Source organism: Hordeum vulgare, chromosome 6H (assembly GCF_904849725.1).
Source record: "Hordeum vulgare subsp. vulgare chromosome 6H, MorexV3_pseudomolecules_assembly, whole genome shotgun sequence".
Classification (NCBI taxonomy): domain Eukaryota; kingdom Viridiplantae; phylum Streptophyta; class Magnoliopsida; order Poales; family Poaceae; genus Hordeum; species Hordeum vulgare.
In genome coordinates, this window is record NC_058523.1 from 485,494,252 (window position 1) to 485,566,340 (window position 72,089).

Genomic DNA, 72,089 nt, shown 5'->3' on the forward strand with positions numbered 1-72,089 from the left:
CACCGAATATCAACTTACTCTCTTCTGGGTTGTACCACAACCCTTGACATACTCGCAATCCATCCTGAATGGATCACCTCACACGATCATCTGACTGGTCATCATGTAGCCTTCTCTTGGCTAACTCATCATGTTATCAACATCCCCTGATGTTCACACGAGACGAGTTCTTCCATCATTACTATCACAGATACAGTTGACCATCTACTGAGGTCTGGTCGGGCTGTCCATTACCGTGGACACGGCTATTCGAATAGTTTTTACACTATGTAGAGGTTACACACTTTACCCACACTCTGGAGCACTGACCTCGTAATCCCATGCGGGTGGACCAGCATTGCTCCAACGAAACTTGCCTGAACCGTGACTCTCTCAACGTACCACCGGCAACCACTCCCTTCCAGAGTCCTGCCCTGGGTGGCCCTGTGTCCTCATGACACCTGTGTCCTCATGACACCTGCCACCATCATGGCCAAACAAACTGTCCCAAACGGGGACGCCGGCACAAACAACTTAACTGGCTCACAGGATTATCACCGCCTACATGATCAGGATCAGCGCGCGTGCATAATCCTCCCGCTTTGGAGGTACCGGTGAGAGATCACGCAATCAGCTCAAGTCAAGGTCGTCCCATATCGGCAAGAGGTGGTTGTGCGGGTGGGCCTGGAGAGGTGACTCTGATCAACCAACTAGGTATCTTATCACGAGTATTATTTTTGTCATAGCTGACACTCCGATGTCACCACAATCTGATTAATAATAGGATTAAGCCACTACTGCTAAGCTACATTCATGAACTGTCGGATAAAGCACAAAGTAATCATAGATAGTAATCTCAACAGTATAATATAAATAACAAGCTACTACTTTACCGATTATAACTGCAGGTTGGACCTTCGGAACCCTTGCATAGAATCAGCAAATAAATCGGTAGCCACCAGAACGGTCTTTGCAACCCAGACCTGGGACGTTACCGGAATAACTCAACTCCGACTCAAGACGGCTGGAAAGCAGCTCAGAGCATGAGGCGGTGTTGATAAGAAGAATGTAGCAGTTCCCTAAGACGGCCGAAGCACAGCTCAGAGCATAGGGTCACTGCTACGGAAAGAATTTCAGCAGTTGCCCGCGACGGCCGAAAAGCAGCTTAGAACACGCGACAACTGCTGGCAAAAGAAATATAAACTTGCATCCACCCCGGACAGCCAGAAACAGCACAGACTTAGGCATGGTGCCATTACTGAAGGAAATGCGAGCAAGGGTTCGTCAGCGTCACACACAGCACCTCACTATGTACTCAAATATGAGCATTAAATATGCAAGAGAAACATCTGAGGGCGTATGTTGGATGAAAAGTAGAACTAAGAACTACTATTAATATCACCGCGGTCATATGCCAATGCAGGCGAACAGGTGATACAGATAAACACACAGAGTGCAAGCAACGTTATCATGCAAGTCCGGAGCTCATAGTAAGAGGTTGGCTTGCCTGGGGGTCGATGAATACTCCGGGAAGAAGCGCACTAACACACCGGAAAGCTTTGCCGGAGAGGGCTTTCCTCTCAGAAGGCTCAAACAATGGGAAGGGAAAAATGGTCATTTCTACTGTGCAACCATATTATGAAAATGACACTATCGAGACCGTCTCGACGAGACGAAGACACGGCCGCTGGTTTTACCTCAATCGGAGTTAGGGTCGCAAAGTTATGGCCGTTCATTCGTTAAGCGGTGAAACAAACAAAATCTGTTCATTTCAGTCCTTAGTGAGTGAACGTTCACAACCTAAGAGGTTCGGCCGGCTGAGCTGAAACAGAAAGCGCCTTTCGGGGAAATACGCTTTCGGTAAACTGAAAGCGCATTCCACCCCTTTACTCTCCACTTACTCCCCTAGGCCCGGGCTCTCTCTCTCTCTTACAGGGCTGGCCCACCTTTTCCACTCTCTCTCTCTCTCTCTTACACGTGGGGTCCACCCCTATCTCTCTCTCCTCGCCTGGATCTTCTTCTACCTTCGACCGGGTTAGGGGCAGCTCGATTGGCCGGCCTGGTCGTCGCCTGTCCGCGCGGGAGGTGGAGCCGGTGACCGGGGCGGGTGCCCCGTGCCACACCGCACCCGTTGGAGGCTGATGTCTATTACGCAACCTTCTCCTTGTAGACGTTGTTGGGCCTCCAAGTGTAGAGGTTTGTAGGACAGTAGCAATTTTCCCTCAAGTGGGTGACCTAAGGTTTATCAATCCGCGGGAGGCGTAGGATGAAGATGGTCTCTCTCAAGCAACCCTGCAACCAAATAACAAAGAGTCTCTTGTGTCCCCATCACACCCAATACAATGGTAAGTTGTATAGGTGCACTAGTTCGGCGAAGAGATGGTGAAACAAGTGCAATATGGATGGTAGATATAGGTTTTTGTAATCTGAAATTACAAAAACAGCAAGGTAACTAGTAAGAAAAGTGAGCACAAACGGTATTGCAATGCGTGGAAACAAGGCCTAGGGTTCATACTTTCCCTAGTGAAGTTCTCTCAACAATGATAACATAATTGGATCATATAACTAGCCCTCAACATGCAACAAAGAGTCACTCCAAAGTCACTAATAGCGGAGAACAAACGAAGAGATTATTGTCGGGTACGAAACCACCACAAAGTTATTCTTTCTGATCGATCCATCATAGAGTTCATACTAGAATAACACCTTAAGATACATATCAACCAAGACCCTAATGTCACCTAGATACTCCATTGTCACCTCAAGTATCCGTGGGCATGATTATACCATATGCATCACTCAATCGTAGAATCATCTATTCAACCAACACACAGAACTTCAAAGAGTGCCCCAAAGTTTCTACCGGGGAGTCAAAACGTGTGCCAACCCCTATGCATAGGTTCCCAATGTCACGAACCCGCAATCAAAACGAATTATGCCCTAGAGGCAATAATAAATATAGTTATTATTATAATTCCTATATCAAGGTAATCGTTTATTATCCATGCTATAATTGTATTGAATGAAGACTCATTTACATGTGTGGATACATAGACAAAACACTGTCCCTAGCAAGCCTCTAGTTGGCTAGCCAGTTGATCATAGATAGTCAGTGTCTTCTGATTATGAACAAGGTGTTGTTGCTTGATAACTGGATCACGTCATTGGGAGAATCACGTGATGGACTAGACCCAAACTAATAGACGTAGCATGTTGATCGTGTCATTTTGTTGCTACTGATTTCTGCGTGTCAAGTATTTATTCCTATGACCATGAGATCATATAACTCACTGACACCGGAGGGATGCTTTATGTGTATCAAACGTCGCAACTTAACTGGGTGACTATAAAGGTGCTCTACAGGTATCTCCGAAGGTGTTAGTTGAGTTAGTATGGATCAAGACTGGGATTTGTCACTCCGTGTGACGGAGAGGTATCTCGGGGCCCACTCGGTAATACAACATCACACACAAGCCTTGCAAGCAATGTGACTTAGTGTAAGTTGCGGGATCTTGTATTACGGAACGAGTAAAGAGACTTGCCGGTAAACGAGATTGAAATGGGTCTGCGGATACTGACGATCCAATCTCGGGCAAGTAACATACCTAAGGACAAAGGGAATGACATACGGGATTATATGAATCCTTGGCACTGAGGTTCAAACGATAAGATCTTCGTAGAATATGTAGGATCCAATATGGGCATCCAGGTCCCGCTATTGGATATTAACTGAGGAGTCTCTCGGGTCATGTCTACATAGTTCTCGAACCCGCAGGGTCTGCACACTTAAGGTTCGACGTTGTTTTATGCGTATTAGAGTTATATGGTTGGTTACCGAATGTTGTTCGGAGTCCCGGATGAGATCACGGACGTCACGAGGGTTTCCGGAATGGTCCGGAAACGAAGATTGATATATAGGATGACCTCATTTGATTACCGGAAGGTTTTCAGAGTTACCGGGAATGTGCCGGGAATGACGAATGGGTTCCGGGAGTTCACCGGGGGGGCAACCCACCCCGGGGAAGCCCATAGGCCTTTGGGGAGGCACACCAGCCCTTAGTGGGCTGGTGAGACAGCCCACAAGTGCCCTATGCGCCATAGAGACAAAAATCAAAGAGAAAGAAAAAAAAAGTCCAACTCGGTTTGGGGGGGAGTCCTCCCCCCTTGGACTCGGCCGACCCCCTTGGGGCTCCTTGAGCCCCAAGGCAAGGCCCCCTCCCTCCCACCTATATATACAGAGGTTTTAGGGCTGATTTGAGACGACTTTTCCACGGCAGCCCGACCACATACCTCCACGGTTTTTCCTCTAGATCTCGTTTCTGCGGAGCTCCGGCGGAGCCCTGCTGAGACAAGGTCATCACCAACCTCCGGAGCGCCGTCACGCTGCCGGAGAACTATTCTACCTCTCCGTCTCTCTTGCTGGATCAAGAAGGCCGAGATCATCGTCGAGTTGTACGTGTGCTGAACGCGGAGGTGCCGTCCCTTCGGTACTAGATCGTGGGACTGATCGCGGGATTGTTCGCGGGGCGGATCGAGGGACGTGAGGACGTTCCACTACATCAACCGCGTTCTCTAACGCTTCTGCTGTATGATCTACAAGGGTACGTAGATCACTCATCCCCTCTCGTAGATGGACATCACCATGATAGGTCTTCGTGCGCGTAGGAACATTTTTGTTTCCCATGCGACGTTCCCCAACAGTGGCATCATGAGCTAGGTTCATGCGTAGATGTCTTCTCGAGTAGAACAAAAAAGTTTTTGTGGGCGGTGATGTGCGTTTTGCTGCCCTCCTTAGTCTTTTCTTGATTCCGCGGTATTGTTGGATTGAAGCGGCTTGGACCGACATTACTCGTACGCTTACGAGAGACTGGTTTCATCGTTACGAGTAACCCCATTGCTCAAAGATGACTGGCAAGTGTCGGTTTCTCCAACTTTAGTTGAATCGGATTTTACCGAGGAGGTTCTTGGATGAGGTTAAATAGCAACTCGTATATCTCCGTTGTGGTTTTTGCGTAAGTAAGATGCGATCCTACTAGATACCCATGGTCACCACGTAAAACATGCAACAACAAAATTAGAGGACGTCTAACTTGTTTTTGCAGGGTATGCTTGTGATGTGATATGGCCAACGATGTGATGTGATATATTGGATGTATGAGATGATCATGTTGTAATAGAAATATCGACTTGCACGTCGATGGTACGGCAACCGGCAGGAGCCATAGGGTTGTCTTTATACTAACGTTTGTGCTTGCAGATGCGTTTACTATTTTGCTAGGAAGTAGCTTTAGTAGTAATAGCATGAGTAGCACGACAACCCCGATGGCAACACGTTGATGGATGATCATGGTGTGGCGCCGGTGACAAGAAGATCGTGCCAGGTGCTTTGGTGATGGAGATCAAGAAGCACGTGATGATGGCCATATCATGTCACTTATGAATTGCATGTGATGTTAATCCTTTTATGCACCTTATTTTGCTTAGAACGACGGTAGCATTATGAGGTGATCTCTCACTAAAATTTCAAGACGAAATTGTGTTCTCCCTGATTGTGCACCGTTGCTACAGTTCGTCATTTCGATACACCACGTGATGATCGGGTGTGATAGACTCAACGCTCACATACAACGGGTGCAAAACAGTTGCGCACGCGGAACACTCGGGTTAAGCTTGACGAGCCTAGCATGTGCAGACATGGCCTCGAACACATGAGACCGAAAGGTCGATCATGAATAATATAGATGATATGATTAGCATAGGGATGCTTACCACTGAAACTATACTCAACTCACATGATGATCGGACTTGGGATAGTGTAAGTGGATCATGAACCACTCAAATGACTAGAGAGATGTACTTTTTGAGTGGGAGTTTAGCATATAATTTGATTAAGTTAAACTCTAATTATCTTGAACATAGTCTAAGTCCACTTTGCATATATTTGTGTTGTAGATCATGGCTCACGCGACAGTCATCCTGAATTTTAATACGTTCCTAGAGAAAGCTAAGTTGAAAGATGATGGAAGCAACTTTGTAGACTGGGCTCATAATCTTAAGCTAATCTTACAAGCTGGGAAGAAGGATTATGTCCTTAATGCTGCGCTAGGAGATGAACCACCCGCTACGGCTGATCAGGATGTTAAGAACGCTTGGTTAGCACGTAAGGAGGACTACTCAATAGTTCAATGTGCAGTCTTGTATGGCTTAGAACCGGGACTTCAACGTCGCTTTGAGCGTCATGGAGCATTTGAGATGTTCTAGGAGTTGAAGTTTATCTTTCAGAAGAACGCCCGGATCGAGAGGTATGAGACCTCCGATAAATTCTATGCTTGCAAGATGGAGGAAAACTCGTCTGTCAGTGAACATGTGCTCAAAATGTCTGGGTACTCAAACCGTCTAGCTGAGCTGGGGATTGAACTCCCGCAAGAGACTATCACTGACAGAATCCTTCAATCACTGCCGCCAAGCTATAAAGGCTTTGTGTTGAACTACAACATGCAAGGGATGAACAAGTCTCCCGGCGAGTTGTTTGCGATGCTGAAAGTCGCAGAGTCTGAACTCCGTAAAGAGCATCAAGTGTTGATGGTGAATAAGACCACTAGTTTCAAGAGAAACGGCAAAGGCAAGAAGGGCAATTCGAAGAAGAGCGGCAAGCCTGTTGCCAATCCTCCGAAGAAACCCAAAGCTGGACCTAAGCCTGAAACGGAGTGTTACTATTGCAAGGGTATGGGTCACTGGAAGCGCAATTTCCCCAAGTATCTGGCAGATAAGAAGGCGGGCAAAGAAAAATCAGGTATATTTGATATAGATGTTATTGATGTGTACTTAACCGGCTCTCGTAGTAGTGCCTGGGTATTTGATACCGGTTCTGTTGCTCATATTTGCAACTCGAAACAGGAACTACGGAATAGACGAAGGCTGGCGAAAGATGAAGTGACGATGCGCGTAGGAAATGGTTCCAAGGTTGATGCAATCGCCGTCGGCACAGTGTCACTTCAGCTACCGTCGGGATTAGTGATGAACTTAAATCATTGTTATTTAGTGCCTGCGTTGAGCATGAACATCATATCTGGATCTTGTTTATTGCGAGACGGTTACTCTTTTAAGTCAGAGAATAATGGTTGTTCTATTTCTATGAGTAACATCTTTTATGGTCATGCACCGAATGTGAGAGGATTGTTCATATTGAATCTTGATAGCGATACGCATATACATAACATTGAGACCAAAAGAGTTAGAGTAAACAATGATAGCGCCATATTTTTGTGGCACTGCCGCTTAGGTCATATTGGTGTAAAGCGCATGAAGAAACTCCATGCTGATGGACTTTTGGAGTCACTTGACTTTGATTCACTTGACACGTGCGAACCATGCCTCATGGGCAAGAAGACTAAGACTCCGTTCTCCGGAACAATGGAGCGTACAAGTGACTTATTGGAAATCATACATACCGATGTGTGTGGTCCGATGAGCGTGGAGGCACGCGGCGGATATCGTTATTTTCTCACCTTCACTGACGATTTGAGTAGATATGGTTATGTCTACTTGATGAAGCACAAGTCTGAAACATTTGAAAAGTTCAAGCAATTTCAGAGTGAAGTGGAAAATCATCGTAACAAGAAGATCAAGTTCCTACGGTCTGATCGTGGGGGTGAATATCTGAGTTTCGAGTTTGGTGATCACTTAAGACAATGTGGAATTGTTTCGCAGTTGACACCGCCTGGAACACCACAGCGTAATGGTGTGTCCGAACATCGTAATCGTACTTTATTAGAGATGGTGCGATCTATGATGTCTCTTACTGATTTGTCGTTATCGTTTTGGGGTTATGCATTAGAAACAGCTGCATTCACTTTAAATAGGGCACCATCAAAATCCGTTGAGACGACACCATACGAACTGTGGTATGGCAAAAGACCAAAGTTGTCGTTTCTTAAAGTTTGGGGATGTGATGCTTATGTCAAAAAGCTTCAGCCTGAAAAGCTGGAACCCAAAGCGGAAAAGTGCGTCTTCATAGGTTACCCAAAAGAGATAGTTGGGTACACCTTCTATCTCAAATCCGAGGGCAAAGTGTTTGTTGCTAAAAACGGAGCTTTTCTCGAGAAGGAGTTTCTCTCGAGAGAATTGAGTGGGAGGAAGATAGAACTTGACGAGGTTGTCGAACCTCTCATCCCTCTGGATGGTGGCGCAGGGCAAGGGGAAACCTCTGTCGTTGCGACGCCAGTTGAGGAGGAAGTTAATGATGATGATCATGAAACTCCAGTTCAAGTTTCTGTCGAACCACGCAGGTCGACGAGATCACGTGCTGCTCCAGAGTGGTACGGTAATCCCGTCTTGTCAATCATGTTGTTAGACAACAATGAACCTGCAAATTATGAAGAAGCAATGGTGGGGCCAAATGCCAACAAATGGCTAGAAGCCATGAAATCCGAGATAGGATCCATGTATGAGAACAAAGTGTGTACTTTGGAGATACTACCTGAGGGCCGCAAGGCTATTCAGAACAAATGGATCTTTAAGAAGAAGACGGACGCTGACAGCAATGTGACCGTTTATAAAGCTCGACTTGTGGCAAAGGGTTTTTCACAAGTTCCAGGAGTTGACTACGATGAGACTATCTCACCTGTAGCGATGCTTAAGTCCGTCAGAATCATGTTAGCAATAGCTGCATTTTTCGATTATGAAATCTGGCAGATGGATGTCAAAACGGCGTTCCTTAATGGTTTCCTTAAGGAAGAGTTGTATATGATACAACCCAAAGGTTTTGTCGATCCTAAGAATGCTAACAAGGTGTGCAAGCTCCAGCAATCCATTTATGGACTGGTGCAAGCATCTCGGAGTTGGAGCAAACGCTTTGATGAGGTGATCAAAGCATTTGGGTTTATACAAGTGGTTGGAGAATCTTGTATTTACAAGAAAGTGAGTGGGAGCTCTGTGGCGTTTCTAATATTATATGTGGATGACATATTACTGATTGGAAACAACGTAGAGTTTTTGGAGAGCATAAAAGGTTACTTGAATAAAAGTTTCTCTATGAAGGACCTAGGAGAAGCTACTTACATTCTAGGCATTAAGATCTATAGGGATAGATCAAAACGCGTGATAGGACTTTCACAAAGCACATACCTTGATAATGTTTTGAAGAGGTTCAAAATGGAACAGTCCAAGAAAGGGTTCTTGCCAGTTCTACAAGGTACGAAATTGAGTAAGACTCGGTGCCCAGCAACTGATGAAGATAGAGAGCATATGCGCTCCGTCCCCTATGCTTCAGCCATAGGTTCTATCATGTATGCAATGCTGTGCACTAGACCGGATGTTAGCCTAGCCATAAGTATGGCTGGTAGGTTCCAGAGTAATCCAGGAGTGGATCACTGGACAGCGGTCAAGAATATCCTGAAGTACCTGAAAAGGACTAAGGAGATGTTTCTCGTATATGGAGGTGACGAAGAGCTCGCCGTAAAAGGTTACGTCGATGCAAGATTTGACACAGATCCGGACGACTCTAAGTCGCAAACCGGATACGTATTTATTCTTAATGGGGGTGCAGTAAGCTGGTGCAGTTCCAAGCAAAGCGTCGTAGCAGATTCTACATGTGAAGCGGAGTACATGGCTGCCTCGGAGGCGGCCAAGGAGGGTGTCTGGATGAAGCAGTTCATGACGGATCTTGGAGTGGTGCCAAGCGCACTGAATCCAATAACCTTGTTCTGTGACAACACGGGTGCCATTGCCTTAGCAAAGGAACCGCGGTTTCACAAGAAGACCAGACACATCAAACGACGCTTCAACCTCATCCGCGACTACGTCGAGGGAGAGGACGTAAATATATGCAAAGTGCACAAGGATCTGAATGTAGCAGACCCGCTGACTAAACCTCTTCCACGGCCAAAACATGATCAACACCAGAACTGTATGGGTGTTAGATTTATTACAATGTAATTCACATGGTGATGTGAGGGCTGGATTATTGACTCTAGTGCAAGTGGGAGACTGTTGGAATTATGCCCTAGAGGCAATAATAAATATAGTTATTATTATAATTCCTATATCAAGGTAATCATTTACTATCCATGCTATAATTGTATTGAATGAAGACTCATTTACATGTGTGGATACATAGACAAAACACTGTCCCTAGCAAGCCTCTAGTTGCCTAGCCAGTTGATCATAGATAGTCAGTGTCTTCTGATTATGAACAAGGTGTTGTTGCTTGTTAACTGGATCACGTCATTGGGAGAATCACGTGATGGACTAGACCCAAACTAATAGACGTAGCATGTTGATCGTGTCATTTTGTTGCTACTGTTTTCTGTGTGTCAAGTATTTATTCCTATGACCATGAGATCATATAACTCACTGACACCGGAGGAATGCTTTGTGTGTATCAAACATCGCAACGTAACTGGGTGACTATAAAGGTGCTCTACAGGTATCTCCGAAGGTGTTAGTTGAGTTAGTATGGATCAAGACTGGGATTTGTCACTCCGTGTGACGGAGAGGTATCTCGGGGCCCACTCGGTAATACAACATCACACACAAGCCTTGCAAGCAATGTGACTTAGTGTAAGTTGCGGGATCTTGTATTACGGAACGAGTAAAGAGACTTGCCGGTAAACGAGATTGAAATAGGTATGCGGTTACTGACGATCGAATCTCGGGCAAGTAACATACCGAAGGACAAAGGGAATGACATACGGGATTATATGAATCCTTGGCACTGAGGTTCAAATGATAAGATCTTCGTAGAATATGTAGGATCCAATATGGGCATCCAGGTCCCGCTATTGGATATTGACCGAGGAGTCTCTCGGGTCATGTCTACATAGTTCTCGAACCCGCAGGGTCTGCACACTTAAGGTTCGACGTTGTTTTATGCGTATTAGAGTTATATGGTTGGTTACTGAATGTTGTTCGGAGTCCCTGATGAGATCACGGACGTCACGAGGGTTTCCGGAATGGTCCGGAAACGAAGATTGATATATAGGATGACCTCATTTGATTACCGGAAGGTTTTCGGAGTTACCGGGAATGTGTCGGGAATGACGAATGGGTTCCGGGAGTTCACCGGGGGGGCAACCCACCCCGGGGAAGCCCATAGGCCTTTGGGGAGGCACACCAGCCCTTAGTGGGCTGGTGAGACACCCACAAGTGCCCTATGCGCCATAGAGACAAAAATCAAAGAGAAATAAAAAAAAAGTCCAACTCGGTTTGGGGGGGAGTCCTCCCCCCTTGGACTCGGCCGACCCCCTTGGGGCTCCTTGAGCCCCAAGGCAAGGCCCCCTCCCTCCCACCTATATATACAGAGGTTTTAGGGCTGATTTGAGACGACTTTTCCACGGCAGCCCGACCACATACCTCCACGGTTTTTCCTCTAGATCGCGTTTATGCGGAGCTCGGGCAGAGCCCTGCTGAGACAAGGTCATCACCAACCTCCGGAGCGCCGTCACGCTGCCGGAGAACTCTTCTACCTCTCCGTCTCTCTTGCTGGATCAAGAAGGCCGAGATCATCGTCGAGCTGTACGTGTGCTGAACGCGGAGGTGCCGTCCGTTCGGTACTAGATCGTGGGACTGATCGCGGGATTGTTCGCGGGGCAGATCGAGGGACGTGAGGACGTTCCACTACATCAACCGCGTTCTCTAACGCTTCTGCTGTACGATCTACAAGGGTACGTAGATCACTCATCCCCTCTCGTAGATGGACATCACCATGATAGGTCTTCGTGCGCGTAGGAAAATTTTTGTTTCCCATGCGACGTTCCCCAACAATTATACCATATGCATCACTCAATCGCAGAATCATCTATTCAACCAACACACAGAACTTCAAAGAGTGCCCCAAAGTTTCTACCGGGGAGTCAAAACGTGTGCCAACCCCTATGCATAGGTTCCCAATGTCACGAACCCGCAAGTTGAACACAAAAACATACATCAAGTACTCACATGAATCCACATGTGCCAACCCATATGCATAGGTTCCCAATTGTCACAAACCCGCAAGTTGATCACAGCAGATAGACACATGCAAGACATACATCAAGTGTTCTCAAAGACTCAATCCGATAAGATAACTTCAAAAGGGGAAACTCAATTCATTACAAGAAGGGAGAGGGGGAAGAACATCATAAGAACCAACTATAGTAGAAAAGCCCACGGTACATCGAGATCAAGACATCTCAAGAACACGAGAGAGAGATCAAACACATAGCTACTGGTACATACCCTCAGCCTCGAGGGAGAACTACCCCTCCTCGTCATGGAGATCGTCGGGATGATGAAGATGGCCACCGGAGATGGATTCCCCCTCTGGCAGGGTGCGGGAACAGCTCGAGATTGGTTTTTGGTGGCTACAGAGGCTTGCGGCGGCGGAACTCCCGGTCTAGGTTTTTTCTGGGGTTTTTTGAATTTATAGGAATTTATGGCGGTGGAATTGCGTCAGTTGGGCCCACGAGGAGGTCACAAGCCTGCACGGTGCGACCAGGGGGGTAGGTCGCGCCCCATGGGCTTGTGACTCCCTCGTGGCTCTTCTGGCCTTCTTCCAAAGCTTCGGGCGTCTCTTTTGGTCCAAAAGAAATCATCGTAAAGTTTCATTCCATTTGGACTCCGTGTGAAAAAGGGTCAAAAACACAGAAAAACAGAAACTAGCACTTGGCACTAAGTTAATAGGTTAGTCCCAAAAAAGATATAAAATAGCATATTCATGCATATAAAACATCCAAAGTTGACAAGATAATAGCATGGAACCATCAAAAATTTAGATACGTTGGAGACGTATCAAGCAATCTGAAGCTTAACTCCTGCTCGTCCTCGAGGAGGGAAGTGAAAAAGAACGAATTTTTGATGTGGAATGCTACCTAGCATAGTTGTCCTTTGTAACTTTTTTCACGTGGCATGAATGTTCAGATCCGTAAGATTCAAAACAATAGTTTGATATTGACATGAAAACAGTAATACTTCAAGCAAACTAGCAAAGTAATCATGAACTTTCAAAATAACAAGGCCAAAGAAAGTTATCCCTACAAAATCATATAGTCTGGCTATGCTCCATCATCCTCACACAACTAATGTAAATCATGCACAACCCCGGTATTGGCCATGTAATTTCTTTCGCACTCTTACTTTCTCAAACTTTTTATAACTATCACAGAATACATGAGCGCGAGCCATGTATATAGCACTATAGGTGGAATAGAGTGTGGTGGTGGTGGTGAGACAAAAAGGAGGAGATGGTCACACTGACTCGGCGTATCAATAGGCTATGGAGATGCCCATTAATAGATATCAATGTGAATGAGTAGGGATTGCCATACAAAAGATGCACGAGAGCTATAAGTATGTGAAAGCTCAAGAGGAAAACTAGTGGGTGTGCATCCAACTTGCTCGCTCACGAAGACCTAAGGCAATTTTGAGGAAGCCCATCATTGGAATATACAAGCCAAGTTATATAATGAAGATTCCCACTAGCATATTGTAGTGACAAAGCAAGAAGCTCTCAATCATGAAGAACATTGTGCTATCATGAAGCACAAGTGTGGAAAAAGATAGTAGCATTGTCCCTTCTCTCTTTTTCTCCCTTTTTTATTTGTTCTCTTAGGCCTCTCTTTTTTTTCTCTTTTTTTTCTTTTTTGGGCTCTTTGGCCTCTATTTTTTTCCTTTTTTTTATTTCCTCACATGGGACAATGCTCTAATAATGATGATCATCATACTTTTATTTACTCACAGCTCAAAGATCACAAGGATGACTCCATAGGAAATGCCTCCAGCAGTGTACCGGGATGTGCAACGATCTAGCATGGCGTATGACTTTGAAACGTCTCGGTAGCTATCTTACGATCATGCAAAGCAATATGACAATGATGGCACAAGTCATGCGACCGAACGGTGAAAGTGCATGGCAATATATCTCGGAATGGCTATGAAAATGCCATAAAAGGTAGGTATGATGTCTGTTTTGAGGAAGGAATTTGGTGGGTTTGTGCACCGGCGAGAGTTGCGCGGTACTAGAGAAGCTAGCAATGGTGGAAGGGTGAAAGTGCGTATAATCCATGGACTCAACATTAATCATAAAGAACTCACATACTTGTTGCGAAAGTTGTTATTAGTAATCGAAACAAAGTGCTAAACGCATACTCCGAGGGGAAGGGTTGGTAGGTGTAAACCATCGCGCGATCCCGACCTCAACGCAAAGGATGACAATCAATAGATCAATTATGCTCCGACTTCCTAACATAGCGGTTCACCATACGTGCATGCTACGGGAATCACCAACTTCAACACAAGTATTTCTAGATTCACAACACCCTACTAACATAACTCTTAATATTACCGAATCCACGTCTCAAAACTAATTCAGAGGAATCAAAACTTCTCTTTCTATTCAATGCACATGAAGATGGAGGTTTTTGTATCCTCTTTGGGTACCTATCACATTTGAGACTACTTTCATAGCATAAGCCAACTACCAAATCACGCACCGTCGTGCTCTAAAGATATAAGTGAAGCACAAGAGCAAAAGTATCTAGCTCAAAAGATATAAGTGAAGCACTATGAGCATTCTAGCAAACTCACGATGAGTGCATGTCTCTCTATATCAAAAAGGTGTGCAGCAAGGATTATTGTGACACAACAAAAAGAAAAGACTCCTAAGATACAAGACGCTCCAAGCAAAACACATATCATGTGGTGAATAAAAATATAGCTCCAAGTAATGTTACCGATGGATTGAAGACGAAAGAGGGGATGCCTTCCCGGGGCATCCCCAAGCTTAGGCTTTTTGGTGTCCTTGAATTTGGCTTGGGATGCCTTGGGCATCCCCAAGCTTGAGCTCTTTCCACTCCTTATCTCTTTTTCCATGAGAACATCACCCAAAACTTGAAAACTTCACAACACAAAACTTAAACAGAAACTTGTGATAACATTAGTACAAGAAAACAAACTACCACTTCTTTGGTATTGTAGCAAACTTGAATTCTATCTATATTGATGATGGAATACTGTATTCTCACTTTTCCATGGCTAGTACCCCCCCCCATACTAACCATAGTTTCATCAAAACAAGCAACCAACTCAACAAAAACAGAATCTGTCAAAAACAGACCAGTCTGTAGCAATCTCTATACTTCGCATACTTCTGTTACCTCAAAAAATCTAAACAATTACGAAGGCCTAGGCAAAAAGCATATCAATCAGCAGAAAAAAGAATCAACTCAAAATCTCTTTCTGAATAAAAATGAAAAATCATATCGTGAGCGCAAAGTTTCTGTCTTTTTCCAGCAGGATCAAACAACCATTACCAAGACTAGTCATAAAGGCTTTGCTTGGCTCAAACACAAAAGGAAACACAAAAAACACAATCACAACAGAATTATGAAAGTGTGGACGCAAAAAAACAGAAAGAAAAATATAAATTTATTGGGTTGCCTCCCAACAAGCGCTATTGTTTAACACTCTTAGCTAGGCATGATTTCAATGATGCTCACATAAAAGGTAAGGATTGAAACACAACGAGAGCATCATGGAGCATATGGATAGCACATTTAAGTCTAACCCACTTCCTACGCATAGGGATTTTGTGATCAAACAATTTATTGGAGCAAGAATCAACTAGCGTAGGAAGGCAAAACAAGCATAGCCTCAAAAACTTGAACACATGGAGAGGAAGCTTGATACTATGGCAATAAGTAGAAGCATATGATCCTCTCTCATAGTAATTTTCAGTACCATCATGAATGAATTCAACAATATAACCAGCACCTAAAGCATTATTTTCATGATCTACAAGCATAGAAATTTTACTACTCTCCACATAAGGAAATCTATTCTCAAGAATAGTAGTGGGACTATCGTAAAAGACTTGAGCACTACAAATTGTGTCCACAATGAAAAAGCAAGGTTTAGCAAAGGGGTTTTTGAAAGTATGACAAGTTTTATCATCCATCTTCTTTAAAGCATAAGTATCCTCACAATAATCATCATAGATAGGGGGCATGTTTTCATGCTTCAAGCGCTAACCTCCCCGGCAACGGTGCTAGAAAAATTCTTCGTTGACGGGAGGTGAGTGTCGCTTACCTAGCCTACCTGGCAACGACGCCAGAAAAATGCTTGATGTCTACTACGCAACCTTCTCCTTGTAGACGTTGTTGGGCCTCCAAGTGCAGAGGTTTGTACGACAGTAGCAATTTCTCTCAAGTGGGTGACCTAAGGTTTATCAATCCGCGGGAGGCGTAGGATGAAGATGGTCTCTCTCAAGCAACCCTGCAACCAAATAACAAAGAGTCTCTTGTGTCCCCAACACACCCAATACAATGGTAAGTTGTATAGGTGCACTAGTTCGGTGAAGAGATGGTGAAACAAGTGCAATATGGATGGTAGATTTAGGTTTTTGTAATCTGAAATTATAAAAACAAAAAGGTAACTAGTAACAAAAGTGAGCACGAACGGTATTGCAATGCGTGGAAACAAGGCCTAGGGTTCATACTTTCGCTAGTGAAGTTCTCTCAACAATGATAACATAATTGGATCATATAACTAGCCCTCAACATGCAACAAAGAGTCACTCCAAAGTCACTAATAGCGGAGAACAAACGAAGAGATTATTGTCGGGTACGAAACCACCACAAAGTTATACTTTCTGATCGATCCATCATAGAGTTCATACTAGAATAACACCTTAAGATACATATCAACCAAGACCCTAATGTCACCCAGATACTCCATTGTCACCTCAAGTATCCGTGGGCATGATTATACGATATGCATCACACAATCTCAGAATCATCTATTCAACCAACACATAGAACTTCAAAGAGTGCCCCAAAGTTTCTACCGGAGAGTCAAAACGTGTGCCAACCCCTATGCATAGGTTCCCAATGTCACGAACCCGCAAGTTGATCACCAAAACATATATCAAGTACTCACATGAATCCACGTGTGCCAACCCATATGCATAGGTTCCCAATTGTCACAAACCCGCAAGTTGATCACAACAGATAGACACGTGCAAGACATACATCAAGTGTTCTCAAAGACTCAATCCGATAAGATAACTTCAAAAGGAGAAACTCAATTCATTACAAGAAGGGAGAGGGGGAAGAACATCATAAGATCCAACTATAGTAGCAAAGCCCACGGTACATCGAGATCAACACATCTCAAGAACACGAGAGAGAGATATCAAACACATAGCTACTGGTACATACCCTCAACCCCGAGGGAGAACTACTCCCTCCTCGTCATGGAGATTGTCGGGATGATGAAGATGGCCACCGGATATGGATTCCCCCTCCGGCAGGGTGTTGGAACGGGCTCCAGATTGGTTTTTGGTGGCTACAGAGGCTTGCGGCGGCGGAACTCCGATCTAGGTTTTTTTCTGGGGGTTTCTGAATTTATAGGAATTTATGGCGGTGGAATTGCGTCAGTTGGGCCCACGAGGAGGTCAGAAGCCTGCACGGCATGACCAGGGGGGTTGGCCGCGCCCCATGGGCTTGTGACTCCCTCGTGGCTCTTCTGGCCTTCTTCCAAAGCTTCGGGGGTCTCTTTTGGTCCAAAAAAATCATCGTAAAGTTTCATTCCATTTGTACTCCGTCTGAAAAAGGGTCAGAAACACGGAAAAACAGAAACTGGCACTTGGCACTGAGTTAATAGGTTAGTCCCAAAAAAGATATAAAATAGCATATTCATGCATATAAAACATCCAAAGTTGACAAGATAATAGCATGGAACCATCAAAAATATAGATATGTTGGAGACGTATCAGAGGCGTCCTAGCCGCCGGGAGCGGCCGGAGCGAGGCGCGGCAGCGGCAGCCGTGTCACGGCCATGGCAGTGGTGGAGCTCAAGCTCGGCAGGGGGGGTTTGAGGAGGATGCGGGGCTGCAGAGCTCGGGGAGAGGCTCGGGGACGCCTTAAATGGCCCCGGGGAGGGGCTCTCGCGACTCCGGGAGAAACTTCCCAAGTCCATGGCGAGATCCCGTTGGTACATGCCTCCAGGGGCAAGAGGACGAGGGGGAGAGGGTTTTAGAGCATGCAGGAGGACTTGGGGGACCTCCTAGACAAGCTTGGACAAGCTAGAACCACGTGGAGGGAAGCTCCCATCGCTTCAAATGCACATAGCACCGTTTTGGCATGCTCTGCCCATGGTCACCACATGGCCATGGTCTTGCCTTGTCCCTAAAGATGTCACACCTTGTCAAAGCTCATCTACATACTGTACTGAGGTGAAATGACACAACACACACCACTGGGGAGCACTAAGGTGACCACACCAAGGTCAAATAGTTTCCAACAGCAAGGTGTTTGTGCTGTGTCGGCGGTGGAGCTCAAGCTCAGCAGGAGGGGGGTTTGAGGAGGCTGCGGGGCTGCAGAGCTTGGGGAGAGGCTCGGGGATGCCTTAAATGGCCCCGGGGAGGGGCTCTCGCGACTCCGGGAGAAACTTCCCGAGTCCATGGCGAGATCCCGTTGGTGCACGCCTACAGGGGCAAGAGGACGAGGGGAGAGGGTTCTATAGCGTGTAGGAGGACTTGGGGGGGACCTCTTAGACAAGCTTGGACAAGCTGGAACCAGCTGGAGCGAAGCTCCCATCGCTTCAAATGCACACAACACCGTTTTGGCATGCTCTGCCCATGGTCACCACATGGCCATTTCCTTGCCTTGTCCCTCAAGATGTCACACCTTGTCAAAGCTCATCTACATACTGTACTGAGGTGAAATGACACAACACACACCACTGGGAGCACTGAGGTGACCACACCAAGGTCAAATAGTTTCCAACAGCAAGGTGTTTGTGTTGTATTGTCACCACCACAGTACACCTCTTGGCATCATACTTGGCTGAGGTTGACCACTCACTAAGGTCACTATGCTAGCCAAAATTCAGCTCAAACAAACAAGTCTATGGGTCACTTCCTTTATAACTTGGCATACTGACCAGAAATGAAGAAGTTGATGTTGGGGTCAAATGGCTAGATGGAAATGACTGAAATATGGAGGAGACTCCTTATTTAGGCATATGAAGATGCTGGCAAAGATTCCTACCATTTGCACACATATAAATGGTACTTCCTTCACAATGCTTCATTCTGGACAGAATTTTAAATAATTTACTGGGGAAGTATGGAATGATGAAATGGGCTAAATTTTGGTGGACAGAGATGATTTAACATGATAAACAACTCTGCAACATTTCAAATCAAAGGGAACAAGGAGTCAAGCACTTCCTTTGCAAACAGAAGATCTGGACAGAATTTGCAAAGGGATATTGTGCTCAATTTTTGAATTGGGGAACTTGATATTTTGATGGAAATGATGATCATATGGATATGAGAAGCTCCACAAATTATTTGGGATTTTTCCTAGCTACCAAAATGGTAGTTCCTTTGGAAAGGCCCCAAAATGTTATATTGGCATAAAATAGAAAAATGCAATTTTCCTTTATTCTATGATGGCCAATATTTCATGAGAGCTTTATAGGATCACAAAGAGTATCTCCACCAGATTTCGTGAGCATAGGAGATGGATAGCTATTTTATTGTATTTAATTCCTCAGACAAGCAGAAGCAGGAATTAACTCAAGGGAAGAAATATTGCATATAACTTGGCAATATTTTTGCACATCTGGGGTCTATGAGGGGATGATGATCTCTCGGAAGACTTGGAGGATCAACAGAGCAAGTGAAATGATGGCTCCTTTGAAAACACAAAGACAGGATTCCCAGTTCCAATATTTCGGAGCTAGGGTTTCCAAGGGGTTCGGAGAACAAACTGACACAAGGACATGGGAAAAGCACAAAGAGGTTGAGGATAGACTAGAATTCACCTGGTCATCTGCCAAATTCCAAGGGAGAAATCCGGGAGAGAAAAGCTAGGAAGGAATAACAGCACAAAAATCGATAACCCGATGGGTGTTACATCCTAATACTATGGTCATCTCCGGGAGTGGTTCCGGCTATTGTCACTCCGGGGTTGGTGACTACAACTTGCAAGATAGGATCAAGAACACACATATATTGGCGACAACATAATAGGTTCAGATCTGAAATCATGGCACTCGGGCCCTAGTGACAAGCATTAAGCATGGCAAAGTAGTAGCAACATCAATCTCAGAACATAGTGGATACTAGGGATCAATCCCCGTCAAAACTAACTCGATTACATGATAGATCTCATCCAACCCATCACCGTTCAGCAAGCCTACGATGAGATTACTCACGAACGGTGAAGAGCATCATGGAATTGGCGATGAAGGAAGGTTGATGATGACGATGGCGACGATCTCCCCTCTCCGGAGCCCAGAACGGACTCCAGATCTGCCCTCGAGATGAAGAACAGGAGGTGGCGGCGCCTTCGTATCGTAAAACGCGATGAAATCTTCTCCTTGATTTTTTTCCGAGCGAAACAGACTAAATAGAGTTGGATTTGGAGGCGGTGGAGTTTTGTGGGCCCCAGAAGCCTGCCAGGCGCGGCCACGGGGGGCGCGCCTAGTGGGCTTGTGGGCTCCACGCTCCACTTCCTCTACTGATTCTTGTGCTAGTATTTTTTATATATTCCATAAAAATTCTCCGTAAATTTTCAGGTCATTCCGAGAACTTTTATTTCTGCATAAAAACAACACCATGGTAGTTCTGCTGAAAACAGCGTTAGTCCGGGTTAGTTCCATTCAAATCATGCAAATTAGAGTCCAAAACAAGGGCAACAGAGTTCGGAAAAGTAGATACGACGGAGACGTATCATGGGGCACCATCCCTTAGTGGGCTGGTGAGGCCAGCCCAAGTGGGCTATGTCGGCTCGAAGAAAAAAATCAAAGGAAAGAAAAAAGGAGGGAGGTGGGAAGGAAGGAGGGGACTCCACCTTCCCCAAACCGAATTGGAGTTGGAGTCTCCTCCTCCTCCTCTCGGCCGGCGCCCTAGGGGCTCCCTTGAGCCCCAAGGCTAGCCCCTCCCCTCCTACTATATATACTAGATGTTTTAGGTTTTTTGAGACACAACTTTGCCACGTGCAACCCTAAACCTCTACTTCTTAGTTCTTCCTCTAGATCGGTTTTCTACGGACCTCGGGCGGAGCCCTACAGGAATAGATCATCACCATCACCGGCGCGCCGTCACGCTGTCGGAGAACTCATCTACTTCCCCGTCTCTCTTGCTGGATCAATAAGTCAGAGATCGTCATCGAGTTGTACGTGTGCTGAACGCGGAGGTGCCGTCTGTTCGGCGCTAGATCGGAACGGGTCGTGGGACGACGGTGATTTGAATCACGAAGCTGTTCCACTACATCAACCGCATTTCTTAACGCTTCCCGCTTAGCGATCTACAAGGGTATGTGGATCCGACCTCCCTCTCGTAGATGAACATCACCATGATAGGTCTTCGTGCGCGTAGGAAATTTTTTGTTTCCCGTGCAACGTTCCCCAACAAGATCATCATAGATACCTCATCCCCTTTTAATAGTATTGGCTTTTATATGGACTCAATTGTGATTTCTCACATAAAAGCAAAATGTAGAGTGTTGAAGCTTGTTGCCAATATATGTTCTTTGCAACTAGGGAATCTCCTCACAATCCTTTGCCCATCCATTCATTGAACATTTGGTGAAATATACTTGGTAGAACCATTAGTCTAGTGAGATATATATTGTTATTAATTACTAAAACCACCTAGGGAGAAGTTGTGCTTTTAGTACTACAACTTAAAAGCGATAACACCACTCACACTGGGAGGTAGTACCGTTGTTGCGGTACTGCCGCACTCCATTAGGCTGCCCTGTCTCCATAGGCCTCTTAGCTACAACCCGAGTGGTAGTGCCTCTAGGGCGAGCGATAGTACTGCTCCGACAGCACTACTACCTCGTGGCTCCTCGCCACTGCACTGCTCAATGGGTACTACCGTCCGAGAAGTAGTACCGCTCTCCGGAGCGGTAGTACCACTTATGTGCGGGTTGTGGACATAACTGTTGGATTTGGGAGGGCCTATTTAAGGGGGTATTCTTCCCCAATGGTTCTTATCCTTTGAGCTCGAGTTTGTCCCCCATTGTTGACCTTCTTTGAACTTGCGAACCCTCAATCACTCCAACTATTCTTGCTAGTTCTTGAGGAAAAAGAGAGAGGAGATCTAGATTCACATTTTCACCAATCACTTTCTCATTCATGTGAGGGAAACCCCTTGGATCTAGATCTTGGAGTTCTTTATGAGCAACTTGTTCTTACTCTCATATTCCTCCATAGATTTTGTTTTGTGGTGGGATTTGGGAGTCAGGGAGTTGATCACTTCATGTGTTCTTATCATTAAATTAGTTGCATCGGTTTGAGTTCTCCATGGTGATATGTGAAGTGAAGTTTGAGAAGCTTATTACTCTTGGGTGTTTGGCCACCCTAGAGCTTGTTCCTCGTGGGTGTTTTGGCGCCCTATACGGTTGGTGGTGCCTCAGAGCTCAATCATTGTGGTATAAAGCTCTCGGCAAGCGTTGGGGTCCCGAATCAGCAACTTAGGAATATATCGGCGCCTGCACGTGCCTCGTTTATCTCTTACCTGAACCCTTTATTTATGCATTTTAATTTGTGATAGTCATATTTTTCTTGTTATATATCTTGCTATCACTTAGTTATTTATCTTGTTTAGCATAAGTTGTTAGTGCACATAGCTAAGTGAGTCTAGTTGTTTTAGGTTTTGTGCTTGACTAATTAAACGATTAGTTTTATTCCACGTTTGTTAAAGTATAAACAACAATCTAAACCTACTAATAAAGTACGAAGTGTTTCTATCCGTCCGTCATTGTTTTAAAAAAATGGTTTTTTTCTTTAGTCCAACACTAAGTGCTTTTTTGTCGGGCTTCGGCCCAACTGCGATAGCCGCTATCTTGCGCTCGTGGACGCTGGTTAGTATTTCGGTTATGCCTAGTTCATTTTGTTTTTGGCCCGTTTAGGTACCTAGCATTTTATTTTTTATAAAAAGTCTGATACATGATCACATTATAACTTTGCAACCGTAACTCGGATTAAAATAATTTGTATATATAATTTGATGGAAAAATGCATAGTTTTCTACCGTGCTATTATTTGTTCATGTTAACCACTTTAAGATTTTATTTAGTGCATAACTCTAGTTAACCTATTTAATTGCAATGGTGTATTATGAAAAATGCTAACACACCATATAAATTTTTATATAACCTTTATAAATATGAAGTATGTTAGAAGGGTCTATATGGATCGAGGGAGTATGAATGAACGATTTCAATGAGCATATAGAAGTAATAAATAAATGAGAGAATAAAGAGCGAGACGATAAAAAGGGAATAGGAGATGAAAAAATGAAAAAGAGAAAAATAAAAAGGAATTGGTATTAATATTAAAGACGTGACATGTATGCAATGCAATATTGAAAAGGAATTAATACAAAGGGGCACACATGTATGCGTTGTTCCGTAATGTGTAACCGTTATGTTCAACAAAAATAACGCAACCAGAAATGTGAGAGACGCTTTGTGAGGGTTGAGTTGCATGCAACGAAAATGAAACGAACTAGAGTCATTTCGCTGAGATTAGACAATTTTTTATTAATTTTTAAGCGTATATATATGTAGAGATGGCCTAAAACATATTCAATAGAATCATTTTATTAAGTTTTTTTCACCACTTGGTGTAAATATCAAAAAAATGCTTCAAATTACAAATAATGCTTTTTATTAACAAAATGAAAATTAGACTCCTTATGATTAGAATCGTCGTATCAAAAGTATTGTCTATGTAGCATGCTTCTTAATATACTATCGATATGAATTTCTGCTAGACCTTAGTATGCGTTTTTTTCTTATGGCCAAACACAATTTGAATGTTGTTGAACCGTGATGACGGATATTTCACTGAACATGTCAATTATATCTTTTCTTGCAACTAGTAAGCATGCACGTGAAATTCACGTGCATCAACAAGATGAGACATTGTCTCTCAAAAGTATGCATGTCTGGCTTGGCGACCTACTTAGTGCATGCTGATGCATCTTTGTATCCTGATGAAGCATCAAAATTATACCGAGGAAAATACCTGCAAGTGTTGTTGGCTGTTGAGCCTCCTTGTTCAAACCAGCTTTTTTTCCTATCTGATATTGATTTACACGAGTTTTATTCAGGTTATTGTGTTATGAGTTTGAGTCTGTACTTGTGTTAGACAATATGGTAGGAGTACATCCTAAACATATCGTAATAAGATGTATATGCTTCATAGCTAGCTGTTGCATGACCTGAATTTCAAAATATCTTTCTTGTACAGAGGCGTTGCACCGGGCGGGAAAAAGGAACACTACCTGCTTCATGTGTTATTTCTCAAAAAAACTGCTTCATATGTCATTGTGCATCATTTTTATATCCAATTTTACTAAACGACGATGATAAGGTTAAACATGCAAATTTTCTTATTTTTAATAAAAGTTAACTTTTTCATTGAAATTGGGACACTTGTTTAAGAATAGTTACATTTTAAAAAAATTGGAACATTTCTCTAGAAAGACCATTTTTAAACAGATCTTGTTTTTGTCGTACACCTCCAAATGGAAATATTTTTAAGTAAAAGTGGAACATTTTTTGTGAATTTTCAAGTTTTCTTAAGAGGTGCGAACATATTTTTTTGAAATAAAAATAGTGTGAACATATGAAAGTTGGGAAAAAATTAAACTATATTTATTGCGTTAATTTTTTTGTGGATAGCCTTTTTAGGGCATTTCTTAGGGAACTTTTACGTATAGTTGGTTGTTTGGTTGGGAAGAGTTTTTTCCTCTCTCTTTTAACTATGTAGGCTTGCCCCAAACAAAGCACCTCCCGATCAATAGGAGTAGAGTACGATGCACATCAACCAATGTATTTAGGTGTCACCGGAAACATATTTCTTCATAATGATTTAAAACAAGCCCGAACAACCAAAAGCAGAGACCCCGATTCAATTTGTTTCGACGTGCTCAAAAGCAGGGTTGCTGCCTGTAATAATCCAAAAACACTCAAGTCTAAACCCGTGAATCATTGAACTACTTGTGAACAAATTAATCAAGGTGCCCTTCATTTCGATTTAGAGTTTAATTAACTCATTAGTTAAATCTGCATGCCTTGTTCCATTGAATATGCTTTTGTGAAAGATAATCTAACAAAATCTATTTCCCCTATTGTTGCTTCCATATTGCCACCACCTATATACGCAGTAATGCGGTATAGGTGATGCCGGGGAAAGAAGTGAACCACCATTGGAAAGGACACATCAGTGTATTGCAGGACTGCTCGATGTTGTTGGAGCCATCGATAATGCTTCATGTGCTAGCGACCCATTTCCGTTGTTCGCTGCGGAGAAAACCATAGTTGCCATGAGCCAGGGTTGACCAGGTTTGGGTCTGAGAGCGCCAATTGTGTTCGGTAATATCAGAAGCGCTTCATGAAGATACTCTATCGTAGGGTGAATATAGTAGCCTAACATTCGTGAGCACCGTCATCTAGTAAAACATAAAAATGTGTGACTAGTATGTGATTAGAAAGTTTTGGGACCTATTTCAAAAATTATGTCATATTTGAAGCAAATGCTAGAACTTTGTCTCTTCACAGTCTCATGTTTTGTAACTAATATGCATCTAGAGAAATCATCTACCACACTAATTTAAAACTCTAATTAGACAAAAGAATAAGAACAAGTGCTTCTACCACAATTGTACAACATGGGTATATGTGTTTTATAATTTGGGAGCAGTCAACATAGGCAAAGCATACATATCATGGAGCTTATTCTAGAAAGCATGTACTTCCTTTTAGGCAGTCCCATATGTTTTACAGATAGTAAGCTTCAATTATGGCTTCGGAACCAAATTCCTTTTCACTGAAATGCTCCAGCAAAAGAAATTCACGTGTTAAAAAAAGAGAGTGAGCAAAGTACCAAAACCAACTTCACATGAAAATACAAGACCAAACCTAATGGTGTGTGTACATTGTAAATTGATCTATGCATATAAAAGTAACACACTCGAAAATATTAAGCATGATTATTGCAACCCCAACTTTCTCATGGTTACCAGCCTAGCAAATGAAAATGGCACCTCATCATATATTGGGCATTCAACAGAATCAAATATATGGTCAAAGTGTTCCCGAGATTGATGGTTTTCAAACTCTGTTTCTGATATTCTATAAGTCTCACACGAACAAGGTTTGCTTTCTGTGAAGGTGCATAGTATTACACCATCTGTGAAATGACAATAATTCTGGAAAATAACAATAATAATAGCACCACAACAACAACTAAGAAAAAAATTATGATATTTGTGGAAATAAAATAATAAGAACACTGAAACTGCTAGTGAAAACATGTTGTTTCCAGCAAGAAAAAAAGTAGAAGAGGGGCCTCTTAGAGAATCATGTATAGAGAATAAATTATAACAAAGCTTCACTATTTGATATTTGAAGACAAAGTTCTTGGTCTTATGCTTCCAGTACTGAGTAAATCATGTATTGATAATGTTAGTTACTATATTGGTGTACATATTGTCATGTAGATTAAAGACTTGGTAAATCGTCTCAAACTACACTTAAATCCTTTCACTTCAGAACTTAGCATGTGTTCTACAATCCACACTAATGTCTACTCGTCCCTCATCTGGTGATCGATTGCAGATCCTATAACTTCCTTCGCAATAAACTGTGGCACAAAACATTTATTCAGATCATTGCCAATTATCTCCAACAATAACACCACTAATCTTGGAGAAGCAGACTGTCATGTTAATATTGACAAGCAATGGAAATTTAGCCATGTGGGTTCTGATCCTTTTATTGACTCTCCTGGTACCATAAATACAAATCAAGCTATTATGGGAACAAACATGCCCGATCTCTATCAAACTGCAAGGACATCAATAAGTGATTTGTCGTACTATGCAGTTGGTTTGTTGAATGGAAAATATATCGTTGAACTCTTATTCGTAGAGATACTTATTGATAGTCTGGTAAATGATGGGACATGAAGGCGTTTGTTTAACATTGATATTTAGTTTTGATCTCTCTCTAAAAAAATTGATATTTAATGCCTCCAGTTCATATTAGCCAAACAGAAAATTGTCCCCATGGTTGAAAACAATGCAGAATAATATTCTCTAGTTTAATATACAAAGGAAAAAAACAAAAAGATCATTTTGAAAGACATGGAAAAGGTTTAAGATAGGTTCTCTATTGATTCTCAGAAAGTCATTTTGAAGCGTGAATAAAAGGCTACCGGAATATTTAAGGGGGGATAACTTCAAGGAAGTTTTACTCCTTCTCTCAAATGGCATGATGTCATCATTAGTATTGGCATACTTCACATAATGATCACACATTAGGTGAAAAAGATCTGCTAGCATGGAGTTCAAAACTGCGCTAGTCTTTGTACCATGGAGAATAAGTATCTTGCTATTCTCAACCTGGCGAACAAACATGAGCAACAGTCTGATGTGGGAGCAAGGGTAAGACACATAAAATTTATTTCTAGTTTCTTGACATAGAAGGTTTGAAAGCCACAAACTTTTCCAAAAGCAACTCAAATAATATTTACACGTGGTTATTTGTACAAAGCATTGACTATGTTCCAGAAAAATTGGCACTTTTCTGTGTGACTCGGTTCCTATAAAAAGGTACAATGTTGCAACATAGTAATTGAACTAATTTGGAATTTTTTTGAAAAATGTCACCATGTCAGTTTATGCTTGGCCACAATCAGAAGACAATTAATGCTCAGGTAATACCTAAGAAAATATCTATACTTTTTTGTATCCATAACAACGATGATTATTGTATGATGCTAGACGGGGTTTGTGTTCTTCTGATGCTGTAAACTTAATGGGATTTGCAATGGCTACAGGAAGGACGGAAGGTATGAGAAGCTTACCAGTTTGGGGTGTTCTTGAGTAGATCAAGCTTGGCAGCAACGGCGATAAGAACCATGAAGTTCACCATCTTTATCCTCCAATAATATAGGGATTAGGCAGCGAAGGTTCATAACATTGTCCAAGCTTCAAAAATCAAGAAGGGTTGCGCCTCTTCCCTGCTCAGACAAAAATAACAGTCAGTCTCTATCCATTGCCAAGTCCCATTAAAAAATATAAGTAGCCAATGTTCCAATTAAAATCGGCGGAGACACCACCAAAGTAGACTAAAACAATTACCAAGGGATGTAGTAATGCGCCACAATAGTTGTGCTCGCTGTGAGATAAGCTTTCCTCCCATGGTAATCTGTAAAGAGCTATTCGATTCTTCTGGTCTAGTAGGTTGCCTGAATTGGATCAAGGCTTCCCATGTCCACCTTTCCGCGGAACAGAGCGCCCAAAATCTGTTTCCTCTAGAAAATTCGTTATTACTCAAGCATAACTTTGCCTTGTACTCTAAGAATAGAATAGTTAGCAAATCAATTGGTTGTCAAGAAATAACAAGCCTACTGTATATTACATTCAGTTATTCAATGAAGATGGTTGTGAATTCTGGAATTACTTCACTCAAAATACTGGAATGCCCAAACTGAAGACCTAGACACCTAATAATTATTGTTCTTCACAAGTTTCAGGTCAAGACAACTTGACTTTCTTATTCACAAAATCTTTGACATTGTTATTCACAAAAACTTTTTGTAATGAGCATGCATTTCCAGTTTCATATATTATGAAACCAAAATGTCCAAGGATACAAAAAACCAAGCAGTCACGCTGCCGATATAGAAACATCGCCGTGTCTCAATGACCATAAACTGGACCAACGAACTCGACCAACTATTGACTCTACTAAAGCACGAATTCACCAACTAACAGACTCTTGAATCCAGGTAAGTTAGTTAGTCCAACGGTTATTAAGAAACATATGTACAAAAGCATAAGGCCATCAATTATTGTTGTCAATAAACTACGAAGAAATGATCTAATAAAATATGTATCCCACCAGAGAAGTACTGCAATTGTAATAAAAGAATCGGAAATAAGACATCGACCTGAGTTTTGCTTCTCTATCATATCAGCATGTCACTTCAGATATATTTTTAAGACAAATGAAATATGTTCTAAAAATCCAATTCAAGGCATGACATTGACAAATCTGCTAGACGGATAAAGGGTTAATAGATATAGCTTTCCATCAAGAGTATGCTCATTGGGAACCACACAAATATTAGTAAATGGGGCATTTTTTAATTTCCTCATGTGATACCCAAGAAACTGCACATGTTCCTATCTAAAGGTACACACGCATATTGTGAGCCAGCCACCAAACCGCAATAGTGTAGATTTGTAAATCCAAGTTACCTAGATCAAAAAATGTAGAGCAAGACCGATTAATGGTTCAAGATATACCTTGCGTGTCGGTGACATCATAGACCAGAAGGCTCGTGCATCTGACGTTGTGTGGCGGACAAAATCTCCCTGCGCATGCCTGAGTCCATTGCACGTCGAGAGACAACACGATGCCCTACAGAGAAATTGACGAAACTGCAATCAAGTGAACATTTTTAATAGAAATTTCACATGAGTATGCGCTCATGTATATCTATCATGATCAAAGTATTTCTTTCTTTATCATAATCAAACAAAAGTAGAAGAAGACACAAGTTATTACATTCAGAATGTTATCCAAGACATGAGTAATCAAAATTATATTGAGCGCACAGTCAGTATTAGGAAGTATGCAAGTGAGATCTTGTCGGACTCCATGACAGTGTTGACCTGCAATCCAAGAAGATAAAAGGAGCAGCAATCATTATAGTTGGCGACATAGTGATCCCAATCATTATATCAGATTGTGACACAAAGAAAGAAGGAAAGTAAATTGTGATGGTTAAAGGTACCTGAACTTCTTTCCTTCGTATCCACATGAAGTGCAGCAGTAGCCATCTCCATTCAAGAAGTGCAAGTGGCCCATCGACTCAAATCGATCCATGAATATTACATAATCAAGACAGACTGTTAAATCTAATGACTGAACATCATTTTTTTACTAAGATGTATCAATGGGATATTGTATCAAAATAGGGTCATACGTGTGTTATACCTAATATATGCAAGTATATTAGACTTGCATAGTTGGGTACTAGAAGATGTCATTAAGCTAAAACGGTAGCGAAGCCACTGAATCAGAAATACAATTCATTCTAAAATTTATGATTTCATACTTTGTTCTATAGCGTTGTTATATATGATGATCTATTGATGGTCAAATGCAACAATAATAGCAATTCTTTGCGGCTGACTCGTATTTATTTAACCTCTCCCTAGAGCATGAACCAGACCCGCTCTTAGGTGCAAGCTTTGTTAGTCAAGCAAGTGCATGTATACTCTTTTTAAGATTTCCTTCTGTTGTAGGAAATATGGAGTTCTTACTACCTCACTCCCAAACAACGCATACACAATGGCAGGCAACATCATCTGGCATTATATTACTACCTTACTCTCACAAAAAGCACATACATCATGCTCATAAAAATGTAAAGAGTCGGCGAAGCTTACAACGGCAATGCCACCATGAATAACCACGGAAACCTCATCTAAACCTTTAAATTTCTAGCCAACGGTAAGACACACAACTCTCACATATGTGCATCCAACAATAATGTTTCAAACAGTTAGTTCAATTTAGTTATAAGCAGAAGTGCTAGCGTATTCTGAATTTAAATGAAAACAAATGTGAAGGTGGCAGGAAACAGTGTGTTTGACCTCTTAACTTAAAAATTAATGGCCTAAATGAAGCATGAGTTCATTACAAAACCCCAGAACCTAAGCAACAAATGCACACAGAGCTCAAGCGGACACAATTCAAGACCATTTCAAACTTTGTGGCCTCCGAGGCACCACATTGTATGCACCACCACAACACTAGACTAAATATAAGTGTGCTCATAGCCATGATGGGGTTGTTAATTACCAGACCACTGATCTGCTGGAGATTCCATCCAAATTACATGGTGGGAGATCTCGTCCGACTCCATGACAATGCTGACCTGCAATCCAAGAAGATAAGAGGAGCAACAATGAGAGAGAGAGAGGGAGGGAGGGAGGGAGAGAGAGAGAGAAAGAGGAAGGGAGGGAGGGAGGGAGGGAGAGAGAGAGAGAGAGAGTGAGAGAGATTGGACCAGCAGCGCGGGTACTCCGGTGAAGGGAGAGCTCCAGCCGACGGCTCGGGGGGAGGTGCGATGGGGACGGGGGATGAAGCGGCGACCTAGGTTCAACGGTGGGGGGAGATGTTGCTACATCGGCGGTAGGGAGCGCCGTCAGGCAGGGGATCATGGCGGAGGCGGAGGCGGAGCACGGGAGATCGGGGATGGTGCGCTCGAGGAAGAGAAGATGCGGCAGCGGCGTCTCGCGCTGGATCTCCTTATCCACTATCGTCGGTTTGCTCTCCAAGACTCGAGCGTCGGCAGTAGGATCCCGTGGGGAGGCGCAAAGAGACGGAGGTTTGGGCCGAGAGTGACGGCGAGGGGCGGGGGTGAGCTGTGACCTACGAGCGGCGCGGGGGCGAGCGCCGAGCGGCAGGGGCGAGCGGGAACGGTTCAGTGCGTAATCGATAGCGCGTGGGGGGTTTCGTCATTAGCGATGGTATTAGCGGGGGTTTCGTTAGCGAGCGATCAGTTTCGTTAACAGTGAAATCATACCGTTGATGATATAATTAGACGCTTCAGATTACGAGTTGAATCTGTCCTCTCATGCGGTTTTAATAGTATAGATACATGAATATATATGCTAGTTATTTTAAAACGTCTGTTCATTTCTTCTGTAGCGACATGCACGTCTTTTCAGCGGGACCCTATGATTTGCAACGCCGACCTGTCACGGACTCACGCATCAAGATTGATGAGTTGCATCTACGGTTGCTAGGGCGTTCCGGACGAAAAGCTTAAAAATACTGACGTTCTGGCGTTATCTTTTCCGAATATATTATTGCCTTATTGGATACTTCGGGATTTTTCTTGAGGCAAAACAACGCTACATTTATAGCCATGCCCCGCAGGTGGCAGCACCTGGGACTGTGGCCGACGAGCTTGCCCGCCGCACAGCTAATATCCGCCCGGCGGCGGAGGAATAACCGACTGGAGGAACTCCAGCTCCTCTTCGGTGAACACTGGCGCGTCATGCGACACGGCCGCCGTCATCGCCGGCCGCGCAGGAGGGCGCGCCCTGCGGCTGAAAAACAACTCGACCGCGCCCTGCTTCGTGGACTCGGCGGTCTTGTCATTCGACGGCAGCACCCGCCTCGTCAGGGGCTCGACGTTGGCCATCGGCTGCGCGCTGTTGCTGTTCCCGCCCGACGCCGGGTTCTCCCCGCCGCCCTCACGGCCGCGCCCCTTCGCCCCACCTGAAACCGAAACCAGAAACAAAACAGAACCGCCATGAACAACTGGTAAAGCTATGCGCAATCTCGGGGAGCACTCCCTAGTTCCGTACCACGCTTCTTGCTGCGCCCTCCCATTGTCCAATCTGCTACACTCAATTTACTTACTCACTTGCTCAGTGTGCGCGCGCGCTGTGATAGATGGAAGCGGCTTGTGGCCTGGGCACCTGCATTTATAGGCGACCGCGGGCTGGGCTGCGCTTGCCTGGACGGACGTCCACGGTGCCATGCCAAGGCGCATGCTGCTGCCGTGTCGCGCGGAGAACGAGGCGAGGCTGCCACATTGCAGCTCCGGCGAGCAATGCATGCGTTACGGGGCGGGGCAGGGCAGGGCAGGGGTCGGCTTTAAACTCAAACACCCTCGCACCGGTGTGCTCTTCTCAGTTACCACCTACGGGCAGTGTCATTGAAGAGAGGAAGACGACGCACGACGTCAAGGAGGCAGAGGTGGTTGGCTACGCGCCGATGTGGGTGCGTAGGCGTTCGGCGTCGGGGCGTCCCGTTCCTCGCGTTCTTCCGTCCGCTGCCGCCTAGAAATTAAGAGGTCGGACCGCTTGCGTAGGTGACTTCTGTGCCTCGCTTCTCTATCAACTGGAACAGAGGGGCCTAGGCGCCGGCCGGCCGGTCCAAATTTCGACCTGCCGACGTGCAGCCCTCCGATTCACCCTGCAGCAGCTGTCAGATTAGGATGCAACACAGCAAAAAAAATAAAATCCAGGCAAAAAAGAACAGGGACGTGCCTCGGCCCGTGCAGTCCACGGCCGATTTGTTCGCAAATGACACCGCTGCCGTGCTCCATTGATGCCGCTCGTCGCCGTTGTAGCACACACAGTTGTCGATCGAACATACAATATCGCCGATTGCAACTCACTGGCGACTGGCGTCTCCAATTGTAAACGGCTCTAGCTCAAGTGCACACGGCTTGCAACTCTAGCGTGCGTAGTTGTAACTTCTAATGTATATGGTTGTAGCAAGAAAAAAATTATTGATTTTGTCCTCCGACGAAAAGCTAGTACCGGCGAAATAAAATGCCACAACCGACGAGTTAAAAAGTTGCTACTGTCAAAAAAGGATTGTTGCAACCGGCAAAATCAAAAGTTCCAACCAGCAACGTGAAAATCTACTACCTGGAAAAAACAGTTGGAACCTTTGAATCAAGAATTGGTGCTCGTGGATGAAATTGTTGCGAGCAGCAAAATGAAAAGCTGAAACATAGAAATAAAAATAGCTGCAACCGGCTAAAATAAAAGACAAAGCCATAGTAGGAGCACGGCGTCTTGCAAAAAAAATTGGTGTTGCATCCGCAGGGTGTGTGAGCTTCGTTGCCTCGAGCTCGTGGGGGAGGGCACAGAACGGCTCGCCGTTGCCTCATCGCCGGCGTTGCGGCGCACCATGTTAAGGCCGCACGACAACAGGGAAGTAGAGAGAGGAAGGAGTGCTTGTGGGAGGCGTACCTATAGCGGTGTGGCGCGCATGGCAAGAGAGAGAGAGTGGAGATCCATTTAGGAAAGCGAGAAAGAGGAAGAGAACGAGTGGAGGAGAACTATCAGGGTGAGAAGATAAGAAAGAGAAGGGACGGTTTGCGGGGTAGTGGGGTCACGTGATGTAAATTGGACGCTGGAGATTAGGAGGATGCCACGACGCCCGCATGCTGGCCAGTCGTACCGACACATTACCCTTTAGAAAAACAGGGGGCGGGTAATTCGAGGACAGTTGGCTCCACAAGGAAGATGCGGTCAAATTTTGATAAAACGAAATTTCCATTTTTAGCTATTCACTGACTTTTTTATATATTCTAAAGTACCTTTTTCGACATTTTTAGATTTAATAGTTTTGGCTTGCAAAAAATATTTTCTATTGTCAGAACTTGATACTTTCATATTTTAAGAATAACTTGAATTTTTAAAGTTTAATTTTAGCCCAACTAGAAAAATGGGAAAAGTGAGAAAGAAAGGGGAGGCCACGTGTTTAGGCCGCACACCCAAACCTATCCACATATAAAAGGGAGCCGCATCCCCTCTCGGCCAACATGTCGTGTACGCACATGTGGATACATAGGTGAACCGTGCCCCCCGCCCGACCAACAAGCCATGTACGCGCATGTGTATGTACGTAGGTGTTTGACGTTTAACGTCAACGTATTCCATGAGTGGCGGGCGGAGACATGGAGGGGGCGGGGGAAGGGGGGAGGGGGTTGCTAGCCAGGGCCCGAGCCCAATTCAACATGCATTTTGTTTTTCACTAGAACACTGAGTACTTGTGCTAAAGCAGTGTATTAGCTTTGTATTGCATAGGTTTGGCCATGCCCAAGCTAGTTTGGTAGCACTTGGCCCTCGCTAACTCTCCCATTGTATTCCATTGTTGACATGTGTAAGATGTCTAAATTAAGAGGTCGAGCCACCCGTGTAGTTGACTTGTGTGTTTTTCTCATCTTCCCATTGGAAAAAGAACCTTAGTCCCCCAACTATAACAAAGGTGGCTAATTGGAGGGCGGCCTTGATGCGATGGAAAGTTTCTATATTTGATTACTTCTATCTTTAGATACTTGGCTATTTTGGCACTTTTAGAATTCACAATTTCTGCTTTCAAAAAAATCTTGGCACAAGTTTGAAGATTAAAAGAGAGTTCAAAAATTTTCAAATGAAATTAATCTTTCTAAAAAATGTGAGCTTTCGAGATTTCAACTCCCGGCATTTAAAATTTTGGAAACATAAAGTTTCTAGAACGTTTATTGTGATTTTTTAGTTAGATCTTTCACATGGGAAAAACTATGAAAAAAGCCACATGCACATTGGGCCCCTTGAAAAGAAAAGAAAAGGGGAGAGAAGGGGAAAGGCGAGTTTGCGGCATCCACATCTAGCAAAAAAGCAAGTGTCTCGTGCCACTCGATAGGAGTGATGGCGTCATTCCCTGCATATGGGTAACCACTAGAGAATCCATTCAGTGTAGCATTGTACTAATATGATATTTTAATCTATTTATAATGTGTTCTTAATTACTGTTTTACTTGTGGGATATATGATGTTATATGAACATTCGATCTCCGCTCTATAATTTCACTATCGTTGTAAAGATTCTACCATTGATCAACTCAAATTATATTATACTCTATATTTGTCACAAAAATATTGGATAATTGTGTGTTAAAAATGTATTTAAATATAACATAACAGCCAAAGTGGTGTCTTGGAGAGTATTTTTTTGTGAGAAGGGACATCAAATTTCATTCATCGGGAATATGGTTAAAATCAGCTAAAATAGCCAAGAAATACAATCTCGGTAGTTGATAATCCAAATGGTGACAGGGCTAGCAATTAAAGATCGGCTGGGGGACAGGGGAAATGACTCAAAATTTTGGTAACAAAAGCCAAACTAACACTAATGCATGTATTTTTTCCTTTTAAATTCTGCATTGTTCATCTCCAAATTAGGAGCAAATGTGTGATGTCCGCGCGGGGCGGGGGGGGGGGGGGGAGGGGGAGGGGGTGGGGGGTTAATCCACAACCTTATTTTAACTCGTGCAATTTTCAGTAAACAAACTCTGTGACCGTCTTTGTTGTATTAGATCTCTATCACTAAGCATCCATAACTAGAACGTCAACATGGGATTCGTCTGCTTTTAGAACGTCAGACGTCATGGCAATCCAAGATTGTTTACATGTATAAGACATCATAAAGGTGGGATTATTTCATTATTGCGCTAATTCTATGACTTTTAACATGTGATTATGTTGGTCAATGCACTACAAGAAATATGTCAACTAACGACCTTCAATATTGGTCACTGAATGGTCATTGATTTCCATTTGTGACCTTTTTATGCCCAAAAACAGAAGGTCTAAAGTTGAGGGTCTTTAATGAACTATAACGACCTTTTTCTGGATTGGTCGTAGGATTTTATGACCAAACAGAAGCTCGTAGGTTTAACGACCAAATGATTTGGTCACTAGCAATCTGCCCGCACCACGTCAAAGCCACCGTGGCAGGCTGACATGGCAGAACTATAACCAAATGAAAAGGTCGTAAATAAGATTCAGCCCGGTACATTCCGGTCGTCTACATGGGTCGGGCCCAATAATTTGGCCTTTTTATTTTCTGGGATAGAATCTTTTACTGAGCAAGTTTTTTATTAGTCCACTTTTCTTTTGGGCCTTGCCCTACTCTTTTTAGTCCAGTTCTTCTTTGGGCCTTGGCCTACTCTTTTTTTAGGCCCAAGCCTTTTTAGACAAACTCTAAGTTGGGCCTTGGCCTACTCTTTTTTTTAGGCCCAAGCCTTCTTAGTCTATTTCTTGTTTGGGCCTCGGCCTTTTTGCTGTCCAAACTAACTTTAGTGCCCAAACAAAATGGTCCAAACAAAACTTAAATAATTGACAACTTCATAAAAATACTTCATCAGGTTCGCAAGTTCAAATAGAGCAAGACATTGTTTCATCACCAGAATGACCAATCACTTAAATAATTGACAACTTCATAGGTGCACAGCTTCACAAAAACTCATCACGCATTTCCACCGAGCTCTCAAAGTCCATGCCCAGCGGACTTTCCTCATGTTCGTCGCAGCCGCCATAGTTGCTTTCTGCCTTGTGACTCTATCAGGTTCATCAGGTTCCAGGATCCTCTTTGTTTGTCCTGGAGGTGGGGCCATCACCCGTCCTGGAGGCATTGCAGCAGATGCTTCTGAGCTCTTCCTCTTCTTGCTGGCTGTCTTCTTAACATCAGGCCTCTTCGTTCTAGATTCCTTCAGTGCCTTGTATAAATAGCACAGAAAAAAATTAGATCACAAGATAAATATGTGAGCACAAGGAAACACAGAGCATACAAGAACCCGAACCCTCCAAGCAAGACAGAGTTTGCACCTTAACAGTCTTGTGCACTACAACTTCATCCTCCTTAGGATTGTACTCTCGGTCATCACTGATAACTCCACTACCTTCTTGAACCCCATTAGTTCTACCTTCTTGTACATCATTTGTTTTCCTAATCATTGACGCTATTGCATCAATGCCAAGGGACTGGAATATCCGATTGTTCCTCATCATATTTCTAGCCCTAACCTTCTCGTACTCGGTGAGAGGATGCTCATCTTTGGAAGGCAAAGTAAACATAATTATTAGGTTAATTGTTGGAATGCATGGACAGACAGCCAAACATATCTTATGATATTTTATTATCATTTAATCCTACTTATTCACGTAAGGAAGAGTAACAGCACACAGGCACATCTAAGCCAGCTAATTCAGATTACAGCAATACATTTGCATAATAAAATTTAACAGTATTTTACATCACCAGCCTCCAAGATATTTTACTTAGCATATTACATTTCACTTAGCATATGAAGACACATTTTATAAATCTGACAGTATAACCACAAGGAGCAACTTGCATACCACTGGTTGGCCTCGGGTTTGACCTTGTCATCCTTAACATGGATGCTCTTGAGGTGGTGCTTGCAAAATAGAATAAACAACAATCAGATACAACAGGGATAAAGTAAAATGATACACTTATATCAATAAAGGAAAGCATTTAGACGAGCATGCACATACATGTAATACATGTGAAGCAAACTTGTTGGATCAACAATATAACGATGTAGTTAATGCATCAGTACTAATACATGTAAAACACTTGGACCAGCATGCACATACACGTGTAGCAATCCACATACACTTAATGCATCAGTACTAAACTGACAGTTGAAGTAAGCAACTAAATTGAAGCACTTGGACTAGCATGCACATACAAGTGTAGCAATGCATCAGTATTAAAACATGTGAAACAGGAGGTAGTAATGTACTAAACTGATAGTTGAAGAAAACTATATATGTGAAGCAATGCATTAACTATTTACAACAATTACTTTTATGTTTTAACTTGCAATTTTATCCATGTACCTGCAATCATCTATAAGAAAATTAATTACTCAATTGTATCCCTAATGGAGGCAAACATATGCATTCATAGCAACTGGTTGCCCAACATTTGGTGAATAAAGAAGCAAGCAGTGTGCAAGCAAGCAAGCAAAGTGCATAAGTGCTACTAATACAAGCAAGCAAGCAAGCAAAGTGCATAAGTGCTACTAATACAAGCAAGCAAGCAAAAGAAGTGCTACTAATAGAAACAAGCATAGTGCTACTGATAGAAACAAGCAAGCAAGGAAGAAAATTGAAGAGGAGAAAGCAAGCAAGTACTGTTGATACCAACCCTAGTAGCTTCTTCTCCAAGTGCTACGGATACAAGCAAGTATTTCCGATGGAAACTCTAATTAACCATGTATGCTAGCAAGCAAGCAAGCCATAGTAGTCAAGCAACATGAACATGAACCTTAACCCCATGAAGCAGACTACCAGAGGGGGATAGAACGAACCACTAGGAATAAATCCCATGAACATGAACAAGAACCTCCAGGAGCTCCTAGATTGACTGAATCCTAACCCTAGATCGACCAGGTGGGGGATGTACCCCCATTTGTTACCCATCACAAATGCAGGACCCCATGATCCATCCCCATTGATCCAGCCCCATGACAACTACAACCCTAACCCCATGAATCTAACCCTAACCCTAACCCCATGAATGTACCGAACCATCCCAATTGATCTAGCCCCATGAACCCTAGAAGAACACATGAGGGGGATCTATCAAACCCTAGAAGATCTACTAGAAGAACACATGAGGGGATCTATCAACGGGAGATGGGTTGAGGGGAGAGGTACCTATCGTCGTCGACTGTTGATTATGTAGATGTACCCGCTGTCGTCGTCGATGTAGTCATAGCCGTCGACGTCGATATAGATGTAGCCGTCGCCGTCGATGTAGATGTAGCCGTCGTCGATGTAGTTGTAGCCGTCGATGTTGTCGATGTAGTCGTCGTCGGGGAGAGGGGCGGAGGGGCGGCGTGGAGCACGGGAGGGGCGGCGGGGCGGCGCGGAGCACGGGAGGGACAACGGAGTGGGGAGTGGAATGGATCCCGCGTGGGTAGTGGGGAGTGGAATGGAGAGGGGAGTGTGGGTCCCGCGTGGTAGTGGGAGAGGGAGTGGAGGGAAATTTTGGTGGGGTGGGAGGGAAAATTTTCACTAGTTTTTTGGGGTTTGGAGGCAGACTTTTTCTTTTTCTTTTTTATAAACATGGTAGAAATAATGGTTAAAATCATACCGGATAGTTCAAGAAGACATCGGTACTCAAATTTATATATCTTTTCTAGTTTGCAGGTCACATGTGATGATGCGACACAAAGGTTTCCCTTTTTTTTGATTTTTTTGAATTTTTCATGGCCATTTCAAAATGCGGTCGAAACGGCTGGCATGACCGTTCCTACCTAGTGGTTGAATCCTGAAACCTTTTGGTGTTTCTATGATTAAATAGATACTTGTGTGCCTAGAAATGATTTTTGGAAAAAATAAAGAGCAAACTATAAGGCAGCTGCAGTTCAAATTTGACCCGCTTCTAGCTGATTCGACATAAATTTGTCTTTTTCACAAGAGATGGATAAAAGCTTTCGAAACCCAACCATTTTGTCAATTGTACATTAAATATGTCCTGGTATGTTAGAAAAATTATTTGGAACAATTTTGAAAGAAATATATGGTAGGTCCTTCACAAAAAAACTCATTTCGGGCACTTGAAAAATGAAAAATGAATTTTTCATACAAGTAAGATGAAAACTTCCTTAATTGACATTGTTTGTCATTCCAACATGCACCATTATGCAAAATATGAGACCATTTCAACAAACTATGCCATGAATATGGCCATGAGATTGATCATGTGGCTTGAAAACCATGCATATTCACACATGATAGCTCATTTGTGTGAACACTTTTTAAAAATAATTGTCGTATTACAAGTTTATTATTTTACATGGTAACTTTATCACATATGATGACATAATGCAAAGGTTTCCCATTTTTTGATTTTTTTTTGAATTTTTCATGGCTGTTTCAAAATGCGGTCGAAACGGCGGGCATGACCATTCCTACCTAGTGCTTGAATCTTGGAAACCTTTTTGTGTTTCTATGATTAAATAGATATTTGTGTACCTAGAAATGATTTTTGGAAAAATAAAGAGCAAACTATAAGGCAGCCGCAGTTCAAATTTGACCCGCTTCCAACTGATTCAACATAGATTTGTCTTTTTCACGAGAGATGGATAAAAGCTTTTGACACCCAACCATTTTGTCAATTGTACATTAAACATGGCCTAGTATGTTAGAAAAATGATTTGGACCAATTTTGAAACAAATATATGGTAGGTCCTTCACAAAAAACTCATTTAGGACACTTGAAAAATGAAAAATGAATTTTTCATACAAGGAAACATGAAAAATGAAAAATGAAAAATGAAAAATTCCTTAATCAACATTGTTTGTCATTCCAACATGCACCATTATGCAAAATATGAGACCATTTCAACAAACTATGCCATCAATATGGCCATGAGATTGATCATGTGGCTTGAAAGCCATGAATCTTCACACATGATAGCTCATTTGTGTGAACACTTTTTAAAAATAATTGTCGTATTACAAGTTTATTATTTTATATGATAACTTTATCACATATGATGACATAATGCAAAGGTTTCCTATTTTTTGATTTGTTTTGAATTTTTCATGGCCGTTTCAAAATGCGGTCGAAACGGCGGGCATGACCGTTCCTAACTAGTGGTTGACTCTTGGAAACCTTTTGGTATTTCTATGATAAAATAGATACTTGTGTACCTAAAAATTATTTTTGGAAAAAATAAAGAGCAAACTATAAGGCAGCCGCAGTTCAAATTTGACCCGCTTCCAACTAATTCGACATAGATTTGTCTTTTTCACGAGAGATGGATAAAAGCTTTTGACACCCAAACATTTTGTCAATTGTACATTAAATATGGCCTAGTATGTTAGAAAAATGATTTGGACCAATTTTGAAACAAATATATGGTAGGTCCTTCACAAAAAAACTCATTTCGGGCACTTGAAAAATGAAAAATGAATTTTTCATACAAGGAAGATGAAAACTTCCTTAATCAACATTGTTTGTCATTCCAACATGCACCATTATGCAAAATATGAGACCATTTCAACAAACTATGCCATGAATATGGCCATGAGATTGATCATGTGGATTGAAAGCCATGAATCTTCACACATGATAGCTCATTTATGTGAACAGTTTTTAAAAATAATTGTCGTATTACAAGTTTATTATTTTACATGGTAACTTTATCACACATAATGACATAATGCAAAGGTTTCCCATTTTTTTGATTTTTTTTGAATTTTTCATGGCCGTTTCAAAATGCGGTCGAAACGGCGGGCATGACCGTTCCTACCTAGTGGTTGAATCTTGGAAACCTTTTGGTGTTTCTATGATTAAATAGATACTTGTGTACCTAGAAATTATTTTTGGAAAAAATAAAGAGCAAACTATAAGGCAGCCGCAGTTCAGATTTGACCCGCTTCCAGCTGATTCGACATAGATTTGTCTTTTTCACGAGAGATGGATAAAAGCTTTTGACACCCAAACATTTTTTCAATTGTACATTAAATATGGCCTCGTATGTTAGAAAAATGATTTGGACCAATTTTGAAACAAATATATGGTAGGTCCTTCACAAAAAAACTCATTTCGGGCACTTGAAAAATGAAAAATGAATTTTTCATACAAGGAAGATGAAAACTTCCTTAATCAATATTGTTTGTCATTCCAACATGCACCATTATACAAAATATGAGACCATTTCAACAAACTATGCCATGAATATGGCCATGAGATTGATCATGTGGCTTGAAAGCCATGAATCTTCACACATGATAGCTCATTTGTGTGGCTTGAAAGACATTTGCAACAAATAAGAAGTCACTTAAACCGATCTATGAACAAATAAGACACAACAAGTAAGATCAACCAATCTATCAACATACTTGGGTTGAACAAACATAAAGTCACTTAATCATACATAATTAAGAGATTCTTCTCATCTTGCATTACAACAGCATTACAACATTGCTACAAAAGAGCAACACACCAACAATAGCATAGTACAGTTACAAACATAGCATAGTGGAGTCACTTAATCATACATAATATAGAGATTCTGATCATCTTGCATTACAACATTGGTACAAAAGAGCAACACAGCAACACAACAACACATCAACCATAGCATAGTGGACTTCATCTTCATCTGATCAGCTCATCCATCCAAAATGTCCCTGATCATCTTCAACTTCTCTTGGTTCTTCTCCAATGCCTTCAACTGATCAACAATCTGGATCTTCAGCTCATCCCTGCATTTAATCAGATTCTCAATTCCTTTCTTCAGACCATCAATGTGAAGGTTGAGCACCAAAATTTCATCATTAAGTTTGTCCTTCTCCTTCAAATGATTTGCCTTCTCGGTCCTAATGACCCCGCCTTAAGCTTCTGCATGGTTGAGGAGTTGAGTCACATCTTCTACTAGTTTGTCATAGTTTGCATCAAGATTTCTTTTCTCCTCTGTGAGGTGGTGAATTTTCAGTGAATTCTCCAAATTATCATCCCTCCTAGCACTCTTGGTGTCTTCCAACATTTCCCACAGTTTTAAAAATGCATTTTGCATTGTGGGAGGCCACTCTTGGTCTACCCAACCAACAAAACCACAGTTTTGAGGTGGCTGCAATACAAAATAACCAGTACTTCAGCAATACAAAATAACCAGAAAATAACAAGCCAAAATTCTGTAATAAACATGCAATGACAGTGCTGTAATAAACAAGCAATGACAGTGCTATAACGAGCCAGAATATTTTAGCTAAACTACCAATGACGGTGCTGTAATAAACAATGACAGTATGAATATCTGAGCTAAACAAACAATGGCAGTGATGTAGTAAACACTGACAGTCTGAATCTTTTGATCCAGATAGAAAAAACAGAAGCAACTTCATGCATGTCTAACACTAAAGAAGATAGAACTAACTGGCTGAGCACACACTAAAAATCTTCTCCCTGTCTCAAATCCTTCGAATGCAACGCGACGCTCAGGAGGCAGCCCATGCTCCAAGCAAACATCCAGGGAAGAATTCTCGATGCCCATGTAGTCTTCGTCGTCGATGCTAGCAGGGATCTAAAGAAGAACCAAGAAACAGAGATAAATCCCCAATGTGAAGAAACCGAAACCCTAAACCTAACCCTAGCTCTACAAATTACCCGGTACATCATGTCGTCCGAGGAAGAGCTGATGTCCAGGCTCGATAGGTCGTTGCTACTCTCATCCTCGTAAACCATGGCGCGGCGGAGGTGGTGGTGGCTGACGAGCTTCGACAACGAGGGGGGCAGAGCCCGAGCAGAGTAGACTGGCTCGGTCGACCAGGTTCGAGCGAGACACAAAGACCGACTGAACTGGTTCGTGCCGACCAGGTTCGAGCGGGCCATTTGTTTTTTTAAGGTGTCTATGCCATTTGTTTTTTTGTAAGATGTCCCGGACGGGACGTTGCAGGAACTGTCACATCGTATAAAGAGGGAACTGCCACTTTGTCTCCCTCGTCTCCCTCGTCGCCTCGTCTCCCTCGTCTCCCTCGCCGCCTCGTCTCCCACTTCGTCTTCTCGCTCTCTCCCGTCGCACCGTCTCCCTCGTCGCCTCGTCTCCCACACCCAATGGAGGGCGCTCGTCGCGCCATCGCCGTTGCGGATCTTGAGGTGCCGAAGCAGCAGGAGGACACTACCGCAACCGTTGTCGCCGCTGCATAACTTGAGAAGGAGGTGCCTCTGCCGAAGCAGGAGGACACGACCGCAACCACTGTCGCCGCTGTGGATCTTGAGAAGGAGGTGCCGAAGCAGGAGGACACGACCTCGAGCGGTGCTGTCGACGATGAGGTGGGTTGTTTAGATAGGGTTTTCTGGTTTTTTTATAGTTGATTCGTGCTTGAATGCTACATAGATTTATTGAGACTTGGATTTCTTTAATTTCAATCTTGATTTGTGCATGTGGATGTGGTAATGCTTCCCGTTCCCCTGCTTTCATAGTTATCATTGATAAGCAGGAGATTTAGCATATATTCAGAGAGCAGAACACACTCTGCTTTTGCATGTGTTGGTGAACTTTTGCATTTTGTTGGCTTGAATCAACGGAATCTTTCTCTTATTAGTAAAGATTTCACCTAAGTCATGTGCTTGATATGTACGAACACCCATTCCTAAATTTCGCCTAGGCCTGCCCCCTCTCTTGCATTTTATTGGGATTATTAGTAATGATTTAATAAGAGTTAGGTTTTGAATTGGGATCTTGATTGCTGCATGTGCTTAGATTTTATTATGTGTCGGATATGTTGATAGATTTGTTGTGGTTATCCCCTCACCGGGGCACGACAGGGGCTAAGCAGCCCAATAGTGCAATGTTCTGCTATATAAAATGCACAACAGAGAGAATCGTCTTATGCAAACACATAAGAAAAGATAATGAAGTGATACTTACAAATTGCTTGGAGACATCACATTTTGGATGAAAGCGCTCCTTGTAACAAGTTTTATGGTATGGATGGTTTCCTGACATGGAGAACTGCATGTTTTTGTTGGTAAAGTCAATACCAATGCAACTGCTTAATTAGTACACAAAACAACAAAGAGCTACCTCATAGTCATATATTGGTTGATCAAGCATGGCATCAAAAGCACTCTGGATACCAAACAGCTCCCATGCAACTAAGAAAACGTACATGGCCAATTTCATTGTGACATCCAGCACATGTCCTGACAAAAGAAGTGTATACATAACATATAGTTACAGAGTACAGGTAACTCCCGTAACTGATTGCAATCAGAGTGTTCTGGACCAACACAATATTCTCCTAGCATGCTTTAAGAAACAAATTAGACACACTCTCTTGTTTTTTTACCAGGTATCTTTGTTATTTTCTTTTGACAGCAATGGCAGATTTCACACACCCAAGGCACTTCATGTGAAGATATAATTGACAGTATCGCACCCAATGATGTCTTTCCGCGCTTCAATAACTACATTAAATGGTTTATCAAATAAAGACGGGGGCAAACCAGGTCTGACGGGTTTTTCTTTCATGTCTATGCTGGATATCCAAGTTTCAAACCACAGTTTGATTTTTTGAAAGGAAATTTAAATCTTTGTATGAAGGATCGAAAGATTGTATAAGTGAAATGCACAAAGGACAGACCCAGTGCAGAGAATAGGGTGGCTGATGCAGCAGCACTATGAATGTAATTAGAAGCACATTGTTGAATGCTTGACCTTTTGAATACTGTGTTACATAGTTTGTACTAATCGAATTACTTATATTGTAGGAAAAGGAAGCTGCAGGCATGTCACGCCCAAGATGCGACCTTATCCTCAATTTGGCACGAGGGCCTCGTCAGGGATAGAGGCGCATCTCGTCGTGTCGCAAGAATGGATATCGTTACAAGTACATGTACTGAAAAGAAGAAATATATAAAGAGTTGGCTTACACTCGCCACAAGCTACATCAGAGTCACATCAGTACATTACATAATCATCAAGAGTAAGAGCAGGGTCCGTCTACGGACGAAAACAAATGACAAAAGAAGAACGACGTCCATCCTTGCTATACCAGGCTGCCGGCCTGGAACCCATCCTAGATCGAAGAAGAAGAAGAAGAAGAAGAAGCAACTCCAAATGAACAGTCAACGCGCTCGCGTCACGTAACCTTTACCTGTACCTGCAACTGGTGTTGTAGTAATCTGTGAGCCACAGGGGACTCAGCAAGCTCATTTCCAAAGGTATCAAGACTAGCAAAGCTAAATGGGTAAGGTATGATTAAGTGGTGAGGTTGCAGCAGCGGCTAAGCATATATATGGTGGCTAACTTACGAGTACAAGGAATAAGAGGGGGAAGAACTACGCACTACGGACGTGTCTACTGGTGATCAAATGAATGAAGCCGAGAACGAAAAAGTCTTCTTAAATGATGGCCTTTGGAGGATCGAGAATGAAAACAACTCAGAAAAGCACCGGATAGCACGAAAGGGATTACTCACGATAGAAACAATTGAGAGGAAAACACGAAGCTGAGATGATAATCTTCACAAGAATGGAAAAAGACTGAGAGAAACACTCCTTCGAATTTGCAAGCTAAGAATGATGACGAGGAACAACACCAAGAATAGCTGAGACCTCCGGAATAAAGAAGAATGCAAGATTGAGCCAAATATGAGAATTAATTAAATTGAACTTGAAGAAGGAATATGACTGATAAAATGCATACTTACGCCATAGTTGAAAAGAGTTACAGATCTCCGAAGATGATTAAAAGAGCCAGGTAAGATCCTGGGAAAGAACCTGTGGGTTATGGGCCCACTCAAAGAAATCACCGTAGAAAAGATTGCTAGCAAGAGGAATATTGCACCGGTAGAAATGAAAACTTGATGAGGATAGCACCTCGAAATAATTAAAGAACTGAAACAAGAAAGTCCGAGATATCTTCAACACACCGGATAGAAAAGATGAATGAATAACAGGATATGTTGATAAGAATCTCCAACATAGGAAGAATTACAAGGACGAAAGAGGATATGATGAACACAGACGACTGAATTAAATTCACCAGAAAAGATGACAAGATTGAACAAATATGACACGAAGCTCCTGAGAATCTTCACGATGAATCACCGGTTGCGAAAGAAAGAAGAGAAAGCGGAAGCATCACTAAAATGAAATGCAGTCGGATGAAATCCAATCACTGAAGAAAAAGGGCGGGAGGGCGGGGAAAAACAAAGACAGCTTGGGACAGATGAGACAAACTCCGGAATAAGATGAGAGAATGATCTGCAAAAATTGGAGAGGATAGAATTCACTAGAGGAGAAGCACACCGGTTGAAAAAGAATTGATATGGCGACTCCGGTTGACAAGAATTGATAAGACAACTGATTTAGCAAAAGGATTAGCACTCTCACATAAAAATATGAGAACACCTCTTGGAAAGGTTTGACATCACCACTTGACATCGAAGCAACTCGAATTACCATATTCAACAAAACAAGGATGTGACTTGCAATTAGCCAGAACAAACTCATGAGAAAGATTTCGTCCGATATTTTCATGGACAGGATCGCATGGGCACGATTTACAGAAGCCATCAAGTGCAAGGCAGTGCACCTGACATACGAAGCGTCCCCGAGTCATAGCAAGCTACAAGGACTCTTTAAGACACAGCGTGTACTGCTGTAAGTCGACCGTGAACAAATGAATCCACTAGATGTCGAACCCCAACCTAACATCATTCATTTGTTGGAAGATTATCCTATAAGCAACTACTTGAATTCCCACCTATGAATTCCCGAAATATCTGGTCATGCAATCTGGTACACGGATACAAGGAGTAATATCACACAACTCCTATACTAACCCATCACTTGTATCACATCCGTCAACACACGACCAGAATCTCGGACCTTCATCTACAACAGACCCTCGTGATCACAACGATACAAAGTATGGCAGTACTCCCGAACAATCTGCACCAGTACTGGGGACATCGGGGTTATCTCGCCACTACTAGTATTGAAGCAATTACGAACATCCTTCGTTCTGAGATACTAAGAAATCTGAATGATAACGATGTGCTCAAGAATCCCCTGGAGCTCAACTCCCCGGAAGAAAATCAAGTCAGACAGGAGGCACCAAGACAAAACTCCGTCACATCGGCATCACATAGATTCCAAGAATATCCGCGTGATCCTTAAAAATATTTGAGTGAGAAGAGGAGTAGAATAAATTATTACGTCAAGATTCCTCACCAGAGCATAGAAGAGGAGAAAAAAAGAATCCTACTCTCCGATATATAACTAGACTCAAAGTATTTTTACTAGACTCGACTCGGCCAAGTTCGATCAATCAAGGGGGCTCCTAGGTCGGTCCTTGCTCTGATACCAACTTGTCACGCCCAAGATGCGACCCTATCCTCAATTTGACACGAGGGCCTCGTTAGGGATAGAGGCGCATCTCGTCGTGTCGCAAGAATGGATATCGTTACAAGTACATGTACTGAAAAGAAGAGATATATAAAGAGTTGGCTTACACTCGCCACAAGCTACATCAGAGTCACATCAGTACATTACATAATCATCAAGAGTAAGAGCAGGGTCCGTCTACGGACGAAAACAAACGACAAAAGAAGAACGACGTCCATCCTTGCTATCCCAGGCTGCCGGCCTGGAACCCATCCTAGATCGAAGAAGAAGAAGAAGAAGAAGAAGCAACTCCAAATGAACAGTCAACGCGCTCACGTCACGTAACCTTTACCTGTACCTGCAACTGGTGTTGTAGTAATCTGTGAGCCACAGGGGACTCAGCAAGCTCATTTCCAAAGGTATCAAGACTAGCAAAGCTAAATGGGTAAGGTATGGTTAAGTGGTGAGGTTGCAGCAGCGGCTAAGCATATATATGGTGGCTAACTTACGAGTACAAGAAATAAGAGGGGGAAGAACTACGCACTACGGACGTGTCTACTGGTGATCAAATGAATGATCCTGAACACCTACCTACGTCAGACATAACCCCACCATGTCCTCGATCGGAGAAGGAAGTCACGAAAGAGACAGTCACGGTTACGCACACAGTAGGCCAATTTTAATTAAGTTAACTTCAAGTTATCTAGAACCAGTGTTAAACAAAGCTTCCACGTTGCCACATAACCGCGGGCACGGCTTTCCGAAATATTTAACCCTGCAGGGGTGCTCCAACTAGTCCATCACAAATTACCACAAGCCGCATAGAAATCCTCAATCACGAAGCTCGCGATCTCGTCGGATTCCCTAGTGGAAAACCTCAACTCTGAGATTACCCAAAGCATCACCGGAATCCCAATGCACAAGATATCTCGTCAAAGGTAAAACTAATCCAGCAAGGCCGCCCGACGTGTCGACGATCCCGATAGGAGTCGCGTACCTCGTTCTCAGGACACGGCGGATGAGCTAGACGTCGGGATCGCTAAACCTCCGGGTGACCGGAGGGGCGCCGGACATTGCTCAGGTGGGACCAACACTCATGAGGAGCACTGGCCTGGGGGTTGATTAAATTATCCTCGGGGTCCGGAAAGTACCTATGCAATTTATTAGGTGTTTAGGCAAATGTAGTACCAAAGTTGGGCCTTGCCAGACCAGCCTTAATCTAAAACGAATTATCAAGGGGGTCCCCATAATAACCCCGATCGTGTTAGGAGCGCTCATTTATGGAACATAACACCGGTAGCCGAAACTAAGGGGGCAAAGGTGGAACAAAACACCAGGCTAGAAAGGCCGAGCCTTCCACCTTTTACCAAGTATATAGGTGCATTAAATTAGATAGCATTTAATATGGTGATATAGCAAGGAACCCATGTTATCACATGGAAGCAACTGCACCTGCAACTAGCAACGCTAACACATGGATATGCAAGCGGTAACATAGCCAATCAGTGGTTTGCTAGGTCGAACAGGTTGAAGGTTAACATGGCATTGTTGAGAGGCTGATATTTAACAGGTGGTAGGCAACGAGACATAAACGATAGAAGCGATAAAACTAGCATGGCAATGATAGTAGTGGTATCTGGGGAAATGATCATCTTGCCTGAGATCCCGCTTGGAAGAAGAAAGCCTCCGTGAAGCAGACGAACCGACGTAGTCGAACGGTTCCTCACATCCGACACGCTTGCGGAACTCTATCGAGACGGGGAAACCGGAAACAAGCATCAACACACGAAAATCACCACATGATGCACAACACTTATGATGCATGATCAGCTGAATACATGCAAGTCACGGCATGACAAAACACACAATCACACACTACACATTAAGTGAAGTTCAATATGCAACGAGTTGCATATTGACGAAAACTTCACGTTAATTATTTAGTTCACTCCCGGTTATCTACACGGCAATATTAAATGTGGTTAAACATGCAAGAGGTGAAGCGGAAATTAAACTACCTATCTAGACATTTTAAATGAGGTCGGAAACGACATATAGCATCTCCGAGACGACCTCACATGTTAATTTACAATTCTGTCCAGATCTGAATTAATGCATTTAATTGGTTGTTAAACAGCAAAACAAATAGGTTCACGTGATTCTACGCGTCATGGCAAACAATCTACACATAAAGAACATCTCCAACGGAGCTACGGTTCAAAAGTTACAAGCACCGCAAGATATGATGGCATGAATGCAATATGTGTGCAACGACGTCTACGAGCACATCAAAACAAACAACCAGCAAGAGAAAATGATACTACACAAGATTCTAAGCGAGTTTCATGTAGGACACGATCAAATCGGAGCTACGGTTCGAATACTACGAGCAAAACAAGAAAACGCTACAATCTGCCAACATCAGCCACATAGCATCTTCTAGGCCTCACAACTTCGGCTACACAACTCCGATGAGCTCAAGCAAGGCATGGCATGAAATAGGGCAAGCCGCTCTACTACAAACAACTAACAACTACTAGCATGGCAGCAAGGAGCACTAGGAAAAAAAGACACAAAATGGCATCTCACGCACTATTTCAGACTTAGTGAAAATAACACTTCCTGAAAGTGCAGTTTTCAGCCTGAAGGCATATTGACAGCAGTAAAAACTATAGTTACAGGACTCCAAATGGCATGAAACTTCACAGCAAGCTAGAGAAACATAAGGGGTACAACTAACTCCATTGGACCAACCCCAAAAGAGCTACAGATCTAAAGATGCAAGCAAGACAAGACAGCAACAAAATATAACAGATTCCAGACTTAGAAATATTTCAGCTCCTCTAAAACAGCACTATTCAAGAAACTTGAGGGCAGTCAAACAACACCTAAACATGCATTTCTATTGCAACTAAAAATACCAGGGGCTAAACAAAACACCCAAGATCAACTCTCAAGTTGACAACTAATTCAAACGGGGCGCGGAATAAATCCTACGAATTAATCAAAAGGGCAACATAGCAAAATATCTCGCGAACCAACTTCCTCGAAGGCTAAAAATAATTGCACAGAAAAATCCACGGGATTTTTCTACCCCGAAAACATATAAAATAAGTGGGGTTTGCAACTCATAATAACGCTACACAATAATGCGAGATAATACCTCTAAACGGGAAAATAAACTACCGGCAAAACCCTACACGGAAAAATACGAGTGACCGCTCTAAAATACGTAGAAATATGGTCCCTAAAACATGGACATTAAATCTATGGCATACGAGCAGTCCGGAAACGCGCGAAAAATAACTACGGATCGGAACCTATTGTAAGAGCACGCAAAACAAAGCATCAGGCACCCTAAACAGCGTTAAACAAATATGCAAGTTGGATAAACGTGTTCTACTCGCGAAGCTACCCCAAAACGATATATAACACGCGTCGTTCCGACCTACGGTTTAGAAACTACGGACGTTCTAAGGTATACCTAATTTCTGGAATATAAACAATTCCGAAAAACAACCTAAAATCCTAACGGGCCGAATTGGAGGCGCATCATAGTTAATTCACGCCCTGTGCGAGGGATAGGCTTGCTAGGCTCACCTGCGTGGCCACTTGGGCCGATGGAACTCGCGAGCTGGGCCGGCCGCGGGGCCCACTGGCGGGCGCTGGAGGTCGGAGCGGCCTGGGGAGGCGCTGGGCCGAGGCCGGCCTGGAGGAGGCGCTGCGGGAGCCGGGGCCTGCTCGGGGCCCAGCCGAGCGGGGCTGGCTCGGCCGAGGCAGCAGCTCTGCCGTGCTCCCGACGCAGCGACGGCGGCGCAGCTAGGGCACGCGGCTGCCCCCGATTCCGGCGAGGGACCTGCCGGCCAAGGCCGTCGGCGGCGGATCTGGCCTCGAGGTCGCCGGATCTGGACGTGGGGCTGGCGCAGCGACGGGTAACGCGGCGGGAACAGCACGGCAGCACTGGGGCAGGGAGAGGCGGCGGCGAGGTGCAAGGCGGCGGCGGCGGAGGAAGACCGACGGCCGGCGGTGGAGCGCGGGCTCCGGCGGGAGGCTCGGGTACCGCCGGCTCCTGGCGGCGGCTCGCTGCGGGCAGGAGGCGCGGGGCGCACAGGAGCGCAGGAGGCGGCAGCGTGCGGCGGCGCGCCGGACTTGCGCGGCGGCGGCTCGGGCCCGGGCGGGCCACGCGCGGGCCTAGCGGGCCGGCGGCGGGAGGAGGGAGGCAGGTGGGAGGAGAGAGGCTAGGGTTTGGTGGGGTGCGGAAATTGAGGAGGATTTTGAGGAAGGCTGTCTAAAAATTAAGGAGGAGGGGGTTTTTATAGACAAATGGGGGGCTCGGTTAACCGGAATTGCGATCCGGATCCAACCGCGGGGTCGGATTCAGACGATTCCGAACGCGGGTAAGGGTACGCGGCCGTGTAGAGGGGTTTACCGGAGACGAGGGGAAAACGGGCGGCGCGGCACGGTTTTAAAAACACCGACAGACGTCCGACGATATACCGAATACGATGCCGCTACGGGCGACCGTTCGGGTACCAGACGGTCTCCGATCACGACGAAATTCGACGGGCGGCCTCGCTATAACTAATTGCGACCGCGTGCCAAGTTTCACCTCGATCGGAGAGAGTTTTAAACGCGCTTTTAAAACAGGGTTTCGACGGTGCCGCGGGCGCGTGCGTGTGCGGTCGGACTCAGAACGGACGACGACGAGAACCGGCAACTCCTAACGAATGCAAGTTTTGAAAACGGGCGGCAACGGAGATGCCGATGCAATGCAGATGAAGCGCATGATGCGATGATAATGCGACAAATAAAATAAATGACATGACGAAAACGGAAAGAGAGGGGAATCTTCTGGAACGTCGGTCTCGGGCTGTCACAACACTCCTACACTACAAGAGGATCTCGCCCCGAGATCCAGGAATGAAAGGGGAAGAGGATGAGAAAGAACAAGAGGTAAAAACTTAGTCGCTTCTTTGACAAACGAGTGAAACCAACAATCCTTGAAGGTTGCAAATAGATGAGGCCTGATATGAGAGAGAAGCCAGAATTCACGGAAAATTTCGGCAGCACTTCGGTAGGAAAATGGGACAAAAAAAATTCGAAAAGGTAGGAGAATTAGACAATAATCACAACAAACAAGTACAATAGAGCAAGGGACACCATGATCTTGATAGAACAACAAAATAGACCCATAAGAGCAACAACGCAATGCCTCCAGAACAAGAGAATATGAACTAGCTCAAGCAGAAGAAGAGAATGAAGAAAAGAATGCCAACTATCATCACAATAGAATTTAAGAGCCTCCAGATAGAAGGATAGACGGAGTAGTTGGAAAACCAACAACGAAAAGGACAACATAGTAGTGGGCTTATGAAAATCATCTCAACAAATATGAGGTGCCAACCAACCACTACAAGAACCAGGGATAGATTGGGAACAACAAGATAAGAACAACTCTAACATGAAGAGGAAACATTGAGAACTTGGATTCGAGACAAGCACCATGATAGCACAATCCGTAGGAAAGCTTTAGGTGAAGTCCAACCCAAGATAGCTCAATGAAGAAATCATGGGTTGCAAATATCTCATGATCATAGAATCGGTGGGTTTAATTATCTCATTCTTGAAAGGAAATCTCTCTGAGGCTCCTACACTAACAAGAAGGCTATAATACCACCTCAAAGGATCAAGGAAGAACAAATGCACTTGAAAATGCAAGAGAACGGATACTTGAGGTTCTCCACCAAGAGTCTTGAAGAACACTTGAGAAAGAATTGAAACCTTGATGAACCACCATGAAGGACCTCCGTGTAGAATGAATGATGCAAAGATATCAAGGTAGAAAAGACTAAGATTATGACCTTGCAAAGTCTTCGATGAAGCTTCACGAAGAGAAACTTGAGAAAACTTGGCATTCCAGAAAGAAAAGATAAGAACACTTGAGAAAAAAAAGGAATTGATATCATGAGCCACTCCGGAAGAAAGATTCAGATTACAATGAACAAGGATAAGAATTATGTTATGCTTATCCTTCATCAAGTTAAATTGACGACAATCAGCGGATTTAGCATATCACTTATTCTACTAGAAATGAATCTTGAAGAGACAGAGAGCTAAGCACCACTTGAAGCAAAATTGAAGGAAGCACCGGTAAGAATTCACAATTGAATGGGAACACCACGAATTAATGAAGATACATGAAAATGAAGAGCTCATGAGCCACCTGAGAGAAAACTTGAACAAAGCACCGGATAATCGAGAGACGAACGAAGGGACAACAATTAAGAAGAATTGAGGATGAAGCTGAAAGCCGAGAACGAAAAAGTCTTCTTAAATGATGGCCTTTGGAGGATCGAGAATGAAAACAACTCAGAAAAGCACCGGATAGCACGAAAGGGATTACTCACGATAGAAACAATTGAGAGGAAAACACGAAGCTGAGATGATAATCTTCACAAGAATGGAAAAAGACTGAGAGAAACACTCCTTCGAATTTGCAAGCTAAGAATGATGACGAGGAACAACACCAAGAATAGCTGAGACCTCCGGAATAAAGAAGAATGCAAGATTGAGCCAAATATGAGAATTAATTAAATTGAACTTGAAGAAGGAATATGACTGATAAAATGCATACTTACGCCATAGTTGAAAAGAGTTACAGATCTCCGAAGATGATTAAAAGAGCCAGGTAAGATCCTGGGAAAGAACCTGTGGGTTATGGGCCCACTCAAAGAAATCACCGTAGAAAAGATTGCTAGCAAGAGGAATATTGCACCGGTAGAAATGAAAACTTGATGAGGATAGCACCTCGAAATAATTAAAGAACTGAAACAAGAAAGTCCGAGATATCTTCAACACACCGGATAGAAAAGATGAATGAATAACAGGATATGTTGATAAGAATCTCCAACATAGGAAGAATTACAAGGACGAAAGAGGATATGATGAACACAGACGACTGAATTAAATTCACCAGAAAAGATGACAAGATTGAACAAATATGACACGAAGCTCCTGAGAATCTTCACGATGAATCACCGGTTGCGAAAGAAAGAAGAGAAAGCGGAAGCATCACTAAAATGAAATGCAGTCGGATGAAATCCAATCACTGAAGAAAAAGGGCGGGAGGGCGGGGAAAAACAAAGACAGCTTGGGACAGATGAGACAAACTCCGGAATAAGATGAGAGAATGATCTGCAAAAATTGGAGAGGATAGAATTCACTAGAGGAGAAGCACACCGGTTGAAAAAGAATTGATATGGCGACTCCGGTTGACAAGAATTGATAAGACAACTGATTTAGCAAAAGGATTAGCACTCTCACATAAAAATATGAGAACACCTCTTGGAAAGGTTTGACATCACCACTTGACATCGAAGCAACTCGAATTACCATATTCAACAAAACAAGGATGTGACTTGCAATTAGCCAGAACAAACTCATGAGAAAGATTTCGTCCGATATTTTCATGGACAGGATCGCATGGGCACGATTTACAGAAGCCATCAAGTGCAAGGCAGTGCACCTGACATACGAAGCGTCCCCGAGTCATAGCAAGCTACAAGGACTCTTTAAGACACAGCGTGTACTGCTGTAAGTCGACCGTGAACAAATGAATCCACTAGATGTCGAACCCCAACCTAACATCATTCATTTGTTGGAAGATTATCCTATAAGCAACTACTTGAATTCCCACCTATGAATTCCCGAAATATCTGGTCATGCAATCTGGTACACGGATACAAGGAGTAATATCACACAACTCCTATACTAACCCATCACTTGTATCACATCCGTCAACACACGACCAGAATCTCGGACCTTCATCTACAACAGACCCTCGTGATCACAACGATACAAAGTATGGCAGTACTCCCGAACAATCTGCACCAGTACTGGGGACATCGGGGTTATCTCGCCACTACTAGTATTGAAGCAATTACGAACATCCTTCGTTCTGAGATACTAAGAAATCTGAATGATAACGATGTGCTCAAGAATCCCCTGGAGCTCAACTCCCCGGAAGAAAATCAAGTCAGACAGGAGGCACCAAGACAAAACTCCGTCACATCGGCATCACATAGATTCCAAGAATATCCGCGTGATCCTTAAAAATATTTGAGTGAGAAGAGGAGTAGAATAAATTATTACGTCAAGATTCCTCACCAGAGCATAGAAGAGGAGAAAAAAAGAATCCTACTCTCCGATATATAACTAGACTCAAAGTATTTTTACTAGACTCGACTCGGCCAAGTTCGATCAATCAAGGGGGCTCCTAGGTCGGTCCTTGCTCTGATACCAACTTGTCACGCCCAAGATGCGACCCTATCCTCAATTTGACACGAGGGCCTCGTTAGGGATAGAGGCGCATCTCGTCGTGTCGCAAGAATGGATATCGTTACAAGTACATGTACTGAAAAGAAGAGATATATAAAGAGTTGGCTTACACTCGCCACAAGCTACATCAGAGTCACATCAGTACATTACATAATCATCAAGAATAAGAGCAGGGTCCGTCTACGGACGAAAACAAACGACAAAAGAAGAACGACGTCCATCCTTGCTATCCCAGGCTGCCGGCCTGGAACCCATCCTAGATCGAAGAAGAAGAAGAAGAAGAAGAAGAAGCAACTCCAAATGAACAGTCAACGCGCTCACGTCACGTAACCTTTACCTGTACCTGCAACTGGTGTTGTAGTAATCTGTGAGCCACAGGGGACTCAGCAAGCTCATTTCCAAAGGTATCAAGACTAGCAAAGCTAAATGGGTAAGGTATGGTTAAGTGGTGAGGTTGCAGCAGCGGCTAAGCATATATATGGTGGCTAACTTACGAGTACAAGAAATAAGAGGGGGAAGAACTACGCACTACGGACGTGTCTACTGGTGATCAAATGAATGATCCTGAACACCTACCTACGTGAGACATAACCCCACCGTGTCCTCGATCGGAGAAGGAACTCACGAAAGAGACAGTCACGGTTACGCACACAGTAGGCCAATTTTAATTAAGTTAACTTCAAGTTATCTAGAACCAGTGTTAAACAAAGCTTCCACGTTGCCACATAACCGCGGGCACGGCTTTCCGAAATATTTAACCCTGCAGGGGTGCTCCAACTAGTCCATCACAAATTACCACAAGCCGCATAGAAATCCTCAATCACGAAGCTCGCGATCTCGTCGGATTCCCTAGTGGAAAACCTCAACTCTGAGATTACCCAAAGCATCACCGGAATCCCGATGCACAAGATATCTCGTCAAAGGTAAAACTAATCCAGCAAGGCCGCCCGACGTGTCGACGATCCCGATAGGAGTCGCGTACCTCGTTCTCAGGACACGGCGGATGAGCTAGACGTCGGGATCGCTAAACCTCCGGGTGACCGGAGGGGCGCCGGACATCGCTCAGGTGGGACAAAACACACAATCACACACTACACATTAAGTGAAGTTCAATATGCAACGAGCTGAATACATGCAAGTCACGGCATGACAAAACACACAATCACACACTACACATTAAGTGAAGTTCAATATGCAACGAGTTGCATATTGACGAAACTTCACGTTAATTATTTAGTTCACTCCCGGTTATCTACACGGCAATATTAAATGTGGTTAAACATGCAAGAGGTGAAGCGGAAATTAAACTACCTATCTAGACATTTTAAATGAGGTCGGAAACGACATATAGCATCTCCGAGACGACCTCACATGTTAATTTACAATTCTGTCCAGATCTGAATTAATGCATTTAATTGGTTGTTAAACAGCAAAACAAATAGGTTCACGTGATTTTACGCGTCATGGCAAACAATCTACACATAAAGAACATCTCCAACGGAGCTACGGTTCAAAAATTACAAGCACCGCAAGATATGATGGCATGAATGCAATATGTGTGCAACGACGTCTACGAGCACATCAAAACAAACAACCAGCAAGAGAAAATGATACTACACAAGATTCTAAGCGAGTTTCATGTAGGACACGATCAAACCGGAGCTACGGTTCGAATACTACGAGCAAAACAAGAAAACGCTACAATCTGCCAACATCAGCCACATAGCATCTTCTACGCCTCACAACTTCGGCTACACAACTCCGATGAGCTCAAGCAAGGCATGGCATGAAAGAGGGCAAGACGCTCTACTACAAACAACTAACAACTACTAGCATGGCAGCAAGGAGCACTAGGAAAAGAAGACACAAAATGGCATCTCACGCACTATTTCAGACTTAGTGAAAATAACACTTCCTGAAAGTGCAGTTTTCATCCTGAAGGCATATTGACAGCAGCAAAACCTATAGCTACAGGACTCCAAATGGCATGAAACTTCACAGCAAGCTAGAGAAACATAAGGGGTACAACTAACTCCATTGGACCAACCCCAAAAGAGCTACAGATCTAAAGATGCAAGCAAGACAAGACAGCAACAAAATATAACAGATTCCTGACTTAGAAATATTTCAGCTCCTCTAAAACAGCACTATTCAAGCAACTTGAGGGCAGTCAAACAACACCTAAACATGCATTTCTATTGCAACTAAAAATACCAGGGGCTAAACAAAACACCCAAGATCAACTCTCCAGTTGACAACTAATTCAAACGGGGCGCGGAATAAATCCTACGAATTAATCAAAAGGGCAACATAGCAAAATATCTCGCGAACCAACTTCCTCGAAGGCTAAAACTAATTGCACAGAAAAATCCACGGGATTTTTCTACCCCGAAAACATATAAAATAAGTGGGGTTTGCAACTCATAATAACACTACACAATAATGCGAGATAATACCTCTAAACGGGAAAATAAACTACCGGCAAAACCCTACACGGAAAAATACGAGTGACCGCTCTAAAATACGTAGAAATATGATCCCTAAAACATGGACATTAAATCTATGGCATACGGGCAGTCCGGAAACGCGCGAAAAATAACTACGGATCGGAACCTATTGTAACAGCACGCAAAACAAAGCATTAGGCACCCTAAACAGCGTTAAACAAATATGCAAGTTGGATAAACGTGTTCTACTCGCGAAGCTACCCCAAAACGATATATAACACGCGTCGTTCCGACCTACGGTTTAGAAACTACGGACGTTCTAAGGTATACCTAATTTCTGGAATATAAACAATTCGGAAAAACAACCTAAAATCCTATTCGGAGGCGCATCATAGTTAATTCATGCCCTGGGCGAGGGATAGGCTTGCTAGGCTCACCTGCGTGGCCACTTGGGCCGATGGAACTCGCGAGCTGGGCCGGCCGTGGGGCCCACTGGCGGGCGCTGGAGGTCGGAGCGGCCTGGGAAGGCGCTGGGCCGAGGCCGGCCTGGAGGAAGCGCTGCGGGAGCCGGGGCTGGCTCGGCCGAGGCAGCAGCTCTGCCGTGCTCCCGACGCAGCGACGGCGGCGCAGCTAGGGCACGCGGCTGCCCCAGATTCCGGCGAGGGACCTGCCGGCCAAGGCTGTCGGCGGCGGATCCGGCCTCGAGGTCGCCGGATCTGGACGTGGGGCTGGCGCAGCGACGGGTAACGCGGCGGGAACAGCACGGAGGCGCTGGGGCAGGGAGAGGCGGCGGCGAGGTGCAAGGCGGCGGCGGCGGGGGAAGACCGACGGCCGGCGGTGGAGCGCGGGCTCCGGCGGGAGGCTCGGGTACCGCCGGCTCCTGGCGGCGGCTCGCTGCGAGCAGGAGGCGCGGGGCGCACAGGAGCGCAGGAGGCAGCAGCGGGCGGCGGCGCGCCGGACTTGCGCGGCGGCGCGGCGGCGGCTCGGGCCCGGGCGGGCCGCGCGCGGGCCTAGCGGGCCGGCGGCGGGAGGAGGGAGGCATGTGGGAGGAGAGAGGCTAGGGTTTGGTGGGGTGCGGAAATTGAGGAGGATTTTGAGGAAGGCTGTCTAAAAATTAAGGAGGAGGGGTTTTTATAGACAAATGGGGGGCTCGGTTAACCGGAATTGCGATCCGGATCCAACCGCGGGGTCGGATTCGGACGATTCCGAACGCGGGTAAGGGTACGCGGCCGTGTAGAGGGGTTTACCAGAGACGAGGGGAAAACGGGCGGCGCGGCACGGTTTTAAAAACACCGACAGACGTCCGACGATATACCGAATACGGTGCCGCTACGGGCGACCGTTCGGGTACCAGACGGTCTCCGATCACGACAAAATTCGACGGGCGGCCTCGCTATAACTAATTGCGACCGCGTGCCAAGTTTCACCTCGATCAGAGAGAGTTTTAAACGCGCTTTTAAAACAGGGTTTCGACGGTGCCGCGGGCGCGTGCGTGTGCGGTCCGACTCAGAACGGACGACGACGACAACCGGCAACTCCTAACGAATGCAAGTTTTGAAAACGGGCGGCAACGGAGATGCCGATGCAATGCAGATGAAGCGCATGATGCGATGATGATGCGACAAATAAAATAAATGACATGACGAAAACGGAAAGAGAGGGGAATCTTCTGGAACGTCGGTCTCGGGCTGTCACAAGGCATGAAGATGAAGCTCGCCAAGACTGGGTTCAAGAGCCCGTATGACTCTGACTACGACGACGACGGCCCGTATGAGGTAATCCCAACTATTTTAGTTCAACGTAAGCACTATATGAATGCATGTTGGTGGGCTTTTTAATGAAATTGATGTAGAGAGTTTTTTAATGTTGTTTGTTTAATTAGATTATTGTACATGACTTTTTCTTTGTTTGTTCATTAAAATTTGGTAAATGGGAATTATCTGATGTTTGTTCATTGCATCATTCTGAATCAGAAGTGTGTGTTCTGGCTCCATAATGCCTATATGAATGCCTAATGTGTTCCTGCAATTAATTTGTGTGTGCAGTATAACTCTGGAGATGACGTGGAGAACGGCAACAAAGAGTCCTTCATTGAGAAGGAAGCCCAGAAGATCACGGAGAAGGGGAAGGCGGCGTACTTCAAGAGGGGAATGTTCAGATGCCCATACTACACCACAAAGCCAAAGCCCAGGGATGGGATTTATGAACACCTTATGTCGCATGCACGCGGTTTATCGAGGAGTGCTCAAGACATCAAGACCAGGGCAGAGCATGCAGCCCTCCTGAAGGCTCTAGGTCCCATTTAGTCACCCTCCATGATCCTACGCGGTTTATCGATGTCGTTGTGAACTGTTTTACTTTTCCGCACTGATGTTATCGGCAGGTTGTTGTGAACAATGTTGGAATGTTATACTTTTGATGTTATGGAAGGATGTTATGGCTGCTTCTATTTTGCTTCACTGATCATAAAGAGTGGGTCGACTTGTTAGCAACAGGCAACATCTCAATGCAGCTCTCTGATGTAGATAGCAACAACAACAGCAACAACTGCCGACGGGTGAGGTGGTTGTGGCGTCAGCACCACCACCGCTGGTCACCGCCCCCGTCGGTCGCCGCCCCCATCCCCGTCGGTCGCCGCCGCCCCCATCCCCGTCGATCGCCGCCGCCCCCGTCCCCGTCGGTCGTTGCCGCCCCCGAGATCTAGATTTGCTCGTCCCTTGTCGGAAATTGGCTAAGTGTTGGCCCCTGTCGGAAATTGGCCAAGTGTTGGCCGTCCCCGTCGGTCCGTCTTGTCAATGATACGAGAGACCCGCGATTTAATATAATATACTCCCAAATACCGATACCTGAGCAACAGTCCCTCTCTAGCCCAGCGGTAGCAAACACTTAGTGGAAGCACTCGATCGTGGGTTCGAGTCCCACGGGAATTAAGCGAGGCTCTCGCATGTTTTTTTCGGGAATTAAGCGAGGCTCGCGCATGTCCCCGCTCGGTCGCTGGCCCCTCACCTGCCTGTCAAATGGGTCCTACCCGAGTGACAAGTAAGCAAGGATGCTGAGCTGGCTGCGTAACCAGCCTAGTGCATTCAAACTATTTAGTAACGACCATTCATATTGGTCATTATCACCTAGAACTAAGGCAGTGCCAGGTGCTGTCCGCTTTATGACCTTTTAAAGTAAAGAAGTGATGACCTTTCTGATGAAAATGGTCGTTGGTTTTTGGGGCTAGGTGTTGGGGAACGTCGCATGGAAAAAAAATCCTACGCGCACGAAGACCTATCATGGTGATGTCCATCTACGAGAGGAGATTTGGATGTACGTACCCTTGTAGATCGCACAGCAGGAAGCGTTAAGAAATGTGGTTGATGTAGTGGAATGTCCTCACGTCCCTCGATATGCCCCGCGAACCGTCCCACGATCCGTCCCACGAACCATCTCGCGATCCGTTGCACGAACCGTCTTGCGATCCATCTCACGATCCGTTCCGATCTAGTGCCGAACAGACGGCACCTCCGCGTTCAGCACACGTACAGCTCGACGATGATCTTGGCCTTCTTGATCCAGCAAGAGAGATGAAGAGGTAGATGAGTTCCCCGGCAGCGTGACGGCGCTCCGGAGGTTGGTGGTGATCTATCTCAGCAGGGCTCCGCCCGAGCTCCACAGAAATACGATCTAGAGGAAAAGCTGCATGGTATAGGGTCGAGCAGCACGTGGAAAAGTTGTGTCTCAAAAACCCTCAATACCCCTAGTATATATAGGAGGGAGGGAGGGGAGGAGGCAGCCTCAAACCCTCAAGGTTTGGCCGAAATTGGAGGTGGAGGAGTCCTACTCCAATCCTACTTGGAGTAGGATTCCACCTTCCCACTTGGAAACTCTTTCCACCTTGTGTTTTTTCCTTCTCAAACCTTATGAGCCTTAGTGGGAACTTATTCCAGCCCGCTAGGGGCTGGTTTATCTCTTCCCATAGCCCATGAGACCCCTTGGGGCGTGACACCCCTCCCGATGGTCCCCGGCACCTCTCCCGTCACTCCCGATACACTACCGATGAGCCCGAAACTTTTCCGGTGACCGAAACAGGACTTCCTATATATCAATTTTTACCTTCGGACCATTCCGGAGCTCCTCATGACGTCCCTGATCTCATCGGGGACTCCGAACAACATTCCGTAACCAACCATATAACTCAAATACGCAAAAAACATCGCCGAACCTTAATTGTGCAGACCCTGCGGGTTCGAGAACTATGTAGACATGACCCGAGAGACTCCTCGATCAATATCCAATAGCGGGACATGGATGCCCATATTGGATCCTACATATTCTCCGAAGATCTTATCGGTTGAACCTTAGTGTCAAGGATTCATATAATCCCGTATGTCATTCCCTTTGTCCTTCGGTATGTTACTTGCCCGAGATTCGATCGTCGGTATCCGCATATCTATTTCAATCTCGTTTACCGGCAAGTCTCTTTACTCGTTCCGTAATACAAGATCCCGTGACATACACTAAGTCACATTGCTTGCAAGGCTTGTGTGAGATGTTGTATTACCGAGTGGGCCCCGAGATACCTCTCCGTCACACGGAGTGACAAATCCCAGTCTTGATCCATACTAACTCAACGGACACCTTCGGAGATACATGTAGAGCACCTTTATAGTCACCCAGTTACATTGTGACGTTTGATACACACAAGGCATTCCTCCGGTGCCAGTGAGTTATATGATCTCATGGTCATAGGAATAAATACTTGACACGCAGAAAACAATAGCAACAAAATGACACGATCAACATGTTACGTTCATTAGTTTGGGTCTAGTCCATCACATGATTCTCCCAATGATGTGATCCCATTATCAAGTAACAACACTTGCCTATGGCCAGGAAACCTTGACCATCTTTGATCAACGAGCTAATCAACTAGAGGCTTACTAGGGACAGTGTTTTGTCTATGTATCCACACAAGTATTGTGTTTCCAATCAATACAATTATAGCATGGATAATAAACGATTATCATGAACAAAGAAATATAATAATAACTAATTTATTATTGCCTCTAGGGCATATTTCCAACAGTCTCCCACTTGCACTAGAGTCAATAATCTAGTTCACATCACCATGTGATTCCAACGAATCCAACACCCATATAGTTCTGGGGTCTGATCACGTCTTGCTCTTGAGAGAGATTTTAGTCAACGGTTCTGAAACTTCCAGATCCGTGTGTTCTTTACAAATCTTTATGTCATCTTATAGATTCTGCTACTACGTGCTATTCGAAAATACTCCAAATATCTACTCTACTATACGAATCCGTTTCACTACTCATAGTTATTCCAATTACTGTTAAAGCTTGGATCGACATAACCCTTTACGACAAACTCTTTAACCACCTCCATAATCGAGAAAAATTCCTTAGTCCATTAGTTACTAAGGATAAATTTTGACCGCTGCTAGTTATTCAATCATGGATCACTCTTTGTACCTCTCAACAGACTTTGAGGGAAGGCACACATCAGGTGCGGTACTCAGCATGGCATACTTCAGATTCTACGGCCAAGGCATAGAAGACGACCCTCGTCTATTCTCTTTATTCTGTCGGGGTCGGGTTTTGAGTCTTACTCAAATTCACACCTTACAACACAACCAAGAACTCCTTCTTTGCTGATCTATTTTGAACTCCTTCAATAACTTGTCAAGGCATGCATCTTGTTGAAACTTCTATTAAGCATTTCGATCTATCTCCGTAGATCTTGATGCTCAACGTTCAAGTAGCTCAATCCAGGTATTCCTTTGAAAAACTCCTTTCAAACAACCTTTTATGCTTTACAGAAATTCTACATTACTTCTGATCCATAATATGTCAACCACATATACTTATCAGAAATTATGTAGTGCTCCCACTCACTTCTTTGGAAATACAAGTTTCTCACAAACCTTGTACAAACCCAAAAATCTTTGATCATCTCATCAAAGTGTTCATTCCAACTCCGAGATGCTTGCACGAGTCCATTGAAGGATCGCTGGAGCTTGCATACTTGTTAGTATTCTTAGGATTGACAAAACATTCTGATTGTATCACATACAATCTTTCCTCAAGGAAACCGTCGAGGAAACAATGTTTTGACTTCCTATGTGCAATATTTCACAAATAATGCAACAACTACTAACACAATTCCAACAGACTCTTAGCATCGCTACGAGTGAGAAAGTCACATCATAGTCAACTCTTTGATCCTGTCAAAAACATCTTTGCGACAAGTCAAGCTTTTCTTTAATAGTGAGTTATCACCATCATCGTCTGTCTTCCTTTTAAAGATCCATCTTTACTTAATAGTCTTACTACCATCAAGCAGTTCTTCGAAAGTCTACACTTTGTTTATACATTGATTCTCTCTCGGATTTCATGGGCTCCAGCCATTTGTCGGAAACCGGGCCCACCATTGCTTTCTCCATAACTCGTAGGTTCATTATTGCTCAACAACATGACCTCCAAGACAGGGTTACCATACCACTCTGTAGTAGTACGCGACCTTTGTCGACCTATGAGGTTTGTAGTAGCTTGATCCGAAGCTCCAATGATCACTATCATCAGCTTCCACTTCAATTGGTGTAGGCGCCACAGGAACAACTTCCTGCGCCCTGCTACACACTGGTTGAAGTGACGGTTCAATAACCTCATCAAGTTCCGCCACTGTCCCACTCAATTATTTCGAGAGAAACCTTTCCTCGAGAAAGGATCCGTTTCTAGAAACAAACACTTTGCTTCCGGATCTGAGATAGGAGATGTATCCAACTGTTTTGGATATCCTATGAAGATGCATTTATCCGCTTTGGGTTCGAGCTTATCAGACTGAAACTTTTTCACATAAGCATCGCAGCCCCAAACTTTCAAGAAACGACAACTTAGGTTTCTCCAAACCATAGTCTATACTGTGTCATCTCAATGGAAATATGTGGTGCCCTATTTAAAGTGAATGTGGTTGTCTCTAATGCATAACCCATAAACGATAGTGGTAATTCGATAAGAGACATCATAGTATGCACCATATCAAATAGGGTGTGGCTATGACGTTTAGACACATCATCACACTATGGTGTTCCAGGTGGCATGAACTGCGAAACAATTTTCACTTTGTCTTAACTGCGTACCAAAAACTCGTAACTCAGATATTCATCTCTATGATCATATCGTAAACAGTTTATACTCTTGTCACGACGATCTTCACTCTGAAATTGCTTTGAACTTTTCAATATTTCATACTTGTGATTCATCAAGTAAATACTCCTGTATCTACTCAAATCGTCAGTGAAGTAAGAACATAACGATATCCACTGCGTGCCTTAGCACTCATTGGAATGCACACATCAAAATGCATTACTCCCAACAAGTTACTCTCTTGTTTCATGTGGCATGTTTTGCATGTATCAAGTGATTCAAAATCAAGTGAGTCCAAACGATCCATCTCTATGGAGTTTCTTCATGCATTTATACCAACAGGTATGGTTTGCATGTCTCAATCGTTTCAAAAATGAGTGAGTACTAAGATCCATGAGCATGGAGCTTCTTCATGCATTTTACACCAACATGACTCAAGTGGCAGTGCCACAACTAAGTGGTACTATCACTAATACTTTCTATCTTTTGGCACTAATATTATGAACATGTGTAACACTACGATCGAGATTCAATAAACCATTGAGGGTAATTATTCAAGCAAATATAATAACTATTATTCTCTTTAAATGAATAATCGTATTGCAATAAACACGATCCAATCATGTTCATGCTCAACGCAAACACCAAATAACAATTATTTAGGTTTTACCACCAATCCCGATGATAGAGGGAGCGTGCGACGTTTGATCACATCAACCTTAGAAACACTTCCAACACTTATCGTCACCTCGCCTTTAGCTAGTCTCCGTTTATTACGTAGCTTTCATTTCGTGTTACTAATCACTTAGCAACCGAACCAGTATCCAATACCCTCACGCTACTAGGAGTACTAGTAAAGTACACATCAACATCATGTATATCAAATATACTTCTTTCGACTTCGCCAGCCTTCTTATCTACCAAGCATCTAGGGTAGCTCCGCCTTAGTGACCGTTCCCCTCATAACGGAAGCACTTAGTCTCTTGTTTGGGTTTAATCTTGGGTCTCTTCATTAGTGCAGCAACTGTTTTGCCGTTTCACGAAGTATCCTTTCTAGCCCTTGCCTTTCTTGAAACTTAGTGGTTTTACTAACCATCAACTATTGATGCTCCTTCTTGATTTCTACTTTCGCAGTGTAAAACATCGCGAATCGCTCAAGGATCATTGTATCTATCCTTCATATGTTATAGTTCATCACGAAGCTCTCACAACTTGGTGGCAGTGACTTTGGAGAACCATCACTATCTCATCTGGAAGATTAACTCCCACTTGATTCAAGCGATTGTCGTACTCAGACAATTTGAGCACACGCTCAACGATTGAGCTTTTCTCTTTTACTTCGTGGACAAATAATCTTGTCAGAGGTCTCATACCTCTTAACAAGGGCACAAGCATGAAATCACAATTTCATCTCTTTAGAACATCTCTTATGTTCCTTGACGTTTCAAAACGTCTTTGGCGCCTTGCGTCTAAGCCATTAAGTATTTTGCACTGAACTATTGCGTAGTCATCAGAAATATGTATGTAGGATGTTCACAACATCCACAGACGACGCTCGAGGTGCAGCCCATCGAGTGGTGCAATAAGGACATAAGCTTTCTGCGCAGCAATGAGGACGATCCTCAGTTTTACGGACTCAGTCCGCAAATTTGCTACTATCAAGTTCAACTAAATTTTCTCTAGGAACATATAAAAATAGTAGAGCTATAGCGCAAGCTACATCGTAATTCGCAAAGACCATTAGAATATGTTCATGATAATTAGTTCAATTAATCATATTACTTAAGAACTCCCACTCAAAAAGTACATCTCCCTAGTCATTTGAGTGGTAAATGATCCAAATTCACTAACTCAAGTCCGATCATCACATGAGTTGAGTATAGCTTCAGTGGCAAGCATCTCTATGCTAATCATATCAACTATACGATTCATGCTCGACCTTTCGGTATCTTGTGTTCCGAGGCCATGTCTGCACATGATAGGTTCGTCAAGTTTAACCTGAGTGTTCTGCGTGTGCAACTGTTTTGCACCCGTTGTATGTGAACGTTGAGTCTATCACACCCCATCATCACGTGGTGTCTCGAAACGACAAACTATCGCAACGGTGCACAGTCCGGGAGAACACAATTTCGTCTCGAAATTTTAGTGAGAGATCACCTCATAATGCTACCGTCGTTCTAAGCAAGATAAGGTGCATAAAGGATTAACATCACATGCAATTCATAAGTGGCATTATATGGCCATCATTATGTGCTTCTTGATCTCCATCACCAAAGCACCGGCACGATCTTCTTGCCACCGGCGTCACACCATGATCTCCATCATCATGGTCTTCATCAATGTGTCGCCATCGGGGTTGTCGTGCTACTCATGCTATTACTACTAAAGATACATCCTAGCAATATAGTAAACGCATCTGCAAGCACAAACGTTAGTTTAAAGACAACCCTATGGCTCCTGTCGGTTGCCGTACCATCGACGTGCAAGTCGATACTAACTATTAGAACATGATCATCTCATACATCCAATATATCACATCACGTCGTTGGCCATATCACATCACAAGCATACCCTGCAAAAACAAGTTAGACTTCCTCTAATATTTGTTGCATGTTTTACGTGGTTGTCATGGGTATCTAGTAGGATCGCATCTTACTTATGCAAACACCACAACGGAGATGTGTGAATTGCTATTTAACCTTTCTCCAAGGACCTCCTCGGTCAAACCCGATTCAACTAAAGTTGGAGAAACCGACACTCGCCAGTCATCTTTGAGCAACGGGGTTGCTCGTAGTGATGAAACCAGTCTCTCGTAAGCGTACGAGTAATGTCGGTCCGAGCCGCTTCGATCCAACAATATTGCGGAATCAAGAAAAGACTAAGGAGGGCAGAAAATCGCACATCACCGCCCACAAAAACTTTTGTGTTCTACTCGAGATAACATCTACGCATGAACCTAGCTCATGATGCCACTGTTGGGGAACGTCGCATGGGAAACAAAAATTTGTCCTACGCGCACGAAGACCTATCATGGTGATGTCCATCTACGAGAGGAGATTTGGATCTACGTACCCTTGTAGATCGCACAGCAGGAAGCGTTAAGAAACACAGTTGATGTAGTGGAACATCCTCACGTCCCTCGATCCGCCCCACGAACCGTCCCACGAACCATCCCACGATCCGTCCCACGAACCATCTCGCGATCCGCTGCACGAACCATCTTGCGATCCATCTCACGATCTGTTCCGATCTAGTGTCGAACAGACGGCACCTCCGCGTTCAGCACACATACAGATCGACGATGATCTCGGCCTTCTTGATCCAACAAGAGAGACAGAGAGGTAGATGAGTTCCCCGGCAGCGTGACGGCGCTCCGGAGGTTGGTGGTGATCTATCTCAGCAGGGCTCCGCCCGAGCTCCGCAGAAATACGATATAGAGGAAAAACTGCGTGGTATAGGGTCGAGCAGCACGTGGCAAAGTTGTGTCTCAAAAACCCTCAATACCTCTAGAATATATAGGAGGGAGGGAGTGGAGGAGGCAGCCTCAAACCCTCAAGGTTTGGCCGAAATTGGAGGTGGAGGAGTCCTACTCCAATCCTACTTGGAGAAGGATTCCACCTTCCCACTTGGAAACTCTTTCCACCTTGTGTTTTTTCCTTCTCAAACCTTATGGGCCTTAGTGAGAACTTATTCTAGCCCACTAGGGGCTGGTTTATCTCTTCCCATAGCCCGTGAGACCCCTTGGGGCGTGACACCCCTCCCGATGGTCCCCGGCACCTCTCCCGGCACTCCCGGTACACTACCGATGAGCCCGAAACTTTTCCGGTGACCAAAACAGGACTTCCTATATATCAATCTTTACCTCGGGACCATGCCGGAGCTCCTCATGTCGTCCGTGATCTTATCCGGGACTCCGAACAACATTCGGTAACCAACCATATAACTCAAATACGCATAAAACATCGTCGAACCTTAATTGTGCAGACCCTGCGGGTTCGAGAACTATGTAAACATGACCCGAGAGAATCCTCGATCAATATCCAATAGCAGGACCTGGATGCCCATATTGGATCCTACGTATTCTTCGTATGTCATTCCCTTTGTCCTTCGGTATGTTACTTGCCCGAGATTCGATCGTCGGTATCCGCATATCTATTTCAATCTCGTTTACCGGGAAGTCTCTTTACTCGTTCCGTAATACAAGATCCCGTGACATACACTAAGTCACATTGCTTGCAAGCCTTGTGTGTGATGTTGTATTACCGAGTGGGCCCCGAGATACCTCTCCGTCACACGAAGTGACAAATCCCAGTCTTGATCCATACTAACTCAACGGACACCTTCGGAGATACCTGTAGAGCACCTTTATAGTCACTCAGTTACGTTGTGACGTTTGATACACACAAGGCATTCCTCCGGTGCCAGTGAGTTATATGATCTCATGGTCATAGGAATAAGTACTTGACACGCAGAAAACAGTAGCAACAAAATGACACGATCAACATGCTACGTTCATTAGTTTGGGTCTAGTCCATCACATGATTCTCCCAATGATGTGATCCCGTTATCAAGTAACAACACTTGCCTATGGCCAGGAAACCTTGACCATCTTTGATCAACGAGCTAATCAACTAGAGGCTTACTAGGGACAGTGTTTTGTCTATGTATCCACACAAGTATTGTGTTTCCAATCAATGCAATTATAGCATGGATAATAAACAATTATCATGAACAAAGAAATATAATAATAACTAATTTATTATTGCCTCTAGGGCATATTTCCAACAATAGGACCCCTCTAGACAGCTTACGACCAAATGATGTCAAATGGTCATAGATTTATGACCATTCCTTCCAGCGTCACTGACAAAAGGTCGTTAGTTGACATATTTCTTGTAGTGATGTACTAAAAACTATTCATTCAATGTAACATCCTTTATACCCCGTTGTTAAATGTATAGCTAGCAAAATACATTTTCCCATGCAAAAATGACTCGTGGATATTATTAAATAATCTATATTTATGTACATTGCAAAATTTACATCCTAGACATTAAAACAATATAAAATTTACAATATGGTCGAAAGTGTTCTTCTTAACTCGACCTTATATGAACTCAAGTAAATAGTAAAATCCGGAAATTTCTTTAAAAAACAAACATTTATGAAAAAAATATTACAAACTTTGAAAATTATTTTCAATGCTTGCAAAGTTTCATAATGAAATGACATTCGTGATAAAAAAAACAAAATCAATGCTCCAAAAAACTTATTTTTGGCATGTTGATTTGTTTTGCCAGATTTCGAGGAATATTATTCTATGATGAAATTTTGTAAGAAATTTAACACATTTTGTTAAATTTTCCGTACAAAATTTCAGAATTCCTTGAATTTTTTATATATTTTTCAATTTGTTGTTCACTTATGCTCATATGAGCTCGAGCTCAGGTAATTCGTATCTAAATATGGGTTCATTTTTGTACCTCATAAAGTATGGCACATGTTTTGTGCAACTAAAAACTTGTGGCGTTGGAGTTCAAAGATCCCAGCAAACATCTTTAACGACCACATTCATGAAATCTTTCATACATCATGGGTCCATCCGGACTCTTGGACGTTATCTCCTCTCCCATTTATAATCATCAATGTTGTGATTCTCCCCTAACCCCTTCCTCTTAACTTCATATATCTATAATAATAAAATTCACTCAACTTCCAAAGATTGTTCAACAAACAAAAAGTCTTGTCCTAGAAACATGTCTTTCGTCTATGAAGTATGTGCTTGTATTTTAAAAAAGAATATAATTTGCTAAAAGTGTTGACGTAATTAACCAAAAGTATTCAAATTCTTGGACAAATAGATCAACTCCCTTTGTGTATGTTTTACTTTTGCATCAAATAAAAAACATTGCTATGCA

The 72,089-nt window shown here is 43.7% G+C and overlaps 1 protein-coding gene across 1 annotated transcript; it reads right to left on the bottom strand.

The window, feature by feature from the left end:
• Positions 1-31,839: 31,839 nt before the first annotated feature.
• On the bottom strand, positions 31,840-33,767 carry LOC123403435. Its single transcript, XM_045097371.1, has 2 exons — positions 32,378-33,767; positions 31,840-32,288 (listed from the first exon to the last, which is right to left on the bottom strand). Exons 1-2 carry the CDS (start codon positions 32,400-32,402, stop codon positions 31,990-31,992), a joined length of 324 nt encoding a protein of 107 aa, XP_044953306.1. The 5' UTR covers positions 32,403-33,767; the 3' UTR covers positions 31,840-31,989.
• Between the last annotated feature and the right edge of the window lie 38,322 nt (positions 33,768-72,089).

What these genes read in the sequence shown, in the direction of transcription:
- LOC123403435 (XM_045097371.1), bottom strand. Translation starts at nt 32,402, where the DNA reads ATGGGAGGGCGCAGCAAGAAGCGTG. An exon ending in AGGGCGCAGCAAGAAGCGTG is followed by an intron (nt 32,289 to 32,377) that starts GTACGGAACTAG and finishes TTTCGGTTTCAG; the next exon opens with GTGGGGCGAAGGGGCGCGGC.